At 38.8% G+C, this 69745-nt stretch overlaps 7 protein-coding genes across 9 annotated transcripts in view; 1 reads left to right on the top strand and 6 right to left on the bottom strand.

The window, feature by feature from the left end:
* LOC147315067 (THAP domain-containing protein 5-like) overlaps window positions 1-4133 on the bottom strand; it is a 4617-nt gene extending 484 nt beyond the window's left edge. Inside the window, exons 1-5 of the mRNA XM_086262280.1 lie at window positions 3907-4133; window positions 1848-2031; window positions 632-1449; window positions 331-517; window positions 1-216 (exon numbers count right to left, since the gene is read on the bottom strand). The exon at window positions 1-216 is cut by the window's left edge and continues 484 nt beyond it. Of these exons, the coding sequence (XP_086118406.1) occupies window positions 97-216; window positions 331-517; window positions 632-1449; window positions 1848-2031; window positions 3907-3980 (1383 nt within the window). The 5' untranslated portion in view covers window positions 3981-4133 and the 3' untranslated portion in view covers window positions 1-96. The remainder of the gene's footprint in view (window positions 217-330; window positions 518-631; window positions 1450-1847; window positions 2032-3906) is intronic.
* A 1157-nt stretch (window positions 4134-5290) lies between these two features.
* On the bottom strand, window positions 5291-12730 carry ppp5c (protein phosphatase 5, catalytic subunit). Its single transcript, XM_086262279.1, has 13 exons — window positions 12582-12730; window positions 10623-10864; window positions 9853-10000; window positions 9617-9738; window positions 9442-9507; window positions 9136-9234; window positions 8884-8989; window positions 8133-8275; window positions 7732-7819; window positions 7587-7627; window positions 7291-7469; window positions 7122-7203; window positions 5291-6420 (listed from the first exon to the last, which is right to left on the bottom strand). Exons 1-13 carry the CDS (start codon window positions 12676-12678, stop codon window positions 6358-6360), a joined length of 1476 nt encoding a protein of 491 aa, XP_086118405.1. The 5' UTR covers window positions 12679-12730; the 3' UTR covers window positions 5291-6357.
* Window positions 12731-27231: 14501 nt separating this feature from the next.
* Window positions 27232-37805, bottom strand: tgfb1a (transforming growth factor, beta 1a). Of its 2 annotated transcripts, none has more exons than XM_086262277.1 (7): window positions 37458-37805; window positions 35798-36503; window positions 30238-30522; window positions 29872-30103; window positions 29316-29466; window positions 28501-28611; window positions 27232-28401 (listed from the first exon to the last, which is right to left on the bottom strand). In XM_086262277.1, the coding sequence occupies exons 2-7, from the start codon at window positions 36120-36122 to the stop codon at window positions 28354-28356; spliced, it is 1152 nt and encodes a 383-aa protein (XP_086118403.1). In that variant the 5' UTR covers window positions 36123-36503; window positions 37458-37805; the 3' UTR covers window positions 27232-28353. The 2 variants fall into 2 exon arrangements, with proteins under 2 accessions (XP_086118403.1, XP_086118404.1); XM_086262278.1 differs by having other exon boundaries at window positions 35798-36216.
* Window positions 37806-41498: 3693 nt separating this feature from the next.
* On the top strand, window positions 41499-46159 carry LOC147315064 (cyclin-dependent kinase-like 1). Of its 2 annotated transcripts, none has more exons than XM_086262273.1 (10): window positions 41499-41647; window positions 42168-42357; window positions 42519-42640; window positions 43376-43448; window positions 44361-44451; window positions 44767-44967; window positions 45294-45376; window positions 45466-45522; window positions 45701-45853; window positions 46023-46159. In XM_086262273.1, exons 2-10 carry the CDS (start codon window positions 42190-42192, stop codon window positions 46116-46118), a joined length of 1044 nt encoding a protein of 347 aa, XP_086118399.1. In that variant the 5' UTR covers window positions 41499-41647; window positions 42168-42189; the 3' UTR covers window positions 46119-46159. The 2 variants fall into 2 exon arrangements, with proteins under 2 accessions (XP_086118399.1, XP_086118398.1); XM_086262272.1 differs by having other exon boundaries at window positions 41535-42008.
* An 849-nt stretch (window positions 46160-47008) lies between these two features.
* Window positions 47009-51606, bottom strand: LOC147315063 (cytochrome P450 2F2-like). The gene is given in 9 exon segments (XM_086262275.1): window positions 47009-47428; window positions 47656-47797; window positions 47888-48072; window positions 48321-48456; window positions 48684-48860; window positions 49003-49163; window positions 50611-50760; window positions 50847-51009; window positions 51326-51606. Coding segments are annotated over 9 exon segments (1467 nt in total). The 5' UTR covers window positions 51497-51606; the 3' UTR covers window positions 47009-47246.
* A 2986-nt stretch (window positions 51607-54592) lies between these two features.
* Window positions 54593-57447, bottom strand: LOC147315062 (cytochrome P450 2G1-like). Its single transcript, XM_086262274.1, has 5 exons — window positions 57161-57447; window positions 56871-57020; window positions 55339-55499; window positions 54988-55164; window positions 54593-54805 (listed from the first exon to the last, which is right to left on the bottom strand). The coding sequence occupies exons 1-5, from the start codon at window positions 57297-57299 to the stop codon at window positions 54686-54688; spliced, it is 747 nt and encodes a 248-aa protein (XP_086118400.1). The 5' UTR covers window positions 57300-57447; the 3' UTR covers window positions 54593-54685.
* Window positions 57448-59372: 1925 nt separating this feature from the next.
* On the bottom strand, window positions 59373-69416 carry LOC147315061 (cytochrome P450 2G1-like). Its single transcript, XM_086262270.1, has 9 exons — window positions 69228-69416; window positions 68896-69058; window positions 65563-65712; window positions 62521-62681; window positions 61511-61687; window positions 61169-61310; window positions 60837-61024; window positions 60569-60710; window positions 59373-60396 (listed from the first exon to the last, which is right to left on the bottom strand). The coding sequence occupies exons 1-9, from the start codon at window positions 69393-69395 to the stop codon at window positions 60215-60217; spliced, it is 1473 nt and encodes a 490-aa protein (XP_086118396.1). The 5' UTR covers window positions 69396-69416; the 3' UTR covers window positions 59373-60214.
* Between the last annotated feature and the right edge of the window lie 329 nt (window positions 69417-69745).

Below are 69745 nucleotides of genomic sequence, written 5' to 3'. Positions count from 1 at the left end.
GCGTTTTGTTTTCAACAGCTTAAGCTCCATTATTCTTTCATTTATTTATTTATTTGGCACAGACGCAGAGATGGGATATCCGCAGTCAGTCAGGCCTCACAGCTTTGCCTCTGTATCTATCAGTGGTGTATACAAGTAAGCAGCATCGTCCTCCTCATAGATGATGGTGACCGTCTCACCAGCATCAGACACTGCTCCGTTGGTCTGCATGTACGCCTGAGAAACAAAGAGACAAAAAATTATTTCAGTTAAATGAAAACTTAAATGACTTCAAGTGATATATTGGAAGACAGCTACAGCTGCCAGTCTGAACTTCATTCCAATAAATACCCTCTCCAGTAACTGCAGTCGCTCTTCATTCAGCAGATTGCTTTGTCTCAGCTGGCTGACCGTGTTCTCCAGTCCAACGAGTTTTTCCAGGTGTCTTCGGTGCCGCTGCTGCAGCACTTTGACCTTTTTCTGTAGCTCACACACAATTCCCTCCAGCTGCTCCTTACTCAAACTGTTCTTGTGGTAGCTGATGATGTAATAAAAATAGAGAGTCTAAAAACCATAATACTGCAAAGGGATATAAGAAAGACTCTTTCATTGAATGAAACAAAAGAAATTTAAATTAAGCATCAGAACTCACCAGTGCTCCTCGAGCTGGTAATCTTGCTCTGTATCGTCGTCCTCCGACTTGCCTTCATCTCCCTCTCCTCCTTCAGAATCCAGTCTTTCCAAAGTGAGGACCAGGGATGTGGGGGGAGGTGCTGCGTGTTTGGACACTATAGGCAGAGTGGATGTGATGGGTGTGGAGCTCAGAGCCGATGATAGTACCGTTTCTGGTGAAAAGGTAAACTGGGTAAAGGTGTCTTTGGGTAAAACATTCGGTATCGTCTCGAGGTAGGCAATGACTTGAGTTTCATGGTTGCCGTCGTCGCCATCTGAGAACAACTCTGTGGTATGCGTCACATCTTCAACTCCACTTAAAGCCACAGCCTCATCTGTGCACTCAAGGGTGGAGTCATTCACTACCAGCCTGTGTCCCTGAGTTAAAATGGCCGCAGTTATTTCATTCATAAGCTCATCTTGCCCTTCCCCAGCAGGACATTCAGACATAAGTACAACCTCTGTCTTCTCCCCACTGTTACTTAGATGATCTATTGTGTGTAAAACAGTTAAAGGGAAGTTTACCCCCGTTTCTAATCTGTCTACTGTTGCCAGTGAGTCTAGTTCTGGCTCAAAAGAGCATTCAGATTCTCCAACATCACTCAGTTGCACCAAGCTGGTTTCTTCTTGTTGCGATGGATCGACAGCAATCTGATACAGGTGCACAGTGTGCACTTTGTTTTGCATGTCTGCTGTGTCAAAAACCATGGTCTTGTCATCTGATACCGATACGCTTGGATTACAGATAGTTCGAAGACGCTTTGTTTTCTTCTCGCCATCGTCTGTGGCTTTCCGTTTCTAAAAAGATAAATCAAAAAGCATAAAACAAGGTTTTATCTTAACTCTCCATGTTAAGATAGAAGCTATAAAATAATGTATTTGTTATTGTATATTCTGGTACGCAACAAAAACTTCTGTATTAGCATTCTGTATGATTCTGGTTAGTTTTGTTCAAGAAAAAACTAATGCTGTGTGACTCTAGCATAGAATCTCCACAATTACAATAACACTATTACTACTTAAAATACTGCAAGAGTTGCTCTCGAGCCTTATGAACTAAGGTAAACTGCTTAAACTAAAATCCAGGTAGGAGAATGAAACTTTCCTGTGTTTTAAAACAAGACCTCAGCATTCAGTAAAATAATTGGCGCTACTTTGCAACACTAAAAATCAAGTTTAGTTTCTTTTTGCTTTACCTCAGCCTCCTGAAACACAGTGGGCACAGCGTCTCTCTCAAGGTAACGGATCCCCCATCGCACTTTGAAGCATGAAGGTGCAAAATGTTCGTGGCAAATATACTGGTGCCGAGAGGGAGCCCAGTTCTCACGTCCCATGTTTCTCAGCCACTGCTGCAGCCTGACTGGGTCCTGAAGAGGGAACCTAGAAAACAATGAAAATTACACACGTAAAACACTGATCACGCTTCCTTCAAGTGAAATTGTTCATATTAATGTGCAACTAGAAAATAGCTTCCTAAAACTCAGTTTACATTGTGTGTGTGTCAGTGATTGGACAGTGCAAATCAGTGCATCTGATATGATCTGATCAGGTAACTGACTGACTCTGTGGACTCATCACATTTTGGCTTGCTCTGACCAACTACATCTTGCAGCAGCTTGCAGCTAGTGTAACTGTGTTCATATTTACTTTTGTTCTGAACCTGTGAACCTGTTGTAAAGTTGTGAAATCTGTGAAGTTGTTGCATGTTCTTTTAGACATTAACTGATACTGAAATTACACAGCCAAAAACAACAACAACAACAAAAAAAATAATAAATCCCCCAAAACAGCCAAGGTGTTAGGCAATATTCTTGAGGTACTCTTATTATTGCTGAAAAGTTTATTTTATTCGTAGGATGTTTCATCTTTTGAATCTTTACTTGCATGCTATAGCGACTTGCACAATCTAGCGGTGGGCAGATTGATACTTTAACAGACATGCCAGCACATGTTGCCCCTCCCCCCTCCTGCTGCCATGTTTTGTTATTGTAAAGTCACGTGACCCAGACTGAGTAGACACGTGTAGGCTGTAGTGAGTGAGGCAGAGGAGCATCCTGTGGAGGTATTTTATGGCTGTAACTAAATATACTGCAAATATCCGTGTAGGAATTAATAAAGACCCAGACGAACATCATCATGGTGTGGTAAAAGTGATGTTTCAGTATCTTTGTGTCAGATATTTTTCAAAGTTTTCTTGGTCATCACAGATGTTACCAGAAGACTGATTACCATGGCAATGATATATATGAAATACTTTATTGGAACTTAACAAATGAAGTATGAACTAACTACGATAATAACGTAGTAATACCGTTTGTGTCAACTGTCAAGGCATTATTCACATATACAGCACAGTAGAAACCAACACAAAGTGCTTTCCAAGCAGGCACATTCAAACTCTCCAGAATAAAATAAAATAAAATGTTTCAAAACAGGTGAAGCATTTTGAGATGTGTGTTTTTAGTCTAAAGGGCTTCTTTTCTTTTAGTCTGGACTTCTTCTCATCCGAGAAGCTTCTTCGGTTCTGAACTGAAGCAACTCAAAGAAGTCCGGACTTTTTTCTTTCCAAGCTCCTTTAGACTACGATGACCTGGATGACTGAGAACCTTCACAGACGTGTGTTTTAACTTAACTACTTAATTAATTAAAAATATAAGGTGTAAAAAAATAAAATAAAATTAGCTGTCAAAGTATTCAGATTAAGCATATTGATCCACTGCTGTCCTCTACATAAGCTGCCTTTATAAATTAAAAGTATCGTTGATACTGGCTGCAATATCGTACAATGGTTCTGCAGCTCTAGGAGTGCATCAGCTTAAAGATAAGGATGACACATCACTATTTCTGCCTGCTCTTCTGCACAACTTGTCAATATAACTTACTCACCAGAATACCTTAGAGCTACAAATCAGACAGCGTTGATATAAACAAAAATGTCTTGATTAAAAGTTTGCTTTAATCGAGACTTCACCGTGTTGACGGCCTGGCTTAAATCAAGTCAAGTGCTGTGTTGATTAAATGAAGGCTTCTTCAAAGTCAGAAGTAGAAGACACAAACTTATCAAACGTATAAAAAGCGTCTCCTGTGCGGAGATTTTCTAACCTCGGTTGTTATTTTCCGTCAGTAAAAACGAGATTGTGAGACTAACCCGTCGAACAGGAAAAAGTTGCTGGAAGTTGGATTGCGCCTCTACCTGTCTCATCTGAGCATCGCGTTTAGCTGGCCTGCTAACACCGTTTTAAAACACCTGCTCACCTGTAGAAGCTTTTCCTGTTGCTGTCGCTCGCGGAGTCATTCTTGCAGTTTGGGACCGAACAATATTTTGGCATCTCGGAGCGCTACGGTAACTTCTGCTGCTGTCTTCGTGTCCCGCTGAGTTCATAACAAGGTGAAACAGGTCTGTGAAACTCGTGCTGTGTTGTAAACTCGTGGCGCCTTAGATGACGAAGGAGGATCAGCTGTTGGAGTCTGCGACGTCAAACGAGCGCGACCGCCACGCCCACAGGAAGCAGGTAGCTTTGCTTGAGGAGTCGCGGATGAGTTGGCAAACTGTTTGACTTTTTCTAGATGTATACATTTTAAACGTTGTTTCAGGAAATAAGCTGTTTCGTTGTTTTATGGGACCCCTTCGTTAGTTACCCCAAAAGTGATAGAATTACATAAATATACAGTACTGTGAAAAACGACGTCGTTTCTTTATATTTTGCTGGGAAAATGGGTTCAGGCTGTTATTCTTCAACACAGCCTGTTCGGCTGCTTTCTTGTCATTTCTTCAGGACTATCTCACCAGGCTTCGGAGCTCTTTTGATATTGTCTGCCGTTTGTTTCCTTCTCAGTGAAGATGGTGCATCAAACTCTGACTGTATTCATATTTCCAGCATTTTGTTTCCAAACAATGCAGACCATGACAGAGCCATGCTTTACAGATGGCTGTAGACACCCAGTGTTGCACCTTTTTCCTGAGATCCTCCGTACAGAAGAGTTTCACATTTGGATTCATTACAATAGTAAACCTGTTACCACTGATATTTAGTTCAGTTCTTGTGTGACTCTTCAGATCTTCAGTAAGCCTGGATAAGTCATTTGCTCTAGTTCCTTGGAAGCAAAATATGATGCAATTAAGAGGGGTTCAAAACTTTTGCACAGTACTGTACACTGCTCTTTCTGCTAGCTTGTCCCCATCTATTTTTTACATTTTGTTTTAAATATTAGCTAATGTATTTATAGCTAATAGCATCTCCTCCACTCTTGCTCTTTGCTACCCACGTATTGGCTTGAGTTTGGATCTGTGATTATTATTTACTTCATTTAGTCTCCAATTTAATACTCCTTGCCATCTTCCATATTTTCCATGGATATGAAATCAGAAACAAAATGAATAATTTTTGAAGAAAAAAAACTTATCAAACCTGCTGTCTTCCATTGCTTTTCCAGTCCTTTGTGATCTATACTTTCCATAGCATTCTTATTTGTAGCCTTTGCTGTTTCTGAAACATATATTAAGTATTTTATTGAAAAAACAATCTGATCATTGTAATTAAACAAAACAAGGTAATATATTTGAAGCTTGTTGAAACTGCAAAGCTGCAAGCTTAGACTATTAGCTGACGTAAATAAAGATATAGGCATGTTTCTAAAATCACTGGACTGGCTTTTTTATTCAATATTTTTCTCCAAACATTACACAGAATCTTTAAATGATACAGTTATATACATACACATCAGTGTATTTCTTTATCTAAAAAGTTGAGGGCCACTGGACAATGCAGCTGTGCGTTTCAAGACAGGATTGCATTTCTGATGTTTGTGTACTGAAGAAATTCACATACGGGGTTAATAAGTCACTGGTAATTGAACATGTATTGGAGACTAGAGTGCCAACAGTGTTTGCTTTACAAGCTAGTTTGGAGAGAGTGGACTGTGCGGGAACCGCTGGGTCAGTGGCACAATGACGACCGAGGAGATGAACACATGGAGAGCAGCAGTATCTTCCTTACTGGGAAGCAGTGCACGTGACCGAACCAGCTAAATACACCACTAATGGCAAACAGCACCTTTCAGTGTGTACCCAGAGACTCAATATCTGTTTTTTAGACTGGAATCATACATGTAATAAGATTTTGGATTTATGAGAAATAAACCGACATACTGCAGAGTGGTTTGAGAAACACTGATAGACATGCTGCTTTTCAACCAGTTTCCAAAGCTCTAATCTCTGTGTATGCAGGCCAACAGTATACAATGCTAGGTTTCAGAGTCACAAGATGCACCTTGCAAAAACTGAACAATCATTTTCATTACAGATCTTTGGTAAATACCAGCTATATGATGCCGTCTGAGGAGCTCACATATTTAGAAACAAAGCAGCTTGAAGGAAACTCGTCAGAAAATGTTGTGGTTGTTTTTGTACCCACTGATGGAACACAAAAGCAGGCAAAGGGACAACGGAAATTGTAATTTTTCAGTTTTAGCCGGTAATGTGAAGGAGTATATCCAGGCCTGGACTGGGCTGGTCTAAGTGATCTCTTCCCATCCGAACTAAACCACACACTTTATGCGTACAACTAGCTGAAGTTTTTTAGGGAGAGGGATCCCTTAGGCTAAGCATGAACAACAGCATGTCCGAGCGCTGGAAGGAACGAGGTGGCTGGGATGGTTCGGATCCGATGAGAGGTCATCAGTGTCACAGACAGATTAGATGGGTCTCTACATCATCCCCAACTGCATTAGCGTGTTGGCATATGCCATGGGCTTGACATTCGGATGAGGCTGTAAAAGGAGATGAGAATTAGATTCCAATTTAAGAAGATTTTTAAAACTCTTAAGACACTACTAGCTAAACTTTTAGCAGTTAATAGTAGTTTAATGTTTTCGGCTTTATTCCACTTGGTTAGGATAATATATGACTCCACTGCTCATCTCAGGGTGTTATGATTTCTAATGCATCATTTTCACAAATTGTCAGATTACTTATAAATTAGGAATAGGGAAAAAAATGGCCTAAACATGAGGGAGAAGTTCATCTCAGTAGTCCAGCAGATGTCACTGTGCATTAAGCTAACCACATATTCAAAATTTGTATAGTGATGATCTTCATTAAAATATCCACTTAAGTGATATAATATCAATGTTGTTTCTAGGTTTCTTATGTTTAAAATTTTTGTTAATGAGAATGAAGTACTTTTAAGTTTTTGTTACACTTCAACCACTTTTCCATTAGCGCAATTCAATCCCTGTTTCATGTAGAAACATCTGAGATATCGCTTCTTTTAATTAAGGACCTGAAAGTGATGTACCTTACTGACTAAACCTCAACATGCACTTTATGTATTACGGGTAAATTTTTAATCTTTTAGGAGACACTGCCTGCACTGTTTTATTTATTAAATAACTATTTATTTCTATATCATCATCATTATTATTATTATATTATATTGATTTTATTAAACTCAAGATAACAGGACACTAACCACAGCTGTGAACTGGTGAAATTCTGGTTTGAGGTCTGATCCCCTGAGGTGGATATATGCTCCTTTGTTTCCCATCTGATCACTGAGGGGGAAAAAAGGAGAATACAACAGTTAAAATGTGCCACTTTTTTAACAGTCAACACTTAAGTTAGGTAACTTGATTACTTACCAGTAGTTGGGTGCTGAGAACACGGTGATGCACTTCCCTGAGTGAGTGACCTCGTACCCCTCAGCTTTGACCTCATGACTACGCACAATGAAATCCAGCTTGTTCTGCTCCAGGAAGCGCTCCGTCACATCGGGCCCAAACTGGCAACTCACCCCTCGCTTACTGATCGACCGGCCATTCTGTGTAAGAGGGAGAGAGAGACACAAACTATAAAGCAGGTACTGCCACAAATTGCATCCAGATCTGTAGGAAGCACTGAATTATGCTTCAGTATAAACCTGTGGGTGAGAACTCACCTGTGGCTGTGGATCTGACCAGAGGAGGTCACACATAGGACCTGTGAACGCATGGGGAAAAGTGTTAAATTATACTTGTCATCCCTTTTAAAGGTTATTTCTTATAGCAATTTAAACTGATAATGACTTAAGAGTCTGGCCCCACCTGAGTCTGGAGGCTGTCTATTCCTGTCAATCTTCCTTAAGTCTTCCAATGTGACACCATCTTCACTGAACAGCCCACCGTGCATAACCTGACATGGAGAATTTAATTAGAACTGTGAGTACAGCAATAAAAACACATGAAACATTGTGCAAGAAAAGTGATGAATACAAAAAAATAGTAATCAGTAAGTTATCTTAACAACACATACTATTTCAGAAGCATAACTGAGGTGACAGAAATTACATACATTAGCATACTCCTATATACTTTATATCTCATCATTTTGAATTAACTTCCACTTAAATGACAACCATAAGAATTAAATCCATACATATTCACACCTTAAGCACAAATAAATTACTCGCCAGTGTCACCTTTTAGTTCACATTCTCAAAGCTTACCAGTACTTTATTGTTGATACACTGTGCAAGAGGAAGCCACTGGAAGACCTCGCTGAAAAGCTGAAACATCTGGGCTGTGTACTTGGCTTTGACCTCCCCTTCAAATCCATACATCTGGTTCATGTTGTCCGTCTCATGGTTACCTGCAGATTTAAAAGTGGTTACTGCGGATTACACAGGACACTTAAATATTTTAATCAGTCATTACTATGGAGGATCAATTATCCAGCAAATGACTTCTGGGTATCGCTCTTTAGAAGAGTTGTTTGCGATTACCTTCTGCAGAATTTAAACTTTCACCACTAGGTGACAGCATTTCACCCCCTATTTAACAACTTCTGCCATTCACCTCATTGCTGCTATGAACTAGAATTTACTCCCAGTTTCTTGTGTGGTTAAATAAATGTTGCACTGACATGTTGCACCATCTAATGGTACAAATTTGTGTGGTTAGTGGTCTGTATTCCATTAAAGTAAAACATGAACCTTTCTTGTTTAGTTGACTATTCTTCAAAACAATATTTTTACAATACATAGACTATTTGAACATAATGCCATAGCAGTTGTTGTTTGATATTCTATCAATATGTTCAGTTAATCATGAAAGGTGTTAAATTACTGATAAATTATAGGACTTTGCAGTAGATGCCTTTAAACCCAATGCCAACAGAGATATGTAGTTATCATGATGTACAATATGGCACGTTACAGCAGCCTGAGATCCATGCACAACACTCTTGAGCGCTCTCACCTCTAAGCAAGTGGAAGTTGTTGGGGTAGAGCAGCTTGAAGCCAAAAAGGGTAAGAATGACCTCAACAGAGAAAGAGCCACGATCCACAAAGTCACCATTGAACAGCTGAATGCTGTGGTTAAGCATTATGATGCACAAGTTCTGGACAAGTTTGTGGCATCTGACTGTTACAATTTTAGACACAGAAAAGTACTCCAGTGAACACAAATTTAAAACCAATGTGTGTGAGCGTCAGCAAAAACAAAGGATACATAAGGGTTGGTGTCAGAAGGTAAGCCGTTCAACTTGAAGATGTTGAGGAGATCGTAGTATTGGCCATGAGTGTCCCCACAAATAGTTATTTTTTCTGTCTGTGACAAAGAGAAACAGAACATCTTTAACAAAGAATGGAGAACTTTAAAAAATGGCCATGTACAATCATCTACTACCTGTACTCCCATTATGGGTTTTGTTAGTGTTAGCACTTAGAAAATATGACCACGCTCTAATTTTGTACTCATTACTTGTGAACTAAAAAACTTCACTTCATTCTTGAGTATATGAAGAAAAATCCTCACCTCTTTTAACGTGATTTCAACAAGACTTGGCAGTTTTGACAGAACATCTTTAACTTGCACCAAAATCTGGGAAAAAAAGAAATACATACATACATACCAGTTTAATTTGAAGCATACACATATTTCCATTTCCTTGTCTTACTCTACTATATGTCATATAAATAACTATGGTTACCTGATAAGCACACTTTCTGTGCAGTTTCTTCTGATCTTTGAACCAATCCATCATCTCTTTCATGAACTTCAATGTTACCTTCCCGTCTTCAAGTTTTGGGCCTGTATAGTCATCCTCAATCGCTGCACAGTCAAGATTAATATGGTTCACATCACATCTTTCACCTTATTACCTTCTGAATTAAATATTATTATATGACACTAATGTATATTCCTCAAATAAGAAAGCAAACATACTCATGTTTTCAATGTCCAAAGAGTCAACAACAGATTTCTTTGTCTCGTCGCTGGCAATGGCTCTCTCAAAAGCCTTCTGTTTCACAATCTTGTTACATTCTTGATACTTCATCCTTGCATCCTTGTCATTCGGTCGAACCCTCACTACCTATTATCAGGACAGAGACATGAAATAAACACCCTGGTTAACCTTTAACTGGCATTAAAGCATACATAGGGACAAGGACTTTGTATAGATGCAAAGCTGAGAATATAAATAGAAACAGAAACATAAAGGATCAAATCTCTCAATTAACATACGTAAAATGAACAATGGTTTTAGTCACATGATGTTCTGTCCCATATCTCTTAAGAGTTATACACATTTAAATCTAGCCCCAACCCTTCTTTGCTTACAGAAGCGTTGAATATGCTTTTTGAAATATCATGGTTAGTGGTCTGGTTTGTGCAATAAACTAGAGACTAAGACAGAACTTCAGAGATCCCTAAGGTCTATCGTTATATTTAAATTATATTGCTTATTATGAGGAAGGCACAAACCCCATTAACTGTGGTATGAGAGCCTTCAAACTGGATCTAATTGGCATCATGACAGGATTACAGGATAATCCCCACTTTGTGCTGTTAAGGCAACACAAAGAGCCTAACTGGTGGTGACAGAGCAACAGATGGAAGTGGAGAGCTCTGTACTTTGTTCTATTCAAGGTTAGACTGGATGGCAAGTGTACATGATGTGTCTTCTAATAATAAAAAATGCTATTGCTTCTTACCGTTTCGTAGTCTTTTAGTGCAGCTTTAAATTTGCCCAGTGCCATGTTGGAGGTGGCACGGCGGTAATATCCCTTAATGTAGTTTTTGTCTACTTCCAGGGCCTTTGTGGCATCCGCCAGGGCATAACCATAGCACTCTGTGCGTAGGTATGCCAGGCTTCGGTTGCTGTAGTATATGGCATTGGATGGATTGAGTTCCAAGGCTTCTGAGTAGTACTTGATTGCATTTTCATAGTCTTTTTCTGAATAAGGAAAAGAAAAAACAAAGTTGGAGTTTAACTGGACCTTGATCATACACTCAAACATAACGTAATGAGTTACCCACTAGTGAAAGAAATTGTAAAAACTACAATGGTGTGTGTTTAGCAGTGTATATCACTGCCATGATACATGGTTTTCTTAATCATAGGACTGTTGAATTATAGCAAAAATAAATTGTTGATCATTTTGGTCAATCACGATTATTTAACATAACTATTTATACACACAGACACACACACAAACATAATATATACACATATATATTTAATGGGTTTATTTTGAAGGGCATAAACTATATGCAGACCAGTCACCAAACATATTAAGAATTTTTTTTTTAATTCAGCATTGTTTATGAAGAAATCATATCCCCACCTTTACAAACAGACAACAAACTAAAGCAGGTTTTACAAGTTTTGCAATATATACAACTAAGAAAATAAAACTGCCAAAACGTACTAGTTCTAGACCATATTTGCTTTCTAATGTGTGCCATATATTTCTCTTGTTTATATATCCCTCTTGATTGTATATATTTCTCCTGTTGGCTATTTATTCCTGCTATCTACCATTTATATTTCATTCCAGCACAGTTGGTGTGGAGCACCCACAATTTCATTGTACATGTAAAATGACAATTCTATTCTAGAATCTGACACCAGGAAAAAATGTGTCTTATATTAGGAAAGTAATGGGACTGCAACCCCGGGGAGTGCATGTCTAACATGGTTATATGAATTATAAAGCAGAAAAATACCACCCCGTCCCTCACATAACAGTCTTTTCTTTGCACCTACCGGTACTCTGACTCATCAGTATCAACCCCGCAGAAGTTTCCCAATTAACCAGCGACAGACAGACCTGTCGTGGGCGTGAAAAATACATCCTGGACAATGTACTTAATACAAAATGTGAATGACGGCTGATAACCTCATATGCATGTTTCACAGATCACCACTGTGTCCAAGCTGGATTTTATATGCTTTGATTTACTAAGGAATCTACCTAAATGAACTAGAAACCCTAGCGCCGGTTGCTTAACAGACACTTTCATTATCTATGTGTTTTGAATGGGGGCGCAACGTGACTACCACGTTTCAATGCTAATCGTACGATATTAAAAGCGCCTCTTCAGTGACTTGAAATCTAATTGCATTTCAGATAAACGAATAAGAGTTGAGTTGCATTGAAGATTTCGTAACTGCTGCCATGAGTTTAGGGAGCTCTGCCTCGCTGCTCTTCCTGTTCAAGCAGCCGCCGGCTAACAGAAAATTCTAGTTCTATGTGAACCTCACCTTAAACTACAATATTAACCCGCTGCGGCGGCTAAATGGAAACAAATCAGTGACTGTTAAACACAGCGCATGGTCATAAACCTTATAACTTCGAGACATTGGATAAATAGGGAAGTTGGTGGTGTAATATACACGACACGAGTGACGGCATGGGTTAACGTCGGTGCTGTCGCTGCTGAGTGTAGTGGCTACTAGCTAGCTGCTGTTACCCATCAGTGCCGCGGATCCCAATGAATGGGGTTTACCATTAGCATGCTCTCTGAGCAACACTAGCTTAGTATTTGCGACCGGCTTTGCTTGAGGTGTACTGCAACACAATCACGCCGCTGCTAACCAATGGTCACAGTGTCAAATTATAAAAAAAATACTGAAAAAACACACTGACTTGACAGGTTTTAGAAATTACCTTTAAAGTACTTATTCGCCTTCTCCTTGAGTAGCTCGGCATCGTTACCTCCCTCCGCCATCTTCTTCTCACTGCCGTTTTCCGATATGTGCGCCATTGGGATGGACTGTCGTAAAGGTCGCAAAGTTAGGTGTAGTTTTTACCATTTGTCATATTGAAAGTAATTTTACGGGGTGATCATACGTGCGACATTACGAAACTACAACATGTAACCCTTGCACACTGTTCGGGTCAAAGTTAATAACATTGATGTTATACCCAATTTCAGATCCACCAATGTGGGTTAAATTATTTCTGGAATAAATAATTCTGGATTTATTATGAGTTACATGTGTATTTCTATGGGATAGTGGTGACAAGTGGTAGAGCTTGACACTGTCATGAGCGATATCTGTGTTCTCATCACATTTGCCCAGGTTTCTGCAGGGACAGACACCATCTGGTTTGACTGATCGTGGAAGAATTTCTAAACAGTAAAATACTAAAACAGCATAGCCGTTATCATATATGGTGCACCCAAGGAACCGAGCTGAGAGGGTGCCAGGAGATCTGAAACAGGTTAGCATAGTGGTGGAGTGGTTAGTGCTGTCCTTAGTTAAGAAGGCTTCTGGTTCAAATCCTGGCAGGGGGCTCGTTGTGTGTAGTTTGCATGTTTGACTCACTCTAAAGTACCTGTAGTGATTTCCTCTTAGTACTCTGTCTTTCTGCCAGGGTCCGAAGACATGCATGTTATAAGTGCATTATAAATATGTAAGTGCTATATATATTTGTGCTTTGCAAATGAAAGCAAAAATACCCACAATTTAAAAGATCCCAATAACAACCAAATTAGATTCCAATTATTCTGATTTATCTGAAATTAATATAATTTAGAGTCAGCTGAGATTCCAATAAAAATCAAAAGAGGAACTTGTGGGGTTATAAGATTAGTTACCTGAGCAGTGATTTCAGTGAGTGTGGAAAACACATGCAAATCCCATACACACATGGTTTCCTACCACTGCTTTAGACTAGTTTGCAATAAGCACGTTTTGTGCTTTGAGTGCCTAAAAAAGTAAATGCATTTCTTTGTTACATTAATATTTTGCTAGTTGGGTTTTTTGTGTTTTTCAGTGTCCACTAATAACTTCCTTTGGTGTCCTATCAGTAAATAGTGAAAGTATGGTTTTGTAATTGAGGTTCACATCCGTGATAAAAAATAAATAAATAAAAAGCCCCTCTAGTGTTTGTTCTCCCTTCTACAGTATTTAAAGTAGGATTTGGTAGCTGGGGAAACTGTGAGAGAATAGTCACCTGGAAATAAGTCGCATAGTGAATTGTTTTGTCAATTCAAGGAGATTTTTATATGTGTGCAGGCTGTGATCAGCTGTCTTGTGCTGCTACTCCAGTATTCCCTTAAAAAATAATGAGATAATCAGATGTTACATAAGCTGTCACAGATTCTTTTCATCCTTTAGACACTTTAAAGCTAATGTGACAGGTAGAATTCCCCTGAGTGAATGTAATCAGTATCATCACCTTCTATTTAAATTGGTTTGCTACCCTCAGTGTAACCTAAATTTCACCATGAACTTTAGGCAAGCAAAATTTGGCTTCAATTTGTTTTCCAAAATGTTGTGCAAAAGCAAAATTTCCGCAGTAATGTATAGATTCAATATCCAATAACTGATTTAAAAAACAAAACAAACAACAACTCTAAAATAAATGAGGATTTTATGCTTTAAGTTTCCCCTTTAAAAGATCTACTTCCTGGACAATCCTTACCTTTGAAAATAACCCTTTCTCACTCTCCCTTCCTCTCTTTCTTACATATTTCTCAATTTCTGAGTTTCACATATTAAAGTTAATTCTGCATCTGTATTTAACTCAGCTGAGACACATTATGTAACAAACTGCACATAAACTGTGTGTTTGCTGATATTGGTTCAGCTCTTCATTTGACTTGCAAATCTAATTTCAATGTCAAATTGTATCCACGTTTGAGTTATTTTAGGTTATCAGCCAGCAGGGGTCAGTAAATACATTCACTGATATAGACATAAAACCGGTTTGTTTTGTAGGCAGCCTTAAGCCTCGCGTGAGGTTAACCATTGAAATTTTAAGATGATGAGTAATTTGTTTCAAAAGAATAATTAGTGAAAGACTGACTTAATGATTCATATGTGGGACAATTTGCCGTGGTCTGTCTGGATTAACTGCTTTAAATACCCTGTCTTTAAATATGCACCTGACTGAGCTACAGAAAATTCCCCATTTAATAAATTGTTGGCTCAATAACAAAAAAGTACAGCCTCTGGCACAGTTACTTTGTTTATGTTACATATGCCTCCAGGCTATGTGGGGTTTACATTTCTCTCTGTCACTGTTGTATGCACGCAACAAGACACACTAATGAGGGGACAAGGCACAGGTGCATAGCTCCACAATGTTTTCACTCACACATGACATCTGATGCACCTCAGTCTCATATAATTGGCTTGTAAAATGTCACATGAACCTAAATTTAAATAGAAACACCTTTCCTTTTCTAGTAGCAATGTACATAGTCACATATGTCTTGTGTACCAGAACATCAGCCCTTTCAGATATAGCTTTGCAGTTTGGTGTATTTGGGTTTTAACTGGTTAGGGTTAGAAGTTCAACAGAACTTGACATGGTGAAGAAAAGCATATGACACAGAGTATACAACCCAGTCCAGTCTGTTGCAGTGACTCACAAGCGACATCCCACCATGAAGAATAAGAGGCCAAGTACTTGGGTGACTCACTGTCCGTGACCTCTACCATACACTTACTAACCTCAGTGTGAGTTCACTTTCTCTTAGAAGATTACCAATGACTCGCCCGCCTTTCTGAGCCATGGCGTGTCTGTGATGGTTTTACTAGTAGCGCTTCAGGGATGGAAAAAAAATATATAAAAAAAAAAACACGTCAAGATTGACTGAGCATGAGCTGACGTTATAGCGTCAGCCACACATGAGAGTAAACGCAGACAGTGAGTGGGAGAGACAGTGTGGGAGGGAGAGAGGTAGAGAAAGTCTGGCTTGGTGGGAGGAGGGAAGAGGGAAATTGCTGTCCTCTCGGGTGCACGATGCATGGGCGTTTTGGTGGTGGGGGGGGGGTCCTGAGAAAGTTAAAACAAACACAAACGGAGGAGCACAGAGATATACGAGCAACCAGAGACAGACACTGATGAAGGTCAGTGGGAATGTGAGTGACATTCCAGCTCCACAAGCCAATAAATGATGAGGTCTCAGAGTGCTTGGAGTATATTGTTACATAGGCTTGTTCCAGACCTTCTTAGTATTTATTGTTTTGTAGCGCATAGTAGTAGCGATTGTGTGATTGTGCCCTACCCCCCAACTCTTTTACTATATCCCTTTAACCATCTTATCAGACCTGGCGAGTATTATGTATAAGTTGAGACAACAACAGTTTCTTCTGCTCTACTCTGTGAAAATAATTCACTAATGAGCGCTTGACTTCAGGGAGTCTGTGGGGGGTCACGTTTATTTGAACCACGTGTTTTTCTAGTAGGCAGGGCACAGGACTTAAAGCCAAATTGAAGATAAGTTGTGATAAAAAAAAACCCCATGAGCTTCAGTTACCATCCTAGTTCTCATTTTCGTCATGGTTAGTTTAGACATTGGCTTTGACTGTAACCTGCTGCTTTTTTCTGACAGTGTGAGTCATAAATTGCAGGGATTGCCCACATTGTACAGCAGCATTACAAAGTCTCCTGTTGATTGGTGTAGCCATCAGCTAGTGTGTCAACCAACATCCCAAAATGACAAATTGCATGTTCACTTGTGCCTCAGGAAAAGTGTTGGAAATTTTATGTAAATGGAAAAGAAACGTGATGCATACCTGCTTAAAAAACACTGCTGCTTTACCTTTCCACATTAAAATCCTCTTCTGTTTTTCTCCTGTGTTTCTTGGACTTGTAACCACAGTGGTTAGGGTGGAGACTGAAGGAGGGTATAGAAATCGTTAGTGTTTATATTCTGTTGAGCGTCTGTTTGCATTTCTTGCAGTGCTCTTCTAAGTATAAAATACAAATTTTACCTTTCGGCTACAGTTTGAATTTTGATGACTAGAAATCCTTAAATGAGCATCTGATTTCATGTTGATGATGGTTTTTATTGCTTGTTTTATTTCTTAATTTGTAACTCTTCCATTCAAACACAGATTTTAAGTATGAAGTCATTCAAAAGGGCAAACATTTACTGGTAATTATTGTTCTTTCCTTACCTTGAAGATATATAAACACACAACGGTTGTAGCTGAGTTTATGTTTAGTTTTGATTTGTTTTTTAAGTTGTTTTTGTTGACTTTTTTTTTTTTTTTATCATTTTCTGATACATAGACAAAGAAAATCTATGTTTTGTTTTGTTTTTTGCAAAAAACCCGGCCATGAAAAATGAAAACGACTAGCAGAATAAATGGAAACTCTTTAACTTTGCATCAGGATTCCATTCGCTTTATTTCTTCACTTCAGTTTTTAAAAGCTGGGTTATAAGTTTAATATCAGATTTGGTGCTACAACGAATGACAGCATATTTTCCAGTAAAACAAGCAGTTTTGTCTCATGAAACAAATACACTACAGTTAGTTGCTTTAGCTACTGAAACCACTACTCCATACCTGAGTGTAAGCCCACACACAGCCTGAGTGGAATCAGTCCTTTATGATGGAAATGTGAAGCAGACTATGGGAAGCTGTATTTTTAATGGCTATAGCTCAGCAACCCCCTCCTGTTTGACTGGCACCACAGCCTTGTTAAAGGAAATTTGGAAAATGACTGACTAAACAGATAATTTGAGTAAATAAAAACAAATTGCACAGGGAAGTGAAATCAGCTCAGATTCCTTATAAATTAGATAAAGATGAAACGTGATCTTACAGAATGAACAACGCCTTTGACATGAGCCTGACCTTTTTTGAGGCATATCTGTGGATATTATAATTAACCGCTTTGTGTTTCCTACTCCTTTTTGGTTTTCCATTTGCTTTCTCTGACAGTGGTCAAGATTTTTCCTTTCCATTGTCCTGACAGCTTCAGCCCGATTCCTTTCAAAGTCAACCTCTCCCATTCACCTCAAATTTTGCCACGATTCCCTCACTTATATACTTTCTGTGTGCCCTTCTTTCGGTCTCTTTTTCTCGCTTTGAGTGTTTGATGTGTGCTGGGCACGAGAACAAGGGATCGGATACACACCCCAAACAGGAAATGAGAAATTCAAGCAAATAGGGCAATGACTCTGCGCCTCAGAGAGAAAGACAGAAGCTCATGTGGAGGAATGCAGATAGATAGAGCATAGCAGACAGCGGAGGATGTGAAATAGACATGCTGAATCAACATGCTATGAATGTTTGAGGTGAAAAGTTTGTTATAGTCTGTATGTGAGCATGAAGAAAGGCAAGGAGAGGAACATCCTCAGTAAAAAGTATTTATACACAGTGACCACCCATGACGCTGCTCTTCATTGCCTTGTGATATCAACCATCATGGTGAACTTGGCAAGTTTTCATCTAACACACGCAGGCTTTCACCTTTTTAGAGTTCATTACCAGCTCCGCCAATTCACTTGGATGTGACGCCAACTCTTTGACAGACTTACATCTTAAATCACACAATAACCTTCTATTGTAAAGCGAGAAAGAGCAAGAGGATAATCTATCAAAGCGAGAGTGGCACGTAAGCCGAGGAGTTGTGTGACCGGCTGCACCCCTTTGATCTGGCTCTGTGGTTGTTGTTTTCACGCTAGTTAGCGGTAGTGACAGCATGTTGTGGCGGCTAGTTTATTTTACATTGCAGGCTGTGCTCCTACTGTTTATGAGCAATGAGCGACTGAGCACAGCACACATGGTCACGCTTTCCCACAGAAAGGAACCGGCATCATAAGTGACTCAGGATGTCTGGGTACACACATTCTGACCATTAGATGACTATGGGACTTGAAAGGAAAGGAAGACTTCAACAGAACTCTGCAAATAAGGTGGAAAGAGGGACGGGTTGTTGAAAAATCTGCCCCAGACTTCTTCTAATGTGGTGGAATTATCTCAAGAGACTAGAATAGCTGTAACAAACAAGCAGCGGAGCAGACAGTTAGAAGTATTCAAAACAAGCTGTAAATATCTGTCAGTAGAATAACATTACTTTGCCAACCACAGCATTATAGTGTACACACAGATGTTTGCAAATCACTAATTAGACATTATAACTTTGCCATGACAATACCAGCTATGAGGCACAAACAAAGACCCTGAACAATATCTGAAAATATTCAGTCACACATGGGCAGGCCATCCAGGATGTTGTGGGGGAGAGTTTCCTCTTCCTGTTGCTCTTACTGTTGGACTTTCCTGTCAGTTAGCATTGACTACTGACAGCACTTTGGGAGCCTTCCAGACTCATCCCTTAACTTTATTTTTATATCTCTAGGGAGTAATTCATTACAGCAAAGTATTAGTTCACATCCTGAACTCTTGGGTGGCCAGTCAGAGGAGGCAGCATTAGATGTAGGTGCCTTTTGCACCAGATGGCCCTTTCTACCTATTTGCAGTGCAGACCAGCGGGTGTATCTAAAGGAAAATGAGGACCACACTCAGTCGTTTAGTCACATGTGTTCATCAGGTGCTGTGAACCAAAAATCCACCACAGATATCATCTTCCAATTTCTCACTGGACCTCAGTAGAATGAGTCAGACTTTATGATCTTTGCCTTTATCATCAAGTAGTCGGCCTTCCAAATTAATTTAGTCACAAATACTACTATGGAAGGCACGGTGTGTGTGAAACTCTCGGCCATTCCAGTGCATTAAGGGTGAGTCTTGATGATTCAGCAGTGCCAGAGGGGCGGGACTATGGTGCTGATGCTAGGATAGACTGGCTTGAATTAGGGCCTTCTTTCACAGTCTGGGTTCTGTTATACCTCTCTGACAAAATGCCTTTTTTCCCCCCTGGTTGTGTGTTGAGCACGTGTGTATATGTGAGGATGCCAAAGCTGTTGTCGGGCCTGTGAGAGGAGAAATCTTGGTTGTTACAGGCTAAAAAGAAAGGACCAAACCAAAAGAACAAAAACAGAAGAAAAAGCTTTACTTAAAAAAAAGCAGCAAAATCATGTTATGGAAAACCCTTCATTAACTCCTTTAGTTATGAATTATTTTAAAAATGAAAGCATCTTTTCAACATTTCTTTTTTTTTTTTTTACTCAGACTGGACAGGGAACGTCACCAACTGACTACTTCCATTGTTCAACACTGCCTGAACTCTGCTAGACAAGCTTTCTTATAATATTTAAGCAGTCTTCAGGAATAGTTTTCCAGGCTTCTTGAAGAACATTAAAAGCTCTTATTTTGATGTTGGCTGCCTTTTGTTCTGTTTTCTGTCTAAAGCCTTCCAGGTGATATTGCACAGTGCATCAAAATCTGACCGTACTTTTCAGCGTTCATTTCCATCCAAAAATCCCCAACACCACTAACTTAAATACAGCTTCAGACCTCCAGAGCCTCCAATGTGTTGCACCCTTTTTCTGATTTAGTCTATATAAGATGGCAATTTTAATTAAGGATTTCTAGTTTTGATTCATCGCAGTGTAAGATGCGTTGCTAATAATTTTCAGTACAATTATTGTGTCATTTCTCCCTGTTTCCCTTCCTTAAGAATGGTTTCTTGACAGCCACCATTCCCCTGAAGTCATTTCTCACGACACTCCAGCAAACAGTAGCTCAGCCGAAGGGCCATTTGTATCTCTCATGTCCTCTTTGCTGGATATTTTTTTCTTATTTTTCAAGAACATGACTTTCAGGTACTGCTTTCAGACTTCTTCTTCTGCCCTCTGCTATTTTTTCTTTCTTTCTTTCTTTTTTTTTTGCCAATAGCTCTTTGGGACTCTCCCTGTTTTTTGTTTTTTTGTGTTGTTTAGCATTTTTTATAGATTGGGCAAAAGAAATGTGAACAAGTTATATGCTTTTGTGGTTGCTAGTAACAAAGTGTCTAATATAGAGTTTAAAATAGTTTCTTTGCCAAGTTGTGTGTTATGTGCGGATACAAGTCTAGTTTGAGTCTTTTTTATGATTGAATGATGCACATCATCTGGCTTAACATATCAAATAAACAGTGCTCTGAAAATAATTAGGTGCAAGAATTAGACTGAAAATGACAAAAAAACCCAAAAACGATCCTAGAGCATTACAAGAGTTCTAACCTCTGAAAAGCAAAATATAAGGAAAAAGAAACGAGGAATGGCTCAAGGCTTTTGTTCAATATTTTATATTCAACTAAGTTAATATATCTTGTTAAATTTGTACTAATTTGCAAAAATATCAAGAACAAAAATGTAATCCAAGTTCAGAATCTTGTTTAGTTATAATGACATATTTAAGTTGAACTCTATAAAACTATTAAAACACAAAAGGTTTTGCCATGCTTTAAGATGTGGAATGTTGTTATTAATAAAAAATATAAAAACAAATATGATCTATAAAAAATTGGTATTTTTTTATATATCTGTTCCATTGCTGATTTTCTAGAAACACTGACTTTTTTTTAGTTATGTTTAATCATGCAGCTAATAACATTTACTATTTTATACACATATTCAAACATACATCAAAGGTTTGGGACAAACTTTTGACTGATACTTTGTAAGGTTAGAACTCTATATAACAATATTACAAAGCTGCTATAAAATAGTGGAATAAAACTTTTATGAAGAAGACTTGTTATAAAAAGTGCAAAGATCTAAAAAAAAAAAAAAAAAAGAGAGAGGAAAAAAAGGCATTTTTTTGCATTTTCGGATGCACCTTCTATACATTTTCCAGGTCTACTCATCAATGTGTGCCTGAATAAAACATGGTAAATGCGTATTACCGTTGCGTGTCAGAGTGCATTGATTGGGAGGAAATGTGAGGAGGGTTTGCATAAACCACAAGTAATTTCTGCCCGCTCCTGAAGCGCCCCAATCACAGGAAATGGGTGTTTTTAGAAATGACTCAGCTAGCTTTGACCTCTGCCCCCCTCCCAGCTCCCTAACACCCCCACCCTCTCCTTTAGGGCTGCTTTAATTAGAAAAGCAACTCGTTTGTTTTTCTTTGTCTCAACACCCAGTTTTCCCCCCTCTCTCTCTGCCTTTTAAAATGAGCGCATCCCAAGTTTGGTGATGACTCACAGCTTTTTCCTCCACCCATTGCTCTCATGGACTCTCCATCTCAATGTGTAATTCAATTGGCCTAGATTCTAGATTTTGCCATCACTTGAGGGATGCAAGGAAACAGCTGTCACACAGATGTATGCCCTTATCATACCTGCTCAGGTGTTCCACAGAACACTTAGACCTTTATTAAACTCACAGTCCAACTTTGTTATTGTCATGCTGGAACATTTATGCATTTACCAAGGCTCAGTTGCTCAAGGCTGTGCGCGCACACACACACACACACACACACACACACACACACACACACACACACACACACACACACACACACACACTTGCACACCCATCTACTTACACGTACACAAACACTCACATGTTGCTTCAAAGGATACCGTGTCATAAACAGTGGTACTGGGAAGGAGGAATGTGTTGTTCATTGGGGAATTCAGAGCTAGTGGGGAGAGAAAGGAGGGGTGGGAGCGTGCTGACCAGTATCCCTCTGAGGGAAGGCAATGGAGGAACAGGCTGCCAAGTTTTTCTCTCTGCTGTCATAACCCTTGCACCTATCAATACAGCTGAGAGCTCCACTGACACAGTAGGCCACAGACTATGGCAGACTAATCTAAAACAGACCCTGTGCAGAGCTAACCTTGAAAACCTCACACCTCCCTAACCTCCCATTTATCCAATAAGAAGATTCATATTACTGTGTGATTTAACCCAAATTTGTGTGTGCATGTTCTCGGGATGATATTTCTTTCTGTCCACCATGTCAGTTTAACACCAATGTGTGATTTGTGAGTTCAGTCACACCTCACTTAATAGGAGTCAGCAGCCTTGCCCGTGTTTTAGTGTGTGTGCGTGTGTGTGTCTATGTGGACGTGAGGGTGCGTGGATGAAGTGAAGTAGTAGGATGAGTAATAGTGTGTGAATGAACTTTTACGCCCAAGGTATGGGTCACAGCCTTGGTTCGGCCAAGCTTACTATGGGGTCTGTAAAGAGATTATGCCTTGTACGCTTTCCCAGCATGCCTCTATTCCACTGGATTCTGAAGCCGCATGGCTGCATCTGCCTAAAATCATTAACTTTTTACTTTACACAGGTGTGTTTTCATAATGACTGTTTTGCCAACTAAAAGGTGGTCATAAGGCAAAATGGTTAAAAAAAAAAACTCCAAAAGAAGTACTGGAACTGGGACAAGTGTTTTTATTTAAAAACTATATCAGGACAGTTGAGCTATTCAGTGAATGAACTAAACTAGTGGTTCATGGGAAAAGTGTCATTCAGAGTGGAAAATCCCCTGAAAATAGTGGCCAAAACATTGCTTTGCTTTCAATCAACCTTTTGTCCAACAACAGCAGGCAGCTGTTTACCAAAATAAAAAGATTGCAGTATTTATGCCGCTAGACTAGTAAGTCAAACGTCTTGCAAAAGCTAGATTTTTATACAGCAGATGGTGGTGAACAATACAGAGCTAGCAGAAGACTGAGTGTTAGACCTAAATTATTGTTAGAAATAAACATTTAGACTATATCAAGGCCATCTGGTCAACAGCTTGTTTGAGAATTATTCTTTTCCCAAGCAACCAAAACAACAACAACAACAACAACAACAACAACTGATATACAATTAAAATTACTGCTGTGTTCGGACTTTACAAGCCAGCCCAATACAGCAGGATATCTAGATCTAGATTAGAAGCGTTTAGTTTTTATAGAGCCCAGAATGATGTTTGGAGTTTTTCAATTATAAAGTCATTGAGCAACAGATGCTATTGCAATAAATGCTTGATAGTGATTCACCAGGGGAATTAAGGTTCCCTCAAACACCACCCCTCACCAATTCGTCTTCCCCATTGCCGTCACCATCACCCACTGGGGTATGTTCTTCAGTTGGGATTGTATGATTAAACTGCTATTTAGAGACTGCCTCTCCTCTGGGTGTAGATCCTGCTCGGACATTGTTGTTTTTTCAGAGCCATGAGCCAGGTCCTCTCCTCTGTTTATTACCCAGGGACATGGTAGCTGTTTATAGCGGCATATCTGTCCCTGTGTGTCCAGGGACACACACACACACACACAGAGGGAGAGAGAGAGAGGAGGAAGGAAGGAAACGGAGGGGCGGTGCCACGAGAAGGAGCCAGTCCAGAGATGTAATTGGTACCTTTCCTTTTTTAGAAAACATTTCTTACTTACAGAGGTCCAGCAAATGAGTCAGGGCCCAGCGTGCTTTATAACCACACTCACTGTCATATGGTTTATCATACTTTCCCTTTGTGGGCTTCACTTTGAAGAGGCTTTTTTTTTGTTTTTCCTCAGTCTTTGATCCTTAGAATTTTAAGCTATGACGCTAGCTACTGGTTATTTACATGACAAAGGAGCACAGCGGCCATCTGGTGAAGTGGAAATTAACTACTCTCTTTTAAAAATGTTTGTTCTACCCTAGTTTCTTTTTAGCTTGTAGGGAAAAAAAGCTAGAAAGAAAAACGTGTGTGGTATTTTATTCTGTCTCTGTCCCTCATTTAGTCACTCATCTTTTTTCATCCCCTATCACTTGCTTTGTGTCGTGCAGGTGATAACACAAAACTTTCAGGGAATCTTCAAAGAGCTGGCAGCGGCTAACAAAAAGATCAGAGAGAAAAGGAGAGAAAAGAGGAGGCGAAGCGAGCGATATGGGCGGCTGACTGTGATAAACATCTACTGCAGGTGTGAAGGAAAAAGATGGCAATAAAAGCCTGACAGGTGGAGAAGGAAATCGCTGTCAGCTCATGTCTAACATGTTCCAGTAAACTTGTCAATATTCTGTTGATCTGTACACCCAGGTATTCTGGGGACTTATAAATCAAAGTTTAATTTATATGTATCAGAAACATTTTATTTAATAAAAATACAGGTAGAGCAGTAACATATATATCTACACTAAAGTTATTTCAAATCTTGCCTGTACAGCGAAGCAAAAAATAAGTTAGGCATAAAAGTAAGTTAAACATGTACAAAATTAAAGTCAGTACTGTGGTAAATTTGTTCAGCCTGACCCCTTATATCAGTAAGTATGGTAACATAATTACCCTGTTATTTTAAGAGAGAAATCTCGAATTTAATTAGACTTGTGTAAAACTGATGCGAAAATAAAACCAAAATCTTAAACTGCAAAACTGCGTCTTTAAACAGAAAGGCATGTTTGTTGATGTTTGTGTATTTGTGTGTGTTTGCACACAGATTCAGCACCTGGAGCAACAATGGATTTGCACAGCTGTGTGTTTGCAAGGCAGAGCTGAGCTGCAGCAGGACATCAGCGTCTGTTATTAAGGTCGCAGTCAGCTCCGTCTGAGTTCACAGGAATTATACCAGGTCGCTTTCCTGCTCCACTTTTAATGAGCAGTTGTGCTGGAAGACTGGTGGACGTATAATCGCACATTTCATGGATGTTGTAATAAGACGCGAACCCAAAATAACATTTCAAGACCAGCGGCATGACGAATGAGCTCACATTTAGCATGACTGCATTATGAACCTAGATAAGTAGCATACAGGTAGAATGCTTCGAAAGTCATCACATCAACAGATGTAAAAGGGTTAAACACTGCACTTGGATGTAATTAAAGGACCAGTTGTGTCAAAATTGATGAATAGCAACAACAGAACAATTTTCTTGTTACTCATGCAGTTGTATAAACTCAACACATGGACTTAGCTGTAAAAGAACACCTGCTTGACCTTCAAAAGCTGCCGCCATCTGTCTTAAATCTTCTCTGTTGGGTTGAATTGTGTTCAGTTCAATCCTTTATTTTTCTTCGGGTGGGCCGTATTCTGCGATGTGCTTCATTTTTAGCAGGAGGTGTCAGCAGTTTAATTCAGTCCCATGAAAAGCCAGAGGGCTTGAGAGGAAGCAGCTGCTGAGAAATGAACATCACTTGGAGGAACAAGGCTACTTAAGTTTTACTTCCCCCATAGGGCTGTTCCATTAGCACCACAGATAGATTTATGAGTCTCTTGACATTCTTACTCTTTGTTTCATCTTTAGGAGGGAAAGTGAAAAAAGCAAAATTCAAGTTCAAGCACCTTTAGTGTCTAATGTTAATGATCTTGTCTCCTGCATCAGATCTTGGGTTTTCCTTGTTTAGGTTGGGCAATGATCCTGTTTTCTTGGTGAAAAAAAAGCCCCATTAACATTCCAATTACATTTCCCCTGTCACGATAACACGGTACACATTGTACTTTGGCAAGATTATGACCTGGCAACAGATCACTCAGAATCATTTTGAGAGGTGAGACTGAAGAGGATTCAATTATTTTGATGATGTTTCATTATACTTTGTTTAGCTGCCTTTCCAAACAGGCGCTTTGTGTGTTCTTTCATTGGGGGAAAATTGCTGTGCTTTCTGGGTAACATGACCAGCCTTGGAACAAGATAGCACTGATCACTGTCACTTTGTTAACAGCACAAGCATCCCCCACACGAGTCACTAGCACAAAGCTTATGTAAGGCATTTGATGTTGGTGTGCTTGAGCTGTGTCTGTGTGTCAGTGGGTTCAGTGTTTTCATATGCATGTGCACAGTATGTGTGTTTAATTTTCCATGTAGTCACTGCCCTTAAGTCTGGGACTTACCAACGGGTCTGGACCTGCTCTCCTCATTCCCAATTCAGCCTCATGGGCTGACAATAATCCCTTGAGTACAGAGTGAGAGGGGTGGGGTTGGGACGGTGGGGGTGTGGTGTACAGAGATAGCATAAAAACTGGAAAGGCATCCATCCCTTCAGGTTAAGACAGTGCAACTAAAGAACCTGTACATCCGAGCATTCTTTGCCACTGGTGAAGCCAAATAGGACTTGTTGCTGCTGTTCTTCAGTCATCCCATAATTGCCCTGCAGTTGGCCTGAAATAGTCCACATGGTGCCATAAGCCAAGCTTTTCCATCGGCCGATCTGTTCCCCGACACTGGAAAGTCATTGTACAAGTACACAAGTACAAGTAGTGTTTTAAAAAAACTGATTGTGAAAGACATCAAGAAAGAGAAGTAGTCACACGCTGAAGTGTAGAAGGAAAAGGAGGTGCAAGGGGTGGGGTCCCAGTCTGTCAAGTACGGCAACGGCCCTGAACTTCAAATCACTCTTAGTTTCAAATTGAAGTCACAGTTTTATCTCAACTAGCGTTACATTTTCATCTTATTTTTTTTACCTGACATGACTGTACTCTAAAAATGTTTTAGTTACAGTTTTTTGAGGAAAACCACGTCTAACAACACGACTCTTTTGAACTGTTTTTGTGATGACAAAGACAAGATGATGAAATTCACGTCTACATCACTTTAGGTGTGTTTCAGTTTATGCTTTCGTCAAGTCGGCTTACAGTTAAAACAGACGCATACATGCACTGACAAGTGCAACGCAAACCCGCACACGCACACACCTAATCAAGGCAACTCTCTGCCAAGTGGAAACATCTCCTGTGGTTTATTTTGCTCATAAAATCTTCCACCATCACAACATAATTTAACATGTTTATTTCTTTTTTTTTTTGTTTGAATATTTACAAATAGACATTATAAAAGCAGGTGCACCAGAAAAACATAGAAAGCTGAAATCATGTGTTGGTTTTATTCCTAATGCGAGTCATAGAAGCCAGACCAGTTCATGAGTTTGAAAGAAAAAACATCCTTGTGAAACTTCCTGAAATTAAAATAATTTACCATGATTTTAAAACAAAATAAAATAAAACAATAAGTATTAATAGCCTTACTCATATCAGCACTACCACCATGTGTCCATTAATAGAGAACATGTATGGCGGTAAGTCCCCAGAGGGATTAAAAGCATGATGTCATCACTCTCAGCTGATAGTGCCTCTGGCTTTGAAAAACCAGTGGGGTTAAAGGACAATCTGACATTCAGTTATGAACATTATGAACAGAAACATACTGATAAAATGCATATTAGAAGTCACGTGGGTTGAAAAAAGAAAATAAAACTAATGGACGGTTCTTGTAAAATGAAAGTCCAGCCTTTCAGTCAAAAGGGATTTTCCCCAGGTTGGACTCTCCCTGTGTCTTTTTCTGTCCTTTATGATGTAGCCATGCAAAAACACCTACAGCCTTATCTTTGAGGAAAACCCCAACATCCCTGGTTTTCCACCTGTAATTCAGCACCTTTCACCAGGACGATGATGTGGTCATCTGAAATGTCCCACGTTTTCATCCCTGAATATGGATATTCTTCCATGAACGTTCATTATTGTCCTCGTGCTTTTTTGTCCAAATTTTATTGTCTCACACACTTCTTTTATGTACATTATTATTCTTTAGACACCTGTCAGTGCAACAAATAAATTAATTCATTTCAAGACCGACAATTTTACTACTGCAAGGTAAATGTACGTATAAAAACTATAATCGTTAATATGTAGAAGAAGAAAAAAGAGGTCCATGGCTTAATGTGCATCAAATGTGACAACTGAGGGATTGTTGGAGAAAAGCTTTAAAATATTTTGTTCCCCATGTCCACATTATCTCAAATTCTCTGTCACTTGCTCTTATCTGTAGTCTCCAACACAACATCTTCTTTCCCTCTGTGTTTTGAGAAGAGGAGGCAGAGCTGTGTGCCATACTATATTTTTAGCTACACTTGCAAGACTTCACGATCATATTGGACAGCTGCTCCACCTGCAAGTAGAAAATAACAGTGATGTGATCAATTATATATTGTTTTCACATAAAATGTTCTGCAAACATTTGACCTGAAAGTGACTGCAGTATAGATACCTTGTGTTGCCTCCCCACATAGTAGATGATTGGCAGTGGCTCTAGTGTCTGTGGAGCACAGCAGGGCTGGGCAGAAGCTCCGGGGTTATGATGTTTGTACAGTGCCAGAATCTGTAGGCAAGATTTATGAGAATTTACTCACCAAGACAACATGGTCCGAAGCAAATGTAATACATAAGCACAACATTTCTAAGAATTTTCAGTGTGATTTTAGAAAAATCTTAATACAAACTACAATACTTTACTTTTTAAAGACATTTTTGCACAAGTTTTTGAAAGACCCAGAGTTTCCTCAATGAGTGGAAAGTGTTAAAAGTATTAAGGGCCATAAAAAGGATATTTAGCTTTTTAAAAGAGTAAAAACAACCAGAGACAAAGTTTTTGTCATCATTTCAGCCCTAACCTAATCAGGTTTGGCACAAACAAAGCTCCTGCTCCTTTACTGACGAGGGGGCAACGCATGAGGTAGCTCTGTGTATACTGATTTTTGGCGGATTTTTCACACTACATCCCCTTCCTGCAACCTGCAAGGGATTTGTGTTTTTGTTTTTCTCATAAAACCATTGGTTTTCCTTCTGAGTGGGATTTGTGTCTACCAGAATTTTATATAACCGGTTAAATTCAGATAGTCCTAGTGCCGTAGTGCTTAGAGCTAAAATAATACAAGTAGTCTTTGCATTTTGGTTTATTTAAATCATCAAGAATTATTATGGCAACATATAAATACAACATTGCCATTAACATTTTTTCCAGACTTTAAGAAATTGCCTCCTGGGATTTGGGAGAAATAACACTCATGAAAATGCACACAGTACCTGAGAATATTTGTTTTCTGCATCCCAGATATAGGTGCAGGACCCCATGCAGTAGTTGGCATAGTAACCCGTTGGCTTATGGATCCACTTCCATCCTAGATCTTTCCTGAAGTCAATGTACAGTTTCTTCAAACAGCAGTTGTGTGATTGGCTGCAAAAGAGAAAACAGTGTGAAGATGAGATGGTGCAAAGAGCATTGAAATCAAGTCAGTTTTAAAGCTGTAGGAGGATAACTGTTATGTTGGGAGACAACATTACACTCAATTTAACCCTATGGCTGGGCCTTGGAGGTATACTCCATCTTGTGTATATGTGTGGGGGTAAATGAGAGGCACACTGTAATCTGTCTAAGATTATAAAACATTTTAAAGCTACAGTCCATTTATTATACAGCCACTAAAACGACCACAGAATTACAGCATGGATAAACAGGGATAGTTGATGTTTGTTGTTTCAGTGGTCTGTATTTTGAAGCTGCTCGTGGTTTAGTAGGTTACTATTGCAGCTTTAAAGCAGAAATGGAGTGGAATAAATCATTAAGTTCAGAATTGCTTACGTGCTGCAGCTGTCCGTCGTGTCAGTGGAACGTTTTGTGCGTAAACTCTTAGAGTGGTTGGTTTTAGGGATGGACATGGTAAAGATGTAGGGTAGCTGCTGGTTCAGCTTCTCTAATTCTTTAGTGTCTCCCCTCTTGCTCGTAGTCCCAGAGATGATAAAACTTAAAGTACCATCGTCATGCGGCATGCCGCATTCACAGTACCGCCGAAGTTCAAACTTCTGTTCATTCTCTAGTAACAGAAATAAATCATGGAGGAGGGAAATATTACCTAGAAATTATATGATATCACACATGGGCTGAACTAAATAAATGGAAAGATTGACAAATACATGATGATGAAGTAAAAATAAATGCTTATCTCACCATTCCCTTGGAGCCAGGTCCGCAGAGGTTCAGTGACATCAAAGGACAGCCATTTGTCCTTCAGCATGTTTGTGACAAAGCGAGACGCATGGTAACGAGTCGAGGTCCCCTGGCTATAGTATAGCTCCACTCTCTCCTCAGACAAAATCATGGGCTCCTTGATGAGCATCCGTAGCTCTGCTCTGGTGAGTAGCAGATTGCCCCCGACGTTACTCCGTATCTGAGCGATGTTGAAGCTCATTGAGATGACCGTGGGCTTGTAGTTGGTGTTTGAGTTGTTTTTTTCTGTATGATGTAAGAAGAGGAAATTATGTTTTGATATTTTGACAAACAACCCATCTAAGTGCATTTAATGTTTAATGGGCAGATGTACATCTCATGTATATCTTGTGGTACAATATTTCAAAAGAACTTCATCCATCACGAAGGGAACCAACTTTCATGGTAGATGTACTTTAAACTGTCTTTTATTAAAAGCTAGTTGTAATGTGTTTTTAGTCTTTTAGGAGTTATTATTATATTTAAAAACGTAAAGAAAGCTAATGTGGAACAGTTTAAATGTTGGACCAGGACCAAATGTCAGTCAGCACAACATAGAACTTCCAAGAAATCTTTTCTTTGACTGTCTCAATAACTCCGTATCAAACTTGCTTTAAACATGGCATTTGTATTGCTGCAGACCCAAGTGGGTGCAGTGTTAAACTTGATGTTGTTCAGATGAGGGGTTCTCTGTGCTTTGTTCTCTGCTAACAGTCTTTCTCCTACAGTTACTGCTGCTCCACTCTGTATTTAGGGGGAGGGGCACATATGTACAAAAGAGGCATGTTTCTTTGGCTAACTTTGCCAACCCTTTGACCTCTCCGTTGAACCATTCCAACTAGGCCAAGTTTACCCTAACATGAATTTAATTATAACTTTAAGCATAAAGCCAGGAATGAACCCTCAAAGTGCCTTTTTGTAGAATGTGATAAAATAAGAATAAGCCACAATGTTACTAAATGTCATCACGCCTAGTTTAAAACTAAAAAGGCTCTCACAAAATACCTTTTTTCAATTTTCAATTTAACTTTATATGATGATTATTGTCTGTGGTTTCCTGTGACAGACAACTTCTTGGTACTTAAATGTGCAGTTCTCAAGAAAGCTGCAACCCACAATCTGCCTGTCTACCACATTTAAACGTATGCAATCATTCAAACACGTTCGAACCTTATAGCTGATCTCTTTTTAATACAGTAATGTTATGATGGTTTATGACCTACTTTAAAAGGCACTGCACTAGTATATTTAAATGCTTAGATGTGAGCTAGTCCCAAAAAACCTTCACTCTACACCTCTGCTGTTTCTCTGCTCTCCCTCATTTTGCCATTTTCCTCTGAATTCATTAACATTAGGCAAAGGCAACAAGTTTTGGCATTAAAACATTCTATTTGTGTTTAGGATTTACTAATTTTTCATTACACGTTTTGGTTATTTTTAATCATGAATCTTTACTTGTTTTTTTTTTGTGAGACCACTCCTAGAGCTTATTTGGTAAGTCATCCTATCGTTACTTTATTTGGTAAATGGTATTTAATGTAAATGGTCTTTAGTGTAATATCTGTAAACACAAAGAAAAGAACTATGATTTTTAAAGGGATGACTGGGCATTGTAAGGTTAGAATTAATGGACATATGGCTCAAAAACATCAGGACTCTCGAATTAGCGGGTTCAGATTTTTCAAATCAAGCCAAGTTAATTACAACTTTTAACTTCTAAACTGTTAACAACACTGATATTTAGTAAACATTACAACACTTAGATGTATATCAATGTTTTTTATGAATAAAGTAAATGAAAGGCTTCTTTCATAAGTGCTTGTCAGGATTACACATTAATCAGATAAAATGGCTGAGCTCAGTGTTACTCAATAATCATAACTGCAGCCAAGTGTTCATCTCTTCCAGCTGTTGCTAAAGTTGACCAACATGAATATTTTGTTCTTTTACAGTTTTGCTGCCCATATGCGCAACTTTAATCATAGCATGAAGATGCCTAGAGGGCTTGATAAAAAACAGAGACAAGCTACTGGAGGCTTTAACACCATAAATGTATGAGTGTTACGATCGAAAAGATTACGTCGAACAGTGACATGCAAAGATAAGCACAGGAAGGCAGAAGATCAAGAGTGAAACACTATAGAAAGCGAGTGAGAGGCTCAGAGAGGGGCAATGTAACTGTTAAACACAATGGTAAGGAAACAGCACAGGGAAGAATGCACTCTTGAATATAACTCACAGTTGTGAGGGGTGAGAGGGTGTGAGTGGGGGTGTGGAGAAATTGGAGATGTGTATCAATGGAGCGCAAGTACTGGCCGGGACCCAAACCCTCTACTCTGTCTCAGCCTGCCAAAGCAAGGGTTCTCTGCTCTCAAGTCCGGGAATTACTCTCTGATAGGAATTGCAACCCAGCCTTGCATACTTGTGCTACATATTCAGCCCAGGCTGTACCAGGATACTCCATGTCACGGCTGCTTGTATATCATCTACCATCTGCATTGTGGCTGAGGTAGTGTTTCACCCCTTGCAGTGAGGCCGAACTGAAACCAAAAAGAACTGATGTGGAGTGTAACGGGAAATGAGATGACAGTTTACTGGTACCACCCAGAGCAGTCAAATATTTGGTTTGAAGCATATGAATGGAAACACAGACGGTCACAACAACGTACAGTATGTCAAGTGGAATTGGTGTGCCAGGCAAACGCATGCACGGAAAGTCAGAGTCTCCATTTAGTTTGAGAAAAGTGAGATAAATGTGTTAAGGGTTAGAGAAGTGTTTGCAAAACAGGAAATTAAGTCACTTCCCCTAAGAAGCATATTGGCTGCTGCACCATAATTACGTTGACGCTTTATCTTCACTTCTACTTTCCAATTAACAGAGTTTGCATTGTCTCTGTGATCAAAATTAATCATTTAGAGTAGAAAGTGTAAGAAATGAGCTCCATGCTCAGCTAAAAAAATCTCTCTCTCTGCTAGACGGGGTAGAGATAGCATCCTAGCCTGCATATAAATGTGGGTGTGGGGGGATTTGTGTGTTGAATCAAGGCCTATCCACAGGTAAGCCGGGGACAGCTGTTGTGACAGGTTGAGTAACAGCTCTATAATTACCAGTAGGAGGAACCAGATTCCAGCAACTGACTAAATATTGGCCTTCTTCCCTCTCAGCTCCACCTTCTCACAGCCCCCTCATCAATGTCTTGTTTCCCCACTTCACCCTATTTCACACTTGACTTTGGTCCCTTGTTGCTACTCCTTTCTACAATACAGCTTTAAGTTCATTTACTTGTAACTACAATAATTACTTCAGAGAAGTGAACCACTTTCATCCCAGAATAGCACAAAGTGGCTAGCTTCCAAATGAGAAAAGCGTTCCCTCGTGTAAATTGGACCAAAACTCCTTTTAATAGGAGGATAACTTGTGTGGGCTTCAAGGGAGATATATGAGTGCTAAACAGCAAAAGGAATTTAGCTTAATCTACCACACAATTACCACAATGAAGACTAAACCTATTATGTTCTAAATGCTCTGCACACAAATATGTTTCCCCCGTAGAATGATTTTGAGAGTCAGGAAAGTGTCTGCTGCCCAATAAGATTTAAATGTAGAAAAGAATTGTTAATGGAAATAAAAATATTTTTCCCCCTGTATTCTATTTCTGTTGTTTCGTTCAAACAACGTATTACAGAAAAGCAGAAGCTGGATAAAATCCTTGCGTGTGTGTATGTGTGGCTTTTTTTAAATTCACAATTGCAAAGCAGTACTTGATGGCCTTAACATTTATCCTCATACATTTGTCATTCTCCTTTTTCAGTGTGCAGAGGTTGACTCAACAGTGGCTCCATAGTGTAATGGTTTACACATTCCCCTAGCAAGCGAACCTCCCAGGATTGAAACAGCAAAATCCCTAGCTTGATCCCAGGAGGAGACAAATCCCTTGTGTCTCCTCCCAGAAAGTCATCCGACATAAAAACCTGCCAAATCAAATACGTGGTGCTACATGCTGTTGTGACCCCTCGTGAGTAAGGGGGCAGCTACTTTCAGCTGTTCCCTTATTAGCTGATTCAAAACAAGGCAGCGGATAGATAAGGCAGTGGATGGGTGTTCTGTGGCATTCCAGAGCTATAGGAAACACATGCTCCCCATGGGCACCGCTTGCACCGGACCGGACCTGAGTCATTCAAGATCTCAGTGGCCATCAGCCTGTCTTCCTTCCTGTCAAGCTGCCCTGTCACAAACACACTGCAAACACATTGATATAATAAGCTCAGGAAACCCGCAGATAGAGGAGTGCAAAGGAAAGAAGTGAGAGAGAGAGAGAGCGTGCAATATGGATAATCATGGTTCAAGGGACACACTGAAACTAGTCAGTGACAAAGAGAAGCAAAAGTGATGGAGAACAAGTGACAGGTTAAGCAAGGGAGAACTCAATGCTCAAGTTACAGGAAAACCCCAATCCCTGAGGGTCAAAGTCAGAGAGAAAGAAAAAAGAGAAAATGAAAGAGAAAAAGAGCAAGCATGGGTGAAGGAGTTCATTTCATGTCTCTTCCTATTGCTTTTCTACTTTTCATCCTGTTCTTTGGTTGTTACCTAAGCAGAACAAAATTGTGCTCTTCATTTTGAAGGTTGCTTTGTTCTCTCTTTGGTCTACACACTCCTGAGCATGGTCCATCCACTAAAGTGTGCTGTTTGAAGTGGTGGATAAAAGGGGGATAGTGTGGATGGCTGCCTGATAGGGTGATGAGTATAGACATGCAGAGAACAATGGAGCATAGAAGCAAAACTAGAAAATATGTTTATCGTAATAGTTTGGGAATCATTAGGCAATTACAGCCAGAAACCATTTGGCTGAACAAACATCATATGCAGCCTTGCCAGACAAAGAGCAGTAATAAAGCAGTAAAAATGCCATAGATATCATGTAAGCAACACAGCATCAGACCAGATGCTGCACAGAGTTCTGCTAACTTGTAATGCCTGTGATCTCTGAACCCCTGAAACTGCCTCAGGATCTTTGGTGGAGATCATAAGGGTTACACGTGTTGAGGGAATTTATGGTCAAGATTGGAACTGACACCAGCCATAAGGCATACGGTGAATGCTTGGGAGTGCAGCTTGAAACTTCTGGACAGCACTGTGTGCACTATATTTAATATTAGTGTTGATCAACCAGACAAAGAGCAGTAAGGACTGTACAGGGGGACTGTAAACAATGCTATTGTTGTGTTTCTGCTAGTAATAACAACATTATTACCGCAGTATTGCCGTAGTGGAGGGATTAACAGCAGCACTTCATGTGACATCTGGACAATAACTATTTTTTCAGAGTGGAAAGTGTCAGTGCAATGCTAGTGTTCACCTTGAATTATGTCTCAGCTTGTAAATGTAGTAGCATAAATAACAGTCATTACTTGACATTCAACTATAGTTAAGCCATCAGGAATTGCCCCCTTTCTTAATATTCAATCAGGATTCACAGATTCAAGATTTATATATTGCTGCTAAGGGTAATTTTATACTCACCTTTCATGATGAACCTGTTAACCACCTTGGCAAAGTATTCCTCCTCCTTTTGTTCTGTGGGGATGTTTTCCTCTTCCAGAACCTGCTGCTCCTTCAGAATCTCACTGGTGCTGTTGTAGAGTGATAGCAAGTTGGCAGGGATCTCTTCCTTCTCCCCAGCCTCTTCTGGCGCCTTTTGCAAACGCAGTTTGGTGAGGATCTGGCTCCTAATGGCCTCGATGCGTTTTTTCTTCACCATCTCCAAGTCCACAGTGTTACATGTAGACAGATTGTGTACACTGCCCACCATGTACACTACCATCAATATCAAGAACCACAATTTCATGTTGACAGCCTGTCTGTGCAGTCACTTGTGTTCTTTGGTTCTTAGTAAAAGCTCCTCCAACTTCCCTTTCAATGCCTTCGTCCAACCGGGGATCCTTTGGGAACAGTGAATCACTCAGTGGAGAGGTGTCACTGACGCAAAGTGTTTACACACGACAAAACAATTACAGCAGTGTGGAGAGTCCTGAAAATTCACCACCACGGCTGTCACTGCTGCTGTAAAAAGTACCTAACACATCTGTCTTATTTGCATAGAAACAGGTGGAAAGAATCCCAGTGAGCAGACAGACATCCAGTGACGACCCAGCCTCTGACTCAGCCAAACAGGTAACCCAGTTACGTCCCACAGGATGAAGCAAGTCCAGAACAGAGCTGTCAAATGCTAAAAGAGCCCATGCACACAGTCAGTGCCCTTTTGTAAGTTTCTACAACACCTCTAGGTCCAAAACAAACTACTACCCATCAAGGATTCAGCAGATTTGTTTCTGTGCTCACAGACCAATGTTTGACTGATATGTTTTCAAACCTCCAAATCCAAGATTATATTATGTTATTATATAAACTGAATCCTGTCTATTTTAGAGCTAGCATATCATCCTCCACATGTCACCACAGTCTTTCTTACAGAGGCAACCTAAGTGAATGTGAAAAGAGTAGTATGGCACTCAGCAAAATGAAGACAGGTGTTTACAGAGCCCAAGTTACTTGTTATCTAAGACTAAGACGTTTAAATTGGCACAATTTCTTATTAGTGCTAATGACAAATATTTCCCCTGTAATGTTCTGTAATAAAGAGAAAATATTAATAATAGTCTCTGCTTAAAAAGTTTGAAAATGATCTTCCTATTTTTTTTAGGTTTGGTGAGATGACCTCAACCTTTACAGTCCAGATAAAACTCTCAGGCGCTTTTAGTCAGTCCGGAGCTAATCAAATATCAATGGTTAAAAGAAAGAAATTGTTCTCAAAGAAGTTACTTTCATCAACTTATTCAATACCAGTCACAAACCTGCACATGCCCCTATAGAAAAACATTTCACAAACATGTACTGCTCTTGGCTCTAACTACCTCTTTTTACTAGTAACAACATGTGATCTGTGTACAGCTGCACTACACCAGAAATTGCTTTCAACGCCTCTGTCTCATGCCTACTTCACAGACAGAGCAGCTGTCTCTCTATCCCTCTCCTCTCTCTCAAACATGATAATACGATAGTGTATGCTCTCTGGGTTCCACTTGTGAGATTAAATGTCTCAAGCGCGTTTGCTATCAGAAGATTAAAATGTCAGTCTCAATGAAACAGTGTCCTCCGGTAACAGATTTTAAGTTTGACACACCTTCTTTAAATGGTGATGTACCATCCAGACACAGCGGCAGTAACAACAGCAGTAGCCGTCCCTCTTAACTTATGCTGTTTTGGGAACTGGATTTTAGTCTCGTCTCTCTTCTATCTTCCCTCTGTCCATCCAGCAGTATCGCCTCGTTATTTTCCTCTACAGTTTCTTCACACCTTCTTCCTTCGAGGCTCCACCGACAAGACTCCCTATTCGCACCTCTGTTTAACTCGGAGTCTCTGCTCGTACTCTTTCTCTCTCCTCCTGCTTGTCAGAGCTTGCTGGTGACAAAGTGATTTGTGGGAGCTCTGCGCTTAGATAACTTCTTTTGCCTTGCTCTGCCTCTTTCTCTCCCCCCCTCTAGCTCTTCTCTTTCTCTTGTTCCTGTTACTCTATTAGAGCGAGCAGCTCTCCGCCCAGGAAATGAGGGTAACGGCCGCAGTGTAAAACATCTGCTGTTTAACAGAGCTGACTTCTGTCCACATCAGGAAGCCAGGAACTGAACATGCTTAATAACTGACTTTAGAAGCATTACCTCTGTCACACTGCGATGTCTGCAACCAAGGCAGTGATGATATGTCAATAAAGTCTTATACAAATTTTTCACCGAATGCCCACCACATTTACCTGGTGGATAAAAAGGTGTAAGCCAAACCATGTCAAAGAACTGAGCCACTTGAGACAAGCTGGTTTAAAAATAGAAAAGTGAATTTCAAAGCATTGGGAGCCAACAGGGCAGGGCTGTGTGGTGCACTGTTCTGCGTCTGGGTGCTTTTTAGAGGTTAGATTGTATATTTTCAAAAGAAGGGCTAGACTAAAACAAACTTAGATTATTTCAATCTTTTTGTCTCATTCTGATGAATGATTCAACAGAGAAGTAAAGATAGCAAACTATCGTTGCACAGTGGAGACTCTTGGAATTTTTTAAGGTTTAGCCAAATGTGCTCATGAATAAGCTGTTCATTACAAACTGAGAATAAATAGTGACATTCAGCATTGGGGAAAGTCAGGGCAAAATCCCCTTGTATTTCAGCAGTACTATAACAACAGTTGTCAGTTAAACAAGGAACCTAAAGGCTGTTTAAGTGTCAGCTTTTCCATGGCTCTGATTACCATTAATGATAAGATAGTGAGAAAAAAACAAAAAAGGGTGATCAAATGTCAGCAGTCATTACTGTAAACCAGTCAGCCACAACATCAACAGCATCTTATTTAGTGTTGTTAAATCCTCCATACACTATCTGGGCATGGAGACAGGACCTCTGGGGCTGTCCGCCGATGCCTGGCACAAGTAGGGTCTTTGGGTCCATTGGGCCTTCACGGACTGGGCTTGTTCTATGGAATCCTGCGGTTGCTCAGTCTGACTGGGAGTATGGAAAACAAAGCCAAAGCCTGTGGATCTTGGCTGTGTTGTTGATCCATTTCTGAGCAGGTTTTTGCAGTGTGGCAGTGTGTTGTCCTGCTGGGGGAGGCCCCTGCCATCATGGAGTCCCTATGACATTGGGGGATCTACATTGGAATTTAGGTAGGTGGTATATGTCAAAGTAAAAGCCATATGAATCCTAGGTCCCAAGGTTTCCCAGCACTGTAAACAGATTATGCTTTTACTGTTACCTGTGTGTCTGTTTTTAATGTTGTTGCTGATCTATGTCGTTTGTGTTGTGACACCTAAACTTTGATTGGCATACACTGCCATCTGGTGGGCAAATATGGTATAATGGTTATAGAACTGACTTTCTTATCGATAGTAAGTTTGGTGGTATGGATATTTGGTGTGGATATTTCAAATTATTTCCCCTACAAAAATATCCATTACAAATGTATACTGCTGTTTTAACAACAGGAAAACAAGATAGACAAGAGTAACGATTGAAAATTACAAGAGGAAAAAATCTTACACACAGCCTTAAGAAGCAGACCTAATAAACACGCAAATCCAGAAGAAGTGCGATTGAAGACAAACGAGACAGACTGTTTTATAATGGCTAAAAAAGACCTTTTATGTCGTCATGCTTTTAACTGGATGTGTATTCTGTAATACAATTAAGAGTGTCACAGTGGATAGAGTATTTTGGGAAACCCCTGAACAGAAGTTGTGTGAAAGTTTGCTGTAGCAAGAAATCTCAGTTACATAAGTGCTTAAGAAGATGGCATCCATCTCTTACTGACACTGCACAGCCATCCTGTCTGACCAGTCTGCCATGGGGCATTTCATACCTGTCACCACATAGCCCGCATGGCAGTAGCTCAAGGTGTCTGTGTGTCTCTGAGCACAAGAGTGCAACTTGGACTGCTTTCCCATCATTCACATTGAAGAGCTAAATGATTCTCTGTGTTATTCAGCTAAAGATCCCACACAGCTGTGGTAAACACTGAAGTCTCTGAAAGAAGTGAGGTAAAAGATTCACAGTCAACAGAGAGAACAGATAGTATATGAATCATATCACCACATCAGATGTTGTAAGGTCTTACAAAGGTCTTTCCAACTGATGACAATATTGAGAACTGGCATGAAGTTTGCTCTGGGATTTGGTTTGGATAACAGCTTTTACTCTCAAAGCTGAGGTCATTCGTTTTTATGCTAAATGTTTTATAATAAATCATTGATGCTGACTGGGTGTTGTTGATTGTGTGATCTAAAACTTAATTAGAGGAAATTAATTTTAGCTGTCACAAGTCTTGGGGTTATTTTTGTACACTTTTCTAGCACTGGGTTGGACCTCATTTGCTTTCTGAATTGCCTTAATTCTTTATTGCGCAGATTCAACGAGGTACTGGAAGCATTCCTTAGAGGGTTTTGGCCCATATTTACATGATAACATCACACAGTTGCTGCAGCTTTGTTGGCTGCACATCCATGATGCAAATCTCCTGTTCCATCACATCCCAAACCTGCACTGTTGGATTGGGACGTGGGTATAGATCAGGGGTGGGCAACTCCAGGCCCCGAGGGCCGATGTCCTGCAGGTTTTAGATGTGTCCTTGATTCAACACAGCTGATTTAAATGGCTAAATGACCTCCTCAACATGTCTAGAAGTCTAGAAGAGGCCTGGTAATGAACTAATCACTTGATTTAGGTGTGTTGACCCATGGTGAGATCTAAAACCTGCAGGACACCAGCCCTCAAGGCCTGAAGTTGCCCACCCCTGGTATAGATGGATGGACATGGTGAAGGTTCTTACTTGAAGCAACAATTGTCAAGTAGGATGTGGTGTTTAAATTATGCTCAGTTCTTCTAAGGGGCATAACATGTCACAAGAAATAATCCCCACGCACTTTTACATCAGCAGCCTGACCCACTGATACAAGGCAGGATGGAACCATGCTTTCATGTTATATAAGCAGAATTCTGACCCTTCCACCTGCATGTTCCAGCAGAAATCAAGACTGGTGAGAACAGGCAATGTTTTTATAACTTTCCAATTGCAGAAAATTGTACCCTCATTTTCCTGCTCTTAGTCTACAGGACTAGCTCTAAGTGTAGTCTTCTGCAGCCCATCTGCTTCAAGGTTCAAGACATTGTGCATTCAGATTTGCTCTTATGCATACCTTGGTTGTGACAAGTGGTTATTTGAGTTACTGTTGCCTTTCCCAGAGAACTGTAGTATGTTGGATACCTTCTTTTTTTTTGGACCAGTCTTTGTAAACTCAGGGGATGGTTTTGTAGGAATATCCCAGCAAATTATCACTTTTTGAAATACTTTTTGAAATCAGGCCATTTGCCACCAGCAACCATGCTATGTTCAAAGGCACTTAAATAACGTTTCTTCTCCATTCTGATCCTCAATTTGAACTTCAACATATGAGATTTTACTTATGTCTCCATGCCTAAATGCAATGGATTGCTGCTAATCACATTAAAACTTGAGCAAGCACCTGAACAGTGTGCCTAATAAAGTGGCCGAGGGTTGGGGGTTTTGTTCTTTTTTTTGGGGGGGGGGGGGGGGGGGGTTGTTAAGTTCCTTTTTGTATCTTCAATATGCATCAAAAATGTGCCATATAATATATATTTAAACTACTCATTAACTTTTTGCTACTACTTGCTTCTTCTCAGGCTAGTGTCACCTGTCTCCATAGTTACAACGAAAGTGTATACGTGCGTGTCTTACGCAGGCGGCTTTGTGAATTGATGTTCTGTGTTTGGGACGCATTTCTGCCCTTTTTGTGCATTTTGCCACAAGTAAGGTAAAAGGTGAGTTTATAGAAGTATTATTTCTGTGTCGACACGTTTCCGAGGCGTCGTTTTAAAGGGACACTGCGTTAAAAATGACTCGCACTGAGTTAGTGGACTGTGCCGATTGGAAATAATACCTGTTGGGTTACCAAGGTGGTGACGACGCATCGGGAGAGGAAACAGCAAATAGCAATGAAAGCGAGAAGGCGAGAGTCCTCTTTAGTGTGACATTAGTAAATTCAAGACCAAGGAGCCTGACAGGTAATACCAGAGATGGCTATTCTTTGTAGCTTTGCTGACGTTTGATGGACTCACTACTGACATAAAGACAGATTCTGGACCTGTGTGCCTCTCAGACGTTGAAAACGGTTACGTCTCCGTGAGTTAATTTTCAAACATACATATCTTGCCCTGTGACTTTTATTTGGGCCCACCTTTAAAAAAATATCCCCAGTAATGAAAGATTGCAGTGAAAACTGATGAAGTATGGCACCGATAGCGATTTTAAATAAAATGGGGAACATTTATTTTTTGACAGGTGACAGTTTTCAGCTGCCATAATGGAGAAATACGAAAAGCTGTCCAAAATTGGTGAGGGTTCCTACGGTGTGGTGTTCAAATGCAGGCACAGAGATACTGGCCAAATAGTCGCCATCAAGAAGTTTGTGGAGTCTGAAGATGATCCAGTTATTAAGAAGATTGCATTGCGAGAAATACGTATGCTGAAGGTGAGAAGACATTAGTTCTGGTATCAAGTTTTCCACATGTCACACCACACGTGTACACTTGCACACACACACATGTGCATGCTACATGAATTGATGAAAGAAACTTGTCAGGCTGTGAAGCACTGACACTGAAGTGTCTGTGATGTGTGCTCATCTTTTAGCAACTCAAACACGTGAATTTGGTCAACCTGCTCGAGGTGTTCAGGAGGAAAAGGCGGCTCCACTTGGTGTTTGAGTTCTGTGAACAGACAGTCCTAAATGAGCTTGACAAACATCCCCGAGGGTAAGTCAAAGCAGCACAGGAACAGCATGTGACAAATTAACTTTTTAAAATATCTGTTCACTCTTTGCCAGTTTGGGATTAGTGGTTATGTTTGTTGTGGTAGAGCTGCTGAAGGGTAACATACTTGGAAATTCAAATAATCATTCCCTTCAACCTCCAGATGTGTTGATAAAGTAACATTATAACTAAGGAATTTAGGTTTAAGGAGTCATCTATTTGGCAAATAGTTTGCCAAAGAAGTATTTGGTATTTCTAACAGGAGAATGACAGAAGAAAGGAACAGGGTGAATTAGAAAGAGGGAGCAAGACTGTAGCTAAGAAATTCTGGTGACAGAAAATGCTGGCAGTAGAATGAGGGCGTAATAGGCAGTCTTAACATGAAGGATCAAAAAGTAGGAAAAAATAGCTCTTGTCTTTTCTCTGCACTTTGAGCAATGTATGGTCGCAAGCCAAGATTTCAGTTTAGCTTTTGTCACGTGAACTCACGTAAACCACAATGGCTATCTGTTGTCTTACCATTTTTCTTTTTCCCACGAGTGTGCAGCAGAAACTCTAGCTGGTCTTGAAAACAAAGGCGCTGCTGCTTTTAAAGACAGGCCTAGGATTACCCGGGTGACCGCAGGGCCGAGTAAAACACCACTTCTTTTATTGAAATGACTGGAATGACAGATGAGGACATTGTAATTTGTAAATAGTTTGTCTGTTTTTCCTTCCTTTGTCTCTTGTGGTCTCTAGGGTACCTGAGGCTCAGCTGAAAAGTATAGTATGGCAGACTCTGCAGGCTGTCAGCTTCTGCCACAAACACAATGTCAGTATATTTTATTATATGTTGCACTTCATCTAAATGATTTGCATATATTTATCTGATGCAGGTGAGCACATGCCTTATTTTTGTTAAATTACTCATTGCTGTAATACTTCCTTTCCTCTGTACTGGTATTTGACTTAGTGGCAAATGACTTACTGTGGAGGATGGTTGACGCATTCCTTTTTATATTAATCAAACCAAGTCTTTATTGATTTGATTTATATAAAAATGCTGTTTTGTTGTTTTTGGGGGGGTTTTTTGTGTTTTTTGTTTTTTACTCAGCAAAATCTCACGTATATAGTTATTTTATAAGTTAAATTATCTGATATCCGTAACATATTCATTTTTTAAATATATTTTTTCAGTGATTGTTATTTCCCAAACATTTATCTGTTTTTAAATGTTATATATTGCTCTTTATGATACACAGTTCTGCTTAATTCTGTAGCTAAATCTAACTACCGACTATATAAGCACCTTTTTGTGCATCATTGTAGCAAATATACTATTTCATAGTCATTTTTAATGTTCTCAAAGCTTTTATTGCAATGTTTGTTACACGTCATAATAGGTTCCCTTCTGAAATGTCAGTCTGTAAAACTAGTTGGTGCCTGTAGGGGGAGCAGTTCGCCTTATTGCTCCCTCCTATACACGCACACATACGCACACATATATATATATAGAGAGAGAGATAGATAGACAAGCATAGGCAGTCTATCTGGTAAATAAAAAATAAAATAAACTCTTAGCCATACAGTATTAAGTTAAAAGTGTGACGGTTTCTAATCTCTTGCTCTTGTTCTTCCCCATTCATTTTTAATTTGCAAGCCTTAACATAAGCTTGTGGCTCTGACACAAAGAGACTGTATATCATGTTGCCTAAATCCCTGATAATGACTGTTTGTCTCACAGTGCATTCACCGTGATGTAAAGCCAGAGAACATCCTCCTCACTAAAACCGGAGTCATCAAGCTTTGTGACTTTGGCTTCGCCCGTATTCTGAGTAGGTCATTCAAGGAAGAGTGTTAATTTGTCTTGACTTATTCAACACAGATCCTATATGTCAGCCCTGCTCATGGCCACCTCACTTTTAGAGTTCCAGTGAATGCATTGTACAGTGAAATGACACTGTACAGTCTCTCTTTACCCCTGCTGCGTAACGTTTCAGTGTCATGTTTCCATACATTAACATGTAATCTTTCACCATGTCTTGTAATCCCTCCCTCAATTATGTATGTGTTATTTAGTGTGCATTATTCAGTATATTAATGTTTATGTGTATAAGTTGTCACCATGTGTATTTGTGTTGGTATACTAGCGGGACCAGAGGATGACTATACAGACTATGTAGCAACCCGCTGGTACCGGGCTCCTGAGCTGCTGGTCGGGGATACTCAGTACGGGCCTCCTGTTGACGTGTGGGCTTTGGGCTGTGTCTTTGCCGAGCTCCTCAATGGGAACCCACTTTGGCCCGGGAAGTCTGACGTTGACCAGCTCTACCTCATCAGGAAAACTCTGGGTAGACTGAAGAGCTGTTTAAAACACTAATGACATCAGTAACATCAGCATAAATTTACATCTACAATCAGGAGAACTGTCTTCTGTCAGACAGTCTGGTAGCTTTTTTTTTTTTAACTAGAGAACTAGTTGCTCAAAATAGGAGCTGTTTCCTCTTATTTAGTTGCTTGAAATTTTTTCACAGTATTGTTAGCTCATTGCACCCATTGCATGCAAATTGCTATTTTGTGTGAACTGAGCCAAACTGGTTTAGGTCCGAACACACCCTCAGACAACAAGAAACTTTTCACAGACAGGCTGGGTTAATAATCAAATTTCTGACCGTAGGTGACCTGATCCCCCATCACCAGCAGGTCTTCCGCTCCAATGTTTTCTTCAGTGGAGTTAGCATTCCTGAGCCTGATACAATGGTATGAAAACTATTAAAACCAAATCTGTGTTCGTAATGAAGTCATAATGAATGGGGTTATATACTTTTTTTTTTTTTTTTTTGCTATAGGAACCTTTGGAAAAGCGCTTCCATGGAGTGTCTCCCCATGCCCTTCAGGTTATGAAGGTATATTTAGTGTAATACAGACTGGCTGATACAGCATCATGATTAATGCTACTGGACAATTTGTCAAAGACAATTTTTAACCAAATCAGTCCTTCAGGCCCAGCCAGTATAAGCGAGTCAGTTTTTGTCCACATATTTTGAAAAGCCTTTGCTTCATGCTAAGTCTCTGTGTTAACAGTCATCCCTGGTGATGGATCCTTCTTTGCGCCTGTCCTGTGAAGAGCTGCTAGAGCTGCCTTACTTCCAGGAGGAAGGAGGACTCAACTATGGCCGTGAGGGGGAGCGCCTAGGAAGACGACATGACAGAGGCTCCCGCCGCAGACAGGCTGGGGTCAGTGTGACACACAGGGGTTTAATCGTGCAAGAAAATGATCCAAAGCCCAAAGAGATTGTCCACACTGCTACAGCTACAAATGTCCTTAAACCGGTGAATGCAACTCTACACAGGCTGACAAGACATTATCCTAATACATTGTTTCCTTCTCTCTTTCACTCTCTAGGCTCAGTACCTCCCTCAGTTACCAAACAGTAACATCTCACCTGCACCAGAAGTCAAGAAACAAGTGAAGCAAAAATATCACCTGCCCAACATATAATAAATAAATTCATCTAGTGTTTAGTGGCTGAAATGTGTAAACGATGGAGTAAAGTTCTGCTTTGCGCAGTCATTTAAATAAGCTGATTTGAAGGAACATACGTTAATGTTGTGGTAAGTAAAATACGATTTTAATTCTGTGATTACTTATAGATATAAACGATATTCTTCATACAAAAAACAATAGTTTATATATTATGAGCTGAGATTAGGGCAAAGAATGCACAATCTGTTCGTATCATAGCTAAAGATACATCTACAAGATTGAAACAAATGTCTTGTAGTCACCACTGTGCCATTGCGAATTGGCTACAAGACTATACCGGTTTTCTGATACATCCAGTAATTACTAATCATACATTAAAATAGTTGAGCATTTTACCATATATAAGAGAAACAAATGCATCTATCTTCAGATTCTGTAAACATTGTTGATGTTGTTAATGTAAACCAAAAAAAGAGCATTTAGTACTGGATATTAGCCTGTATACTTGATGTTTAACTTCCTCACACAGTCTTAAGGTTTAATAAAAACCCACCACGAAAGCCAATACTTTAAATAATTTGATGGGTTCTTAATGTACTCCAGCCACTGTCTCAATGGCGATACCTAAGGTCAGATGCAGGCATCCACTGTTACTCAGCCATCCACTGGAGTACGCATCGGCACACCAGCATCCTGACACATGGCTTGATTCATCACCTGACCTCAAACTTATCAAATTACAGATTTAACTCCTTGTTATATAGTTCAGTGATCTGTGCTGTAGACAGACAGGGTTTACCATACACTATAAACAGCCCTACTTTTTTTTCCTGGTCAAAGCAACTTTTCACATAATGATTAATAAAATTTCCCATTCATCAATGAAATTACTTCATATGGATCTCTTCTCGTGGTTTATTGTATGATTTCTTTAAAAACAAGAGATTTCATGGAAAGATAGGTGGGAAAGAAAATATACCACACAGAACAACATTGGATATGCTGTAAAGAAGATGATAGAATTTATATAGACAGAAAAACACACTGAAGCACGGGGCATGAAAATTGATTGTAACAGCTAGTGATATCAGTCTTAAAAGTTTAGAAGATTGAAAACCCAGACTATAGTTTAAATCAGCATTACTACCCGGGTGTTGCAATAATTGTGTATCTGCGAGGCACGTTGGCAAAGCCACTGTACTCAGGGCTGAGGTCTATGCTGTCAGGCCCGCCAGGGCAAGAGAAAGTGAAATGTTGCAGCAGTGACACCAGGAAGAGGAAAATCTCCATGCGAGCAAGAGACTCTCCAATGCAAGATCTCTTTCCTGGAAGAAGAGCATAAATAAGTCAATGAGAGAAACAATATACATCTAACTGTGATGGAAAAAAAGATTTTTATGATTCTTCTGTTCACAGAAAAAAATCTTAGAAATAGTTACTCAGAATATTCCAGGAAAGGGCATAATACCACAAAAATGTGTTAATAAAGTAGATCCAATGAGGAGCACATTTTCTAAAGGCGTGGAGGATAGAAGGAAATGTGCATCATTACCTGCAGAGAAGGGCAGAAATGCAGGGTTTTTCTTAAAGTTCCCATTGTTGTCCAGAAAGTGCTGGGGGTTAAAAGACCGTGGAGTTGCCTACCGTTTTTCATCTTTTAGCACAGAGTGCAACAAGGGAATAATTAGTGTATCCTGTTGAGAAAAGATGTTCAATCAGATGGGACATTTCTTATCTGGGAACATTCTGCATAAACAGCACTAAAATAGATTACATCAAAATACCTTGGGAATTGTGTAACCCCTGAAAGAAATGTCATGTAGTGCATAGTGAGGGATGCTCAAGGGGATAATATCTAGAAAACGTTGAATTTCATGGAGGACTGCGTCTGTATATGGAAGGGACTTCTTGTCTTCCATACAAGGGCAACGCTGTCCAACTAGAGTGTCAATTTCCTGCTGAATGGTCTCTTTGGAATGAGAAGAAAATTGCAACATAATTAGTGGAGAAAGCTCTAAAGTCAGTAGCAAATCAGCAAAAAATAAGATTAAATAAAGACTTTCAAATATTTTAGTGCTGCTTTACAAAGAATTTTGGAGTGAACAATTAACACAAATTACCAATTATAATGTCATTCAGTCTGAAGTTTTATTTATTTTTAAGAGAAGAAAATCATCAGAGCAAGTGTGTAGAATTTCATTTGCTTTCTGTTTCTACCTTGTATTTGGGGGTATTTGATCAGAACATTTAATGCATATCTGATAGTTGAGCTGGTGGTTTCAGTTCCTGCCAGATAAAGATTCAACACTGTTGACACCAAGTTGTCATAGTGGAACTGGCTTGTAGGAATGTGCTTTTCCAGAAAGTAAAAACAATTTTATCAGTTTAACAATACAACCTCAAGATTAAAATTAAAGACTTTAAAATGCACTTGCAGGGGAATACCAATGCAAAGGAATTGTCTTATAATAGGGGGCATGCACATTTGTAAAAGAGCAATTATCAGCAGTAAATAAAAGAAGCCTAAGTGAGGTAATTCACAAAGATTTAGTCTGGTTATTAAATTTAGTTCTGTCACACCTTATTGAGTCTTAGGAGGAAGCAGTCAATGTAATCTCTGGGTGAACTTGCGTCCAGTGTGTCCTGACGTTCTTGGATTTTATTCATAATAAATGCTCTCATCTCCTCAAGTTTGGCAAACACATTGTGATGTGAACCTGGCAACCACTCCATCAACCGTGGGAAGATATTATAGAGCTGTGATGAGAGAAACAAAAAAAGACTCGATTGCTGTGTTGCAATGTTGCTGAACTCTAGCTATTATTTGGGCACATTTGGTTTTTAATTGAATCACTCACCCGCCATGCCAGTTTCATGTTATTGTTACTTTAGCTTTTACCTGGCCCTGAGAACTGCTGCCAAATTTCAAGGTGTCTGAGATGATCTGCAGAAGGTATAGGAAGTGTTTATCATCATAACTGAAGCGCTGGCCAAACACCAAACAGCAGATAACATTGGACACGGTGCAGCTCAGGAAGAAGGTTGGATCAAAGGGTTTAGCTAAAAAAAAGAAAAGAAAGAAAGACATTCATCAGTGTCACCCATGAAACAACAAACCGACACTAGTCAGGAGTCAACAATTTTCATTATAGTCCTTTTTTATTATTATCAAGAATTATATGAATACTTAAACAGTTGCAACAATGGCACTCAATCAAAAATATATGTTTATTTGTGTTAAATGCTTTTTTTAAGTTTAAGGTACATTTTTAAATGTTAACTAATTTTGTATTTTATTTGAAGCAGTAGGGCATGCAAAGATTAAAATTGTAGTATCAGTATTCTAACAGAGACATTACAAAAAGTCCCTGTGTAAGAAAACGCCTGTTCTGTTCTCTCTGTTGAGGTCAGGAAAGCGATTCCGCTCCCTGAAGACCAACACAGAGAGACTGAGGAGGAGCTTCTTCCCGCAGGCGATACGGTCTCTCAATCACACCACCACACAGTACTGACCCACACATATGGTTCTTACACACACACTGGACTTTCTGGACTTTGGTTTTGCACAACACTGGTCACTATATTCTTCATTTCTGGTTAATACTTGTACAGCTGCTGTTATTGTGTATATATTTATTTATATTTAGATTTCTTCATACATTCTTATATAGTTCTATATTGTGTATTGTGTATTTTGTTGTACAGTTATTTTATTTTCAACTTTAATTTATATATTTATCTTTATCTTATTCTTCCCAGTTAAATTTACCCTTCATTCTAATTTGTGTTGTACAGTTATTTCATTTTTAACCTTAATTTATATTTTATTCCTTCCTAGTTAAATTTACCCTTTTTAATTTTTCATATTTATTTCCTATCTTATTCATAGCCTTTTCCTTTTTTGTTCTCTTTAGGTCACGAGCAGTTGTCCAAGCATTTCACTACATATCGTACTGTGTATGACTGTGTACGTGACAAATAAAATTTGAATTTGAATTTGAATTTGAATTCAGATGATAGGAAATTGTCTTTTGTTACTCAGTAATCCAGCAGAAAACTAAAGAGCATCATGACAACTGACACGTACAACAGCCCTGAGAAACTGTGAACTTTAAAATTTACTGATATTTACTGGGAATTGGGCTTACCAGCAGTCAAAATCGCATCAAAATATATGACACTGTTTTACCTGAGAGCTTTTAGGATGATGTAAAAATAGGCAACATTTACTTATATGTGTGCAAAAACAGATCCAAAAATTATGGTGTTTCTGGAGCAACTTTTGATTTATTTATAACTTGATAATCACATGATTTGTGACTGCAAATCACTTAGTGTTGGTCAAAAAACAAACAGCAAGTCACAATGGACATGGTGCAAAAGCTCAAATGTACAACATCATTTAGTTTAGTTTATTTTGAATGTGTGAATATTAGTTTATAACTCTGTATATGACAAAATGAACACACAAGACAAGCACAGTCACCTTTCCATATTCTACACCAACCATTCATCTTTTTAATGCAGCCCACCAGATGACTGCTCTCCTCCTGGATCCACTCTTCCATTCCTTTACATCCCATCCCAAAGTCTCTCAAAGTTGTCAGGGTAAACCTTTGTAGCTGTTGCCAACACTCTCCATTGCTAACACCCAAACCTTTTGAAAGGTAGAAGTAACGCATAGTTTCATAAACATGACCTTCACAAAAAAGACACATTGTAACATTAAATCCTCTATATTACCGTAGCCTTTGGAAGCTTTGAAAAGTAATGGGATAGGTCCTCGGCCAGAGAAGTCATCTGCTTGGTCCACCAGCGCCTCCTTCACAGCATCATACCCCAACAAAATCACTGTGCGTTGGGGGCCCAGATACATCGTCATCACCGAGCCATATTTATCACTGAGCTGAAGGGTTAAATGGAAAAATGAGTGAGCTTATACAGACATACCAATCCCTGGGATCTTTAACACCAAAGCATAATCCTATGCCACAAGCAATGAAATATTTTGACAATCAGTTGAGGCTGATGTCTGTAAATAAATAAATAATGGTTTACTGGTATACTATAATGCTGTCTTACACAATAAAAATAACAATCAGCTTAGTGGTTTTTCCATAAGAATGCACAAAAACATGCACATACACACTGCAATCAAAACAGTCAGAACATTGTGTTAAACATTATGTGGGGGTTTATGTGTTAAGAAGTAATTCAGTCACCTTTAGCATAGTTTTGAATGGGGCCCTTTTGTCCATTTGCAGCACATTTCCGATGACAGGCAGGGCAGAGGGTCCGGGAGGTAAGGCAAGTTGCCTATGACTCTTGATGCTGAAAAGTTACAGTAACGTCAAGACAGCCCCTATTAAAATCAACGTGCCAGAAAACTCCATGATTTTCCAGGACAGAAACTCTTGCTGTTCCCTGGAGTTGAAATGGCTGAGAGATCAAAAGAGAACTAATTGAAATGCAGCCATTTACGCTGCTTGTCAGGCGCTGGTCAACCTTTTGCCTGGATTTCACGCTGTGCTGCGGAATGCTGTTGAGCAATATGATCAGCCTTGTAGTCATACTTGAATCTGTCGGTTACATGTTTAATTTCAGATTGGTGTGAGAACAGTAAGTCCTGAAGGAAAACCCCTTTTTTATGCTTATGTTACTAAACACCCACATGAGAGCGAAGGAAATCAGCTCTGCAGAAAATGCCACTGTACTGCAAGGAATAACCTTTGTCTTAGAGACAGTGGCAGCAACATTTGCATTATTCCATAGTAAATACGAAGCACCTTTTTGTTTAGCCTCCAATCTGTCATATCATCTGGGTTTATTTGAAAAGGTTAAACAAACAGAAAAAAGAACAAGTTACATTAATAAATACAGACGTAATCAAATGATCAAATAATGAGTTTCAGTACAAGTATTAAATACTTTGTGGTTTGTGTTTAAAAAATAATTTTGTTTTTAGACTGGTAAAAATACGAGTTAGTATTTTCATTGAATAATTAAGAAATGTGAAAAAATGTAAACAACAAAAATGGGCCCAGTTGACATATGAAAAGTCAGCCCTTTACCGTATAATTGAGCTAACAACAAACACCTCTTTGTTAGACATAGTACTTCCAGTCATATTAAATTGAGTGGAGCATCAGCAAAGAGGCAGCAAGAAAATATAATTTTGTGGTATTAAATATTTATATACATGAGCTGTCTTATTTAAATTACAATTTCCTCTCACAAGGAAATGCACAAGAGCAAGAACATTCACAGGAACACATTCAGCAGACAAAAACAATAGAAAAAGAAACAAGATTCCATTAAAAATTGTGGGCGATTGTGGCTCAAGAGTTGGCAGTTTGTCTTGTAATCGGAAGGTTGCCGGTTCGAGCCCCGGCTCGGACAGTCTCAGTCGTTGTGTTCTTGGGCAAGACACTTCACCCGTTGCCTACTGGTGGTGGTCAGAGGGCCCGGTGGCGCCAGTGTCCGGCAGCCTGGCCTCTGTCAGTGCGCCCCAGGGCGGCTGTGGCTACAATGTAGCTTGCCATCACCAGTGTGTGAATGGGTGGATGACTGAACGTGTAAAGTGCTTTGGGGTTCTTAGGGACTATGTGAAGCGCTATACAAATACAGGCCATTTACAAAAACACATAATAAAGGAATCTAGACTGACTGCGGTTTGTAGTTTGTACCTGAAGCCAGTTCTATCAGGTTTAGTTTGTACATCAAAGGTTAAGTATTACAGTTGTAGTAAATAAATGGAAGAACAGGGTCAAGTAGTTTAAATCCTTCTTTCTTCTTTATACAAGTGATGTCATTGATATCTGTCAATATTTTTTTCCTGTTTTTTTAATTTTTGAATCAGTTACTGAATGTTCAATCAAGGTCTGCTATGAAGCTATGGTTATCAGTATTTTTAAGCCAAGAGTGAGCAAGAATAATATGGGTTCAGGTTAACAATATTTCTACTGGGTTTAATAGTATGTTCAAACATACAACCATACAAACAAGTAGCATTAGTCCAAGAATTAACCTTTGGAACAAATATCTTCTATGGAAGTGGTAGAGGACGTTGTGTTTATACATAAACAGTGTCACTGCAGTGTTGCACAATTATGGATTTATTTAGATAACATAGAAGTTACATATTTAATTCTTTGATGACCGTAACAGAAAAGTTAAAAGTTATTCAGCTATGCCAAAGTTGTTTCTTCCTTAGAACTGTCTTGTTTTGTAGGCTAGAACTGGTGGATTCTCTTCCAGCCAAGATCCGGCTTTGCAGACAGCAAGCTGTCATAATGTCCTGAGAGGACAAATTGGTAACACTGCTTTGACACTCAAAATAGAGCCAAAATTCAAAATACTCACTTTATCTTTTTCCTCAAGTTTTGTGGTGTTGTGTTTTGAATTTTTCTTTTTGTTCGGCCTTTGTGATTTTGGTTCCTCTCCCTGTCTGTCTCCCATTGTCAGGTTTCTGCCATGTTATGTTAAATGAGAGTTTTGTAATTGTTAAGTGTGTCTTTTGTTGTTCCCTATCTTACTTTGTCTGATGGTCCAAAATTATTATTTTTTTAAAGTCACGTGGTTAGCCAGGGGACTGAAAGAGTCTAATTTGAGCAGTTTGCAGTTCATCTAGTTGAAGGGTTATATTTATCTAATATCTAATGTTAAGTATCAACTGGATCATGAAATGCACCTTTAAATGGAAGAATAGATGACAGGTATTGTAGAAGCTTTGTGAATTAAGCTTCTACAATACTCACTTTTTTTGATTAAAGTCTTGTTATTAAGCAAATAATAAGTAATTATTGATATAACACAGTTACATATTACAAGTTAACTGCAGACTGCAGACATGGTGCTTCAGCAGCATGATGACAATGACAATGAAAAATGTCTTCATGGCGAAGACCAGAAATGAAGGTTTGACCATTTTGGGGATCGGCCCGAGTTTCGCCGTAATCGACAACAAAGTAAAGCTAGTTTTCGGCTACGAGCCCGACACGGAACCCGACGTATTATCCAGAGGTCCCTTTACTACAGTTCGGAGCCGTGGACCTGTTTTATATACACGTGGAATAGTTTTCTATATGAGATTGCTGCAGAAAGTGCAGCCTTGCCTAATGTCCACCTTATATTAACCTCCTAAGACCCAAACTCTTTCATGGCATGCATTTTTAATTTCTCTTTCCTATTTGGGCAGATTGGGACCTGATGAATGTAAAAACAAAGAATTTCCAGATTTTATTTTATTTATTTATTTTTTTTTACATGATTTTTGTTTCTGAGAAAAATGAGATCCACATATGAGGACCCCAAAGCGCTTTACACAACCAGTCATCCACCCATTCACACACACATTCGCACACTGGTGATGGCAGCTACATTGTAGCCACAGCCACCCTGGGGCGCACTGACAGTATTCAGAATACGTTACTCTCATTGAGTAACGTAACGGAATATGTTACAAAATACATTTTGGGGCATGTATTCTGTAATCTGTAGTGGAATATATTTTAAAAGTAACCTTCCCAACACTACAAGTTGGTAATATTTTTTGTGTATTCCTACCCTGTATTTTGGGGTGTTTAATCAGCACAGTGAGAGCTCAGGGTGTAGCTGGTGGTCTCTGTTCCAGCAACAAACAGATTCAATACAGTAGAAACCAAGTTGTCGTAGTTGAACTCACTTGAGGGATTGTCCTTTTCCTAAGGAGACAAATTAGGAATATTTTTGTCTCAAAAGAAATTACAAAAAAAAAAACTAAATGCCTTTTCAGCAGCAGGCAACAGACCCACTTGAAATATAGTTTGAATAAATAATACATATTTGAATGCATCATCTCCTAAGTGTCCTTAACAAAGCAACTGATCCTTCAGTTCTTTCCAACCTGATTAATTCTGATGAGGAAGCAGTCAGTGTAGCCTCTGTGGGAGCTGGGGTCCAGGGTCTCTTTGTGCTCTTGGATTTCCCTCTTGATAAAATCTCTGGCCTCCTTTACATGTCCAAAAATAGTTTGGTGGTAGCCAGGAAGATGGTCCATGATCCAGGGAAAGATGTTGTACATCTTCTGGGGAAAAACAAAACAGCTTTATTTGTTTAAAGACGTGTGGAAACATGCAATAAATTTGATTGTGTATCAATTTTTTGGACAACACACTTCAGGTTTGTTGGTTTGGAGGTAATAATGCAGAACTATTCAATCAGTATGTTTGTCTTTTTTTTTATTATGCCCACTGACCTGACCAAGAGGACTACTGTTAAACCTTGTGACCTTAGGCATGATGGTCAGAAGGTGCAGGAACTGCTTGTCTTCAAAACTGAAGCGTTCCCCAAAAACCAGGCAGCAGATCACATTAGAAATGGTGCTGCTTAACACAAATTGGGGGTCAAATGGTTTACCTGGAGAAAAAAGGAAAACGACAGTTGGAAATAGTTAGCAAAGTTACGAATTACAAATACAACTATGTGAAATCTTTATTTAAATAAATCATCTCATTTAGCTTATAGTTTCTCTTTGAAGAAAGATTTGACAATGAGAAACAGTCTCAACCATCAACACAAGACAGCATTATGATTAACAAAAGAAAAATATCCACCTTAATCAATTGAAGTCAACTAAAGCTAATTATCATATGATGATAACATGAAGTTCAATAATGAAGTCATCTGTCTGGATTTCTGGGCTTTTCGACTGCAACTCTTTTCTTTTTCTCACTTCCGCTTTCCTGTTTTTAAATCGAATTCTTTCATCATCACAATGATTCAATAATTTGATTTGTTTTTCTATAAATTTCTAATAAAAAAGTCTCTATTCAATGTGCTTTAAATCACAGTGTGTTTCTGTCATTTTACCTTTCGAATTCCCCCTCAGCCATGTCCACTTTATCATTGTTGCTCATCCAAGACTCCAGCTGTGTTATTATTCCACCAGCATCGAGGCCCATAGGTATTGTGCTATTTTCTGCCATTGCTGAATTTCCACCCTTCTATATTAGAATCTACTTGCCAAACATGTTGTTGTACTTCACTGTCTGCTATGGAGTAAATACTTAATATTTGTTTTGGATTGTTTGTTTCTAGAATGTACTCCAATAGTAATAGGGTGAACGTCTAACACAAGGAGCCACACACACACCTACAGCCCAGTTAGGATCAACAAATACACTGACACACATTTATTTGTACTGTGAGAGGACTCTGAGGCTGCAAACTCTTCACATAAAGTATATAACTGTAAATCAGCATGGGTAATTTAATCTTTTCCAAGCGCATCAGTCATGTCACAGCAAGCTGACGTTATAAATGATGCTTTAGTGTTTTAGCAGGATATGCAATACTTTATGTTTTCTATGCAAAGATTAAAGAGTTCAGACAAAACAGGATTTGTACATGAATTACAAAATCTGATAGTTGTAGACTTCGCCATATGTTACTAAATTATTTGATGTATTTTATCAAAATGTTAATGCGTGTTGTTGCATTTTGTTACATATTTAGTTTTGTTTCCCTAACCTCTCTTACTACTACAGCCTATTTCTTGTGCAGGCACAAATGAAGAGTTTTGTAGTGTTTCCAAGAAATGTTCTTGTTATTAAGTTTCCTTTTTTTCAAAGTGACAGTAACTTCTCAGGTAAATATTGAATTGAACATTTTTTGGTCATATTCAAGCTACTGTACTCGAAAAAGAGTGAAAGACTCGAGCAGTGATTGAGGGAAAAAGAAAAACAGCAGTCCTTTTTCAAATCCACCCTCAACATGTTGAAAACGCACCTTTAAATGTACGTATGTGAACCCTCAAGTGTTGGCTGACTTCTTGGATCCATTCTTCCATCCCCTTGCGTCCCATCCCAAAGTCTCTCAGGGTTGTGAGTGTGAAGCGTCGCAGCTGGCGCCAGCGCTTCCCATTACTGATTGCTAAACCTGAGAAGATGAAATGTCAAGCTTAGGAAAACTTTTACACAAACTGTTATTTGAAATTTCTTTATTTTCATGTAAAGTTGATTTGGAGTCATGCCAAAGAAATCACTGGTCTTGAAAACTGATATATGGTGTCTTGTTACCATAACCATTGGTAGCTTTGAACAGAAATGGTACGGGCATTCTGCCTGTGAAGTCATCTGCCTGATCCACCAAGGCTTCTTTCACAGCATCATACCCCACCAGAACCACTGTCCGCTGCCAGCCCATGTACAGTGTCATCACAGGACCATAGGTTTCACTGAACTAAGACAACGCTAAGAAGAAAAAAACCTTTTTTGTATTCATGCAACGTCAGCACGCAGCTAAAATAAAAATCCAGACAGTAATGGAGTGTGCTCTTGAGACTGAAGAAGTCACTTGGATGAGTGACGAAACGTTTCTCCCACAAAACGCTACGTCCAGATGAACAGAATCCACTTTTGGGGAGTGTGCCTTTGTTTATTCTTAAGTTACTGAACAATTTAACAATATGGAGGTCCTGGAGGCAGGCGATACTTCCTTCTTTTTACACTAAACAGCCACAGCAGAGCTAAGATTAGCCCTGCCAAGATCACTGTGGCAGAAAACTCCATAATGTTGTATTTTGTATTTTTGTCCTTCCTTCCAGAAGCCAATCTCTGTGATTGGCTTCTGTAGCTAGTTTATATTTAACAGGGGTTTGGCTGGTTGGACACACATGACCAATGTGATGTTTTAATCTTGTGCACCTTAGCACACTTTTACCTTGTTAATGATGCTCATTGACAAAAAGATGTTGCAACATTTGATTTGAATAATAAAGTCAAAACATGTAAACCATCCTCATTTGACAGTCTACACTGCCCTCTACTGGAATCAAGATTTGGCCCACACACTGCTCTGGCACCTGTTTGAACATTTACACGCTGTCTGCAACAGCATACGTAACTATTATAAAATAGGTTCAGTTTCTAATACAAATCTGCTCTCTTACCAAACCAATCAACTCTGTGAAATGAATCCAAGCAATCCAATACTGTGCTTCACTCGTAGAAACATAAAATATGTTTACAGTGAATGCTGTTAAAGTAGTAAATACTTATGATCTAAATTTGAAAGGAACATTTCACAAAAATCTTTGTCAGACTTTATTTGGATTGTTTATTTTCTTTTTCATATGAAACTGGGTTTACCTGCTCAGCACTAAGGAGAAACATAGTGATTACAATTTAATGTTCAAGACTAGGTGTTTACATAAAAACATATGCTTTGTTGACAGGCCTAAAGTAATTTGTACTAGCTATTAGTTAACTTATAAGTGCAACACATACTGTTTATATTGCTTTTGCATTTGGTTTGGTTCCATTTTGAACCAAGTCAAGGAATCCCTCATAATGTGTCTATACCAAATTTTGAACTATGTATCAATTTAGAAAGCAGCAACAAGTTACCTGAAATTAGTAAATGCACTATTCATTTTTTTTTATTAATTTCAACACCATAAACAGAGATAATATATTTTTTAGATTTTACATCATTTATTTTGAAAAAAATTAAACCCACTAGTCATGTCATACTGCAAACAATGAGCATGACATTTGTAATTATTGATAGAAAACAGTTGTATATTAACATAAAGCCCTAAAATAAAGACATGGTGCTTCAGCATCATGATGACAATGCAAAAACAAGCAGATATGAAGGTTGACTTCAAAGAATAAAGCAATGTGCTTCTGGAAGAAGACAGATATCCTTCAATTCTATACTAGAGGATGACTAGTTTTTCTTAAGTTAATGGGGATTCTATTGGAGCACTCTACAAGTAGTAATAACAGGCTGCTCTGATGGTATGCTTTGACCATTTTCAATTCAATTCAATTCAATTTTCAATTCAATTTTATTTATACAGCCCCAAATCACAACAATTTATATTTTAAGGCAGACCCAGCAATAATATATACATAGAAAAACCCAAAAATTATATTGTGTTTTCAAATGATTAACTTTAGGTCTACCATGTCAGTACTTGTAAATGCTGTCAGTATTTACAGTATTGTCTTTAGCTTTGTCTGACATGACATAATGTTGCCTATGTGTTTACTTGGACATCCACTGGCTGTCTGGCACATAGGTCACTCAGTGTAACCTTTTTAAAGCTCCTCAATCATTAACATTTATTGATATTGTGACTGTTGGTGTTGTAATAGTGTGGTTACAATGAATATATTGATCCACTCTGGTGCAACAATTAACTGCTATTTGTTACAGTTAAAATTTTGTTTTAAAGATCTTTTTTGATTTCTTAGAAAAGCAAGGGTATGCATGAAGCTGTAATGCTTTTGCAGGTTATGTAGTATCTTTATTTTGAATCCACTGCATCCAGATATACATAAGGAATAAAGAGTACAGGCAAAGCAGGTTTCATACATGAGCTATGCAATACAGCAAAATTCCAACTGTCATCTATTAGATAACCTTTGTATTCTGTTACTTGTTTGTTTATACTCATTGCTAGTTAGTTTATGTTTGACAGAGAGTTGGCAGGAGCACCGCATTAGAGCACAGGTGAGCCATGTGATCTTCCTGTTCACCTTAGTACACCTATTTCTCATTTCATTGCCAAACAGCTATTACAACATTTGACCTGATTTCTATAATCAAAACATGTAAAACAGCTCCGTCCTCTTCACCAAGATTGCACGTTAATGATTCACAGGAATGACTCAGGGCGTGGATATTCTTTATCATCAACTCTGAAAGACTTGTTGAAATTATTATATAAAACCTATGAGTAACTTTATCGTGTTTCTGTGTTTGTGTTTTGACAAAAAAAAAAAATGAAAGAAACAAAAAAAACAAACAACAACAACAACAATTTGTCAGTAAATTCACTATTTAGTTTAAAACACTACAGAAACTCTTAGAACTTAGATTCAGCACATTATTTGAAATCATGCCTTCCCAGCTAAAACCCGACATCTCACTTATATTATTATTATTTCATGTCTTTTTTCTATATCACAGACATAACAGCAAAAATTTATTGCACATTCATTTAACTCTACTTTTAATTGTGCATTTAATGTTACTGCACCACATTAACGCAATGCAGCATGTTGTAGAGATCCATGTCAGTGATAGTGCTGCAAATGATGACAGACTGAGTGGCTCTCATTTTAACGTGCTGTAGCTATGATTTGATGACTTCGAGGTAAATTGGCAAAGCTGCTGTACTCTGGATCGAGGTCTACACTGTCAGGGCCTCCTTCACAGGAAAAGGTGAAATCCTGCAGCAGTGAGACTACGAAGATAAAAAGCTCCATACGAGCAAGAGACTCGCCAACACACGCTCTCTTCCCTGTAAAGACACACAATCACAAATCACTCTATGGTAACCAAAATTGCTTGTTCTTATTAATTTAGGCTTTCTACCTTACAATAATAAGTGCCTTGAGGCCAGGTTAGCTGATTTATATAGAGCTACAGCTGAAAATTGTATAATTTATCAACTGTGTCAGGACTTTATGTACCTGCAGAGAATGGCATGAATGCAGGATTTTTCTTGAAGTTGCCGTTATGGTCCAGGAAGTGCTGGGGATTGAAGAACCTGGGAGTGGCCCATTGCTTTTCCTCTTTCAGCACAGAGTGCAAGAAAGGAATAATTACAGTGTCCTGTTCAGAACAAATATGTTGTTAGTCTATTGATGCTTTTAATACTTTTGACATTAACCCCTGACATGATGCACAATGGACTTAATACTGACTGTAATACGTATAATGTCTTGGAATTAAGAATACCTTTGGGATTGTATAACCCCTGAAGGATATGTCATTCAGTGCATAGTGAGGTACGCTGAAGGGCACAATGTCAAGAAAACGTTGGACCTCATGGATGACAGCATCTGAAAATGGGAGGGACTTCCTGTCGTGCATCCTGGGACAACGATCTTTTCCAATTACAGTGTCAATCTCTTGCTGCATTTTCTCTGGACAAAGCAAAACAAAAACTATAACCGCTCTGATCTGTTTGTAATGACTGCTAAGTTTTAGATTCACAAACAGACTTATCCCTAACTATAATATATTTAGGGCTAAAAGCAAGTTGGTAATACTTTTTTCTGTACACCTACCCTGTATTTTGGGGTATTTAATCAGCACACTGAGAGCATATCTCAGGGTGGAGCTGGTGGTCTCTGTTCCAGCAACAAACAGATTCAGTACAGTAGAAACCAAGTTGTCATAATTGAACTCACTTGAGGGATTGTCCTTTTCCTAAGGAGACAAATTAGGAATATTGTTGTCTCAACAGAAACCAAATTTAAAATACTCAAATGGCTGTTTAGCAGCACATAACAGACCAGCTCGAAATATAGTTTAAATAATTCCAACCTGTTTAATGCAAATACGGAAAAAAGAACGACACAATGCAAAGTGCCCTAAACAAAGCAACTGATCCTTCAGTTCTTTCCAACCTGATTAATTCTGATGAGGAAGCAGTCAATGTAGTCTCTGGGGGAGCTGGGGTCCAGTGTCTGTTTGTGCTCTTGGATTTTCCTCTCGATAAAATCTCTGGCCTCCTCTGCATGCCCAAAAATAGTTTGGTGGTAGCCAGGAAGATGCTCCATGAGCCGGGGAAAGATGTTGTACATCTTCAGGAGGGAAAAACACAGCAGCTTTATTTGTCTAAAGACGTATGAAAATATGCAATCAGTATTACTGAGTATTAATTCTTTAGACAACACACTTCGTGTCAGGGACCTGGATCTGAGCGACCCAGGGTCCATGAGCAGCTATGGACTGATATAATATATTATGTATGTTGGCTGCACTGTGCTGCTGTTCTTGTGTTCTCCATGCTTGTATGTATAGGCAAGTGGATGTGTCTGTGAGTGAGCACTGGGTTTCAGGCAGGCCTGGTGGGTGTGTCCCGTCTGGAGACTGGCCACACCTAAAGCAGATGATCACACACACCTGCAGCTAATGAAGCCTAGTCGGGGAGCTACTTAAGAGTGTGGATGAGCGCGTCTTGGTCGTCTTGGTGTGGGATCGTTGTGTGAGACTCCATGTTAGTGGGCTTCGTGAGCCAAGTTAAGTGAGTGCATGCCTGAGTGTCCTGACGGTTGCTTCTTTGTTATTTTCTCCAGGAAGGAGCATGGAAGACAAGAGCAGCGAGCACTGGGTGCGCGGACACACAGGAGCAGAAGAGCACGGACTTGTGGGTGGAAGACACGACATGGGAGTCAAGGGAACACACTGGGATTTATTATTCTGTGTATTATTTACACCACTGTAAATAAAGGCACTGTTTATCATAAAGAGTCTAGCATTTGGGTCCTCCTTCCTCACATCCCCACGGTTGGCCAGTGCTAACTGTGACACTTCAGCGTTGTTGGTTTGGAGGTAAAAAATGCAGAACTATCTGATCAGTATGTTTGTTGTATTTTTTTTATATGTTAATTTTTTTGTAATCATGTCCACTGACCTGACCAAGAGGAGTACTGTTGAACCTTATGATCTTAGTTATGATGGTCAGAAGGTGCAGGAACTGCTTGTCTTCAAAACTGAAGCGTTCCCCAAAAACCAGGCAGCAGATCACATTAGAAACAGTGCTGCTTAACAAAAATTGGGGGTCAAATGGTTTACCTGGAGAAAAAAGGAAAAAGACAGTTGGAAATAGTTTGCAAAGTTACGAATTAAAAATGCAAATGTTAGGTTTTTATTTAAATAAATCATCTAATTTAGTTTAGTTTCTTTTGAAGAAAGATTTGACAGTAAGAAACTTTCTGTCAGTTGGCTGGGTCTGTGACCCAGCATTTTCAAGTTTATGGTCTTTTTGTGAATTTTTTGTTTGGAATGATGCATCCATCCATTCGCTTCCGCTTATCCTTTTCAGTGTCGCAGGAGCCTATCCCAGCTGTCATAGGGCGAGAGGCAGGGTACGCCCTGGACTGGTCACCAGTCTGTCGCAGGGCTAACACACAGAGACAGGCAACCATTCGCGCTCACATTCACTCCAGCATTCACACCTATGGGCAATTTGGATTAATCAATTAACCTATCCCCACAAACTGCATGTCTTTGGATGGTGGGAGGAAGCTAGAGTACCCGGAGGTAACCCACACAAACACATGCAAGAACATGCAAACTGCACACAGAAAGATCCCAGCCTGATGATGGAATTGACCTTCCTGCTGTGTGGCAACAGCTGACCACCGTGCAACTGTGCTGCACCATGGATGGGTGGTTGGCACTAAATAAAAGAAAAATAGAAAACTTCATGGATGTAGTTTTCTATTATTTAGTATTAACTTATTCTTAGCATTGGCAGTATGCTTAGTTACATTTGCTTCCATGTTGTCTGGTCCAGGTGTCTCGTCTCCCCTTCCTGTCCCATGTCTGTCCTTTCTGTCATGTCTCGTTCCCTCTTTCTCAAGTGCCCCTTGTTTAAGTCTCCCTCTCTCTCTAGTGCTCCCTCACTCTTGTTCTCCCTCGGTCCCTCTGTCTGTCTCTCATGTTTGCTTTCTCTTGAACCTTGTGTCAAGCTTGTGCTTCCCAGTTTACATCTCTCCACGTTTCCTGCTTTATTTTGACGGTCTTGTGTTCCATGTTCAGTATTAGTTTTGCTTGCCCTTTGGTGTCATGTTGATTTGTGTCAGCTGTGTTCCCCATATGTTTCCACTTCCCACATTACCCTTCTGTGTATTTAACTCCTCTGTCTCCCTTTGTTCACTGTCAGGTCGTCTGTTTTCCTCTCCTTATGATCCATGGATTTAATGTTGTCTTTAGTCTCAGTTTTTGCACGCTCCTTTTCATGTTAATGTTTTTCTTGTCTAGTCTTAGTGTTTCCCAGTTTAGGTTATAGTTTAGTTTTTGCCTTTGCCTTTTGCTTTTGTGTTTTCATCAGCCAAAATAAACAACTCGCTTTTTGTTGTACTCCAGTCTTGTTTCTTGTTATTCTGCTTCTTTGTCTGCTCCACAAATATACTGGCCATTCGGCTGTTTACACTTTCACAACAACCGACAAAAGAGAGCATTATGATAAACAAAAAAAGTTCTTCACATTAATCAACTGAAGTCCACTAAGGTTAATTATCATATGATGATATCATGAAGTTCAATAATGAAATCATCTGTCTGGATTTTTGGGCTTTTGGATTGCAATTCTTTTCTTTTTCTCACTTCTGCTTTCCTCTTTTTAAATCGAATTCTTTCATCATCACGCTGATTCTCTAATTTGATTTGATTTTCATAACAAAAAAATCTCTGCTCTGTGTGCTTTAAATCTCAGTGTTTTTCTGTCATTCTACCTTTCAAATTCTCCCTCAGCCATGTCCACTTTATCATTGTTGCTCATCCAAGTCTCCAGCTGTGTTATTATTACCACCAGCATGTGCTATCTCCTGCCATTGCTGAATTTCCACCCTTCTATGTTGCTTCATTGGAATCTACTTGCCAAATACTTTGTTGTACTTCACTGTCTGCTATGGAGTAAATACTTAAGTATTTTTTTGGATTGTTTGTTTCTAGCATGTACCCCAGTAGTCACAAGGTTAACACAAAGCTAACACAAAGAGGCAGACAAACACACACCTACAGCCAGGTTAGGATGAACAAATACACTGAAACCCATTTGTTTGTACTGTGAGAGGACTCTGAGGCTGCAAACTCTTCACATAAAGGCCCAGACTAACCAGAGAGCAGCATTACTCCATTATAGTGTAATTACACTTTAAGTATTAACAGCAGCATAGTTCCTAGGCATGGCACAAAATTATCTGTGTTCACGCCTACTTACTCTCTGTTATATAGGCCACTCTGTATAAACTGATTTTGCTCCAAACTTGTGGTTAGATCATTAACTTTTATTGATAATATTCTCCTGAGACCTAGCCTATTCAGTTAAGTCCTCTGCAGCTGACACACAAATCACAAAAAAAGTTTGACTGAAAGATCCATTTTTCCTCAGTTTTCAGGTGGATATGACAATTGAAAGTAAATAATTTTATTAAAACATATAACTGTAAATTGGCATGGATAAGTTTATCCTTTCCAAGTGCATCACTCATGTCACAGCAAGCAGACGCTATAAACGATACTTTAGTGTTTTAGCATGTTATGCAATATTCCATGTCTTCTGTTCAAACGTTAAAGAGTTCAGACAAAGCAGGATTTGCATGTTAATTGCAAAATCTGATAGACTTCAAATGTTACTGAATTATTTGACATATTTTATCAACACTTTTATGTGTATTTGGTGCATTTTGTTACATATTTATTTTTGCTTCTTACTACAGCCTATTTCTTGTGCAGGCACAAATTAAGAGTTTTAGAAATGTTCTTGTTATTATGTTTTATTTCTTAAACTGCCAGTCAATTCTGAGGTAAATATTGAATTGAAATCTTTTTTGTCATAGTCAAGCTACTGTACTGGAAAAAGAGAGAGAGAAGCAATGATTGAGCAATGAATGATTTTTCAAATCCACCCTGTATGTAATATGTGCCCATACAATAGCTAAAAACGCACCTTTAAATGTACGTATGTGAACCCTCAAGTGTTGGCTGACTTCTTGGATCCATTCTTCCATCCCCTTGCGTCCCATCCCAAAGTCTCTCAGGGTTGTGAGTGTGAAGCGTCGCAGCTGGCGCCAGCGCTCCCCATTACTGATTACTAAACCTGAGAAGATGAAATGTCAAGATTAGGAAAAACTTTTACACAAACTATTATTTGAAATTTCTTTATTTTCATGTAAAGTTGACTTAGAGTCATGCCAAAGAAATCACTCGTCTTGAAAACTTCAGTTCAGTTCAGTTCAGTTCATTTTTATTTCAAACATTTCAAACATGTGCCTTCACAATCATTACAAAATATCATTCCATTATTTGTTTGAAAAGGAGTAGGCTGAAGTATTTACTTATTTGTCCCTACCCCCTCAAGTTTTACCTCTCATTCATTTAATTTTTTTTTGTCTTAAATTAAACAAACAACATATGAAACATATGAAGTAAAACAAAACATAACATACATAAATCAAAAACAAGAAATTAGCAAGCCCCACCACAGTATAGTTTCTTTCATATGAAAAATACAGAATGTGTATATTTGCAGATACACAAGTTATGGAAAAACAACAAACCAAAACAAAACAAAAAAACAAAAAAGAACCGCAACACCATTACCAGCAACATTACCGTCCTGGGTTAACCCCGTTTTCTTCATTCTTATACTTATTTAAAATTAGGTTTTTATATTTTACTTTAAACTGTTTTATGTTTTGACTGTCTTTTATTTCTTCTGTTAGACTGTTCCATAATTTAACTCCTGCAATTGAGATAGACATAGTTCTTAAAGTTGTTCTAGCACTTTGTATTTTTAAATTCCATTTCCCTCTTAAGTTATACCCACCTTCTCTTTCTATGAACAATTTACAGATTTCTTTGGGAAGCAATTTATTTCTTACTTTATACATTATTTGCGCTGTTTTAAGCTTCACCAAGTCTTGGAATTTAATAGCTTGCATTTTGACAAAGAGTGCATTTGTATGGTCCCTGTACCCTACATTATTTATTAATCTAATGGCCCTTTTCTGTATTATAGTTATTGTTTGTGTGTTACTTTTGTATGTGTTTCCCCAGACCTCTACACAGTAGCTCATATATGGCAGTAGTAAAGCACAGTATAAAATGTGCAGTGCTTTCTGATCCAACATATGCTTTGCTTTCCCCAGGACGGCAATGCCCCGTGCCAATTTCCCCCGAACATAAGTAATGTGTGGCTTCCAACAGAGCTTGTGGTCAATGATCACCCCAAGAAATTTTATTTCATTTACTCTTTCTAAATATACATTGTCAACACATATTTCTACTTCGATGTTTTTCTTTTGGTTTCCAAACAACATAAATTTGGTTTTATCTAGATTCAATGATAATTTATTTATATCAAACCACTTCTTTAATATCGTTAATTCCTGTGTGATCATCCCCAAAACCTGTGGCAACTCCACACCTGAACACAGTATATTTGTGTCATCTGCAAATATTACAAACTTTAAAATCTCCGATACTCTGCAGATATCATTTAAGTACATAATAAACATTTTTGGACCCAGTACTGAACCTTGAGGTACTCCACAAGCTATATCCATCAAATTAGATTTATATTCATTTATTTGTACATATTGTTGCCTATTCCCTACATAGCTTTTTAACCATTCCAAAACCACTCCCCTAAACCCGTACTTTTCCAGTTTTTTTAATAGAATTTCATGATTAACAGTATCAAACGCCTTCTTTAGATCTAAGAAAACTCCGAGCGCATACCTCTTATTATCCATACATTCCGTTATCTTTTCCATTAAATCTATCAGTGCCAAAGCTGTTGATCTGTTGCTTCTGAACCCATACTGACTATCTGTCATTAATTCATATTTTTCCACAAAACTATCAAATCTTTTTATGAAGAGTTTTTCCAGTATCTTAGAGAACTGGGAGAGTATTGACACTGGTCTATAGTTTGTAAAATGATGTCTTTCACCGGTTTTGTAAATGGGAATAACTTTAGCAACTTTCATTTTTTGTGGAAAAACTCCTTTTTGAAACGACAAGTTGAATATATATTTTAATGGTTTTACGATACCATCAATAACTGTCTTTACTGTTACCATATCAATATCATTCCAGTCTGTACTGGTTTTGTTCTTAAGTCCTCTAACTATGTCATAAATCTCTTTCTCTTCCACTGCTCTTAAAAACATTGAGCTACTATTCCTTTCAATATTTTCACCAGTGTCCCTTTCTATTCCATCAACCTTTATTTCTTCTGCCAGTTTTGGCCCTATGTTTACGAAGAATTCATTAAAGCCATTTACTATCTCTTCCATGTTATTAATACTTCTTGTCCCTTCTATAAAGTACCCAGGGTAATCATTATTCCTTGATTCATTTTTGATTATTCTGTTTAATACATTCCATATATCTCTTGTGTTATCTTTATTGTGTTCTAACCTTTTAATGTAATACTCTCTTTTACAGGATCTCATTATATTAGTTAATTTATTTTTGTAAGTTTTATACTTCATTTCAGTTTCTATTGTTCTCTTTTTTATGACTTCTCGATATAGGGTATTCTTTTTTTTGCTGGCATTTTGTAGTCCTTTTGTCATCCATGGTCTTCCTGCATAGTTGTGTTTCCTATTGATTTCAATTACTGGGCAGTTTTTATCAAGTAATGTGTTAAATGTTCTTAAAAATCCTTCGTAAGCTTTATTAACTTCTGTTTGTTCATACACAATATTCCAATCTTGCTTTAAAAGTTCATTTCTAAGACAATTTAAGGTCTTCTCTGTTCTTATTCTTTTGTAAATAATCTTATGTCCATCGTTGTTCACTTTATAATGGCATTTATAAGATGCAAAGACTGGTAAATGGTCACTTATATCATTGATTAACAGCCCACTTTTTATCTTTCCTTCTATTATATTTGTAAATATATTATCTAATAGAGTTGCACAATGAGATGTTATTCTGGTCGGTCTTGTTATCAGTGGAAATAAACCGATGCTGTACATGGAATCAATAAATTCTTCTGTACTCTTATTATGATTTGGATTCAATAAGTCAATATTAAAGTCCCCACAAATAAACATTCTTTTCTGATTTATATTTGTAAATAAGTCCATATTATCCTTAAATATCTCAATCTTAGATCCTGGTGTTCTATATATACAACTGACAATTAGGTTTTTCCTTTTTTCTATACTTATTTCCACTGATAAACATTCCATCACTCCATCAATAACAGTTGTCATTCTTCCCATTCTTTTGTACTTTAGGTACAAACTGATATATGGTGTCTTGTTACCATAACCATTGGTAGCTTTGAACAGAAATGGTACGGGCATTCTGCCTGTGAAGTCATCTGCCTGATCCACCAAGGCTTCTTTCACAGCATCATACCCCACCAGAACCACTGTCCGCTGCCAGCCCATGTACAGTGTCATCACAGGACCATAGGTTTCACTGAACTAAGACAAAGTAAAAAGCCTTGTTTATATTTATGCAACGTCAGCATGCAGCTAAAATAAAAATCCAGAACAGTAATGGAGGGTGCTCTTGTTTATTCTTACTGAACAATTTAACAATATGAAAAATGCTAAAAATTAATAAATAAATAAATAAAAATTCCAAACTCACCTTAAGTATGCTTTTAAAAGGTACATTTTTGTCTATTTGTGGCAGGTTTCCTAGAAGAGGAAGTGGAGCAGGTCCTGGAGGCAGGCGATACTTCCTTCTTTTTACACTAAACAGCCACAGCAGAGCTAAGATTAGCCCTGCCAAGATCACTGTGGCAGAAAACTCCATAATGTTGTATCATTTTTTTATTTTTGTCCTTCCTTATATACCTACTTTCTCTCTGTGATTGGCTCCTGTAGCTAGTTTATATTTAACAGAGGTTTGGCTGGTTGGACACACATGACCAATATGATGCTGTAATCTTGTGCACCTTAGCACACTTTTACCTCATTAATGATTCTCATTGACAAAATCCTTTGCAATACTTGATTTGAATAATAAAGATAAAAACTTTGCTAGATTTAAATAGAAAATTGGTGTAAAATATCCATAACAATAATTGGCAATAATGTAAATTTGCTGCACTACAAACTTGATAATGATGCCAACTAACACAAAATATAACCAGACCTTGTTGA

Source organism: Aulonocara sp. 'chitande type north' Nkhata Bay, linkage group LG14, assembly GCF_057382095.1.
Source record: "Aulonocara sp. 'chitande type north' Nkhata Bay isolate Kocher_YH1m ecotype deep benthic linkage group LG14, A_spYH_male_GT1.1, whole genome shotgun sequence".
NCBI lineage: Eukaryota > Metazoa > Chordata > Actinopteri > Cichliformes > Cichlidae > Aulonocara > Aulonocara sp. 'chitande type north' Nkhata Bay.
The sequence above is the reverse complement of the archived record's forward strand: the minus strand, read 5'-3'. Positions and strand labels throughout refer to the sequence as shown.

Bases quoted from the DNA above. Each gene is read 5' to 3' on its own strand.
- LOC147315061 (XM_086262270.1), bottom strand. From the start codon at position 69,395: ATGGAGTTTTCTGCCACAGTGATCTTGGCAGGGCTAATCTTAGCTCTG. The intron at 62,682-65,562 runs GTGCGTTTTTAG...TTTTTTCTCCAG, and splicing joins TCACATACGTACATTTAAAG to GTAAACCATTTGACCCCCAA. The intron at 60,397-60,568 runs GTACATAAAGTC...GTGTCTTTACAG, and splicing joins ATTCATGCCATTCTCTGCAG to GGAAGAGAGCGTGTGTTGGC.
- LOC147315064 (XM_086262273.1), top strand. From the start codon at position 42,190: ATGGAGAAATACGAAAAGCTGTCCAAAATTGGTGAGGGTTCCTACGGT. The intron at 43,449-44,360 runs GTCAGTATATTT...TTTGTCTCACAG, and splicing joins GCTTCTGCCACAAACACAAT to TGCATTCACCGTGATGTAAA. The intron at 44,968-45,293 runs GTAGACTGAAGA...TTCTGACCGTAG, and splicing joins CCTCATCAGGAAAACTCTGG to GTGACCTGATCCCCCATCAC.
- LOC147315062 (XM_086262274.1), bottom strand. From the start codon at position 57,299: ATGACACTGTACATGGGCTGGCAGCGGACAGTGGTTCTGGTGGGGTAT. The intron at 57,021-57,160 runs GTAACAAGACAC...TCATCTTCTCAG, and splicing joins CAAAGCTACCAATGGTTATG to GTTTAGCAATCAGTAATGGG. The intron at 55,165-55,338 runs GTCAGTGGGCAT...TTTCCCCAGAAG, and splicing joins ACAGTAGTCCTCTTGGTCAG to ATGTACAACATCTTTCCCTG.
- ppp5c (XM_086262279.1), bottom strand. From the start codon at position 12,678: ATGGCGCACATATCGGAAAACGGCAGTGAGAAGAAGATGGCGGAGGGA. The intron at 9,508-9,616 runs GTAACCATAGTT...TTTTTTTCCCAG, and splicing joins ACAGAAAGTGTGCTTATCAG to ATTTTGGTGCAAGTTAAAGA. The intron at 6,421-7,121 runs GTTAGTGTCCTG...CTCCTTTTACAG, and splicing joins TTCACCAGTTCACAGCTGTG to CCTCATCCGAATGTCAAGCC.
- tgfb1a (XM_086262277.1), bottom strand. From the start codon at position 36,122: ATGAAATTGTGGTTCTTGATATTGATGGTAGTGTACATGGTGGGCAGT. The intron at 30,523-35,797 runs GTGAGTATAAAA...TACATCATACAG, and splicing joins TAACAGGTTCATCATGAAAG to AAAAAAACAACTCAAACACC. The intron at 28,612-29,315 runs GTACTGTGTGCA...TCTTGCCTACAG, and splicing joins CAGAAAACAAATATTCTCAG to ATTCTGGCACTGTACAAACA.